The sequence below is a fragment of the Nicotiana tabacum genome, chromosome 24 (assembly GCF_000715075.1).
Source record: "Nicotiana tabacum cultivar K326 chromosome 24, ASM71507v2, whole genome shotgun sequence".
Lineage (NCBI taxonomy): Eukaryota > Viridiplantae > Streptophyta > Magnoliopsida > Solanales > Solanaceae > Nicotiana > Nicotiana tabacum.
Window position 1 is genome coordinate 7,996,548 of NC_134103.1, and position 72,089 is coordinate 8,068,636.

At 34.4% G+C, this 72,089-nt stretch overlaps 4 protein-coding genes across 13 annotated transcripts; all 4 read right to left on the bottom strand.

Moving 5' to 3' along the window:
* Nucleotides 1-3,876: 3,876 nt before the first annotated feature.
* LOC107795739 (lysine histidine transporter-like 6) lies at nucleotides 3,877-8,106 on the bottom strand. Its single transcript, XM_016618421.2, has 8 exons — nucleotides 7,953-8,106; nucleotides 7,517-7,656; nucleotides 6,815-7,198; nucleotides 5,774-6,167; nucleotides 5,546-5,651; nucleotides 4,953-5,044; nucleotides 4,787-4,855; nucleotides 3,877-4,266 (listed from the first exon to the last, which is right to left on the bottom strand). The coding sequence occupies exons 1-8, from the start codon at nucleotides 7,983-7,985 to the stop codon at nucleotides 4,168-4,170; spliced, it is 1,317 nt and encodes a 438-aa protein (XP_016473907.1). The 5' UTR covers nucleotides 7,986-8,106; the 3' UTR covers nucleotides 3,877-4,167.
* Nucleotides 8,107-12,123: 4,017 nt separating this feature from the next.
* Nucleotides 12,124-36,712, bottom strand: LOC107795738 (mediator of RNA polymerase II transcription subunit 25). Of its 10 annotated transcripts, XM_016618419.2 has the most exons (17): nucleotides 34,457-34,589; nucleotides 34,229-34,342; nucleotides 33,993-34,142; nucleotides 31,689-31,719; nucleotides 31,433-31,496; nucleotides 30,368-30,498; nucleotides 29,618-29,824; nucleotides 29,467-29,532; nucleotides 28,271-28,487; nucleotides 19,898-19,953; nucleotides 19,073-19,822; nucleotides 17,211-17,264; nucleotides 16,748-16,776; nucleotides 14,219-14,287; nucleotides 14,005-14,095; nucleotides 12,859-12,945; nucleotides 12,124-12,756 (listed from the first exon to the last, which is right to left on the bottom strand). In XM_016618419.2, exons 3-17 carry the CDS (start codon nucleotides 34,088-34,090, stop codon nucleotides 12,373-12,375), a joined length of 2,334 nt encoding a protein of 777 aa, XP_016473905.1. In that variant the 5' UTR covers nucleotides 34,091-34,142; nucleotides 34,229-34,342; nucleotides 34,457-34,589; the 3' UTR covers nucleotides 12,124-12,372. The 10 variants fall into 10 exon arrangements, with proteins under 10 accessions (XP_016473905.1, XP_075103195.1, XP_075103194.1 ...); XM_075247094.1 differs by lacking the exons at nucleotides 34,229-34,342; nucleotides 34,457-34,589 and adding an exon at nucleotides 36,475-36,687 and having other exon boundaries at nucleotides 28,277-28,487; nucleotides 33,993-34,136; XM_075247093.1 differs by having other exon boundaries at nucleotides 14,005-14,089; nucleotides 28,277-28,487; nucleotides 34,229-34,524.
* A 9,454-nt stretch (nucleotides 36,713-46,166) lies between these two features.
* LOC142178005 (uncharacterized) lies at nucleotides 46,167-46,721 on the bottom strand. Its single transcript, XM_075247319.1, has one exon. It carries the CDS (start codon nucleotides 46,719-46,721, stop codon nucleotides 46,167-46,169), a length of 555 nt encoding a protein of 184 aa, XP_075103420.1.
* A 6,218-nt stretch (nucleotides 46,722-52,939) lies between these two features.
* LOC107795737 (transcription factor HHO3) lies at nucleotides 52,940-55,560 on the bottom strand. Its single transcript, XM_016618413.2, has 5 exons — nucleotides 55,291-55,560; nucleotides 54,848-55,176; nucleotides 54,470-54,743; nucleotides 54,297-54,373; nucleotides 52,940-53,541 (listed from the first exon to the last, which is right to left on the bottom strand). Exons 1-5 carry the CDS (start codon nucleotides 55,430-55,432, stop codon nucleotides 53,161-53,163), a joined length of 1,203 nt encoding a protein of 400 aa, XP_016473899.1. The 5' UTR covers nucleotides 55,433-55,560; the 3' UTR covers nucleotides 52,940-53,160.
* Between the last annotated feature and the right edge of the window lie 16,529 nt (nucleotides 55,561-72,089).

A 72,089-nucleotide genomic window follows, 5' to 3' on the forward strand; every position in this document is an offset into this window, starting at 1 on the left:
AATTAACTAATTAATATTTTTTTTAACAACTAATAATAATTTCTCTATTTTACTAATTTTTTAGCACACTAATAATATAATTCGGATAAAAAATAATAATTTATTTAAATCGCAAAACAATGACGAAATAACATAGAACACAGTAAAAAATAACTAATAGGTATTTTTTATACATGAGTTTTAACAAAAAAATAAGTCAGAATACCCTATTTTAAATTTTTGGAAAGTTGAAGATTTGGTGATTTGGAGCCGAAACGAGTAACCCACTACGAGATAACGCCTTTGATACGATGTGGGACCGAGAATTTATAATTTTTGTGGGACCGATGAACTCCAACCAGAGTTTTTTTGGTTAAAAATATTAGGGGGACCACTGGAATTTTTTAAAGGAGGGGGGAGGTCTAATGGTTCGCGTCTGGTGTGGTGGGGAAGGAGAAGGGCGTTTATTTATATAGGTATAGCGCCCATATTTGTATGTTTAAATAAAACGCGGTTATTGACCTATATTTTAACGGACAAACGTGCCGTTAATATATGACGCAGTAAATAACCGGGCTATACATCTTATGATGCTCAATTGTTTTTTCACATATTATGGTTCATTCAAAAAAACCAACTTTGGTTCCGAACTTCTTCCATTTGCTGATTAAATTTGGGTGAGCTTTAAGTAATACGGTGTCTGTTTGTCCATCTTTAGTCAATTAGTAGCAATTAGGGTAAACTCATTATCCTTTAGGTTCATATAATAACATCATTATCTAGTCACTTTTAATTGTCTAATCGTCTTAAAGCTTTAATTTACTGTTCCCTATGTTGTGTAGCAGCCGAATAAAGCAATTTTAGATTATGTCACATCAATTAAACATAAAAAATTTTAGTGCTTTTTGCAAAGAGTTACACGTTAGGCCCTTTTTTTGGCACAGCTGGTGATTTTACTAGCTAGGTATTTTTACCTTCTCTCCTTTAGGTTTCTTTTCCTTTTAAACAAAATATACTTTAGTATAAAGGTGAAAACAACTAAAAAGTACTTCTTTGGAAAATTTGGTTCCACTTTATTTTATTAATAATGGATCACGTAAAGCTTTTATCTTGGGTAAGAGAAAGGGGAAAGAAAGGTGGTAAGTAGAAACTAGAAAGATTCACCTCCACGTGTCGCCAAGGACGAATGTAGCGTTGAATAGACGGGTTCAATTGATTAAACCCATAGCTTTTAACGAGTAATAAAAATTTATATATAAAAATTTCTTAAAATTATAAAAATAGTAGATATGAACTCATAACTTTAAAAATATAATGAGTTCAATGATTAATGAACTCATAACTCTGCCGGTGTCGCTTAATGATTAATGAACTGAATGAAAATCATAAAAAATCATCATTTAAATTCCAATAAAAATAAACGTACATGATTTTTCATATGCTTAATGATTAAGATAGAGTTATTTGATACATGTACGCAAGAGGCGGAGCTAGGGTGGCAAAAGGGGTTCAGTCGAACCTCCTTTGTCGAAAATTATATTGTATATATTATGCCGAATTAATATTTTTATGCATAAATAGTAGATGTTGAATCCTCTTGACTTATTCGTGTGTTTACTTTTTAATATTTCGAATTCCCTTAGTAAAAGTTCTTGCTCCGCCATTGCATATACTTGTCAGAAATAGCTAGTACCCAATAAAATAATTACAATACATGCCAAATGACCCGAACACCATTAATGTTATTAATAAAACCAATAAACCAAATAAATAGTACTTTGAAAATATTATTGATAATGTCCCTTCTGTAGAATTAGAGGCTGGTATTAGCCAAGCTTAAATATCATATATATAGTAAAACTTTGTTATCATTAGTTTAGTGCCATTTCTTTTCATGGAGTTTGCACTACAAAGTTACAAGCATGTTTCTAATGTTATTTTCTACTTTGCAATCATGAAATTTTAGTGGACTAAGAACCAGAACCATTTCCTATTTTTAATGAATCTGGACTTTATATTATATCGTACTTAAACCTTTATTCTTCATGTCCCTTTTAATCCTCTTTTGGCATTGGTAAAGGGATTCTTTTGTAGTCCATAAAGCAAGACAATCTTTAGTGTAAATAAGAGATGAAAAAGAAAGATTTTGTCAATGATTTTATTCTGCTAAGTGACAAAAAAATTGTCAGAATATTTTCTTAATATAAGTTTATCTTTTTCCAGATTAACTTCAAGTGTCCCAATACATGTTCTTTCTTCTTCTGCGTATAATACAAACTTCAATAAAATATTAATGAGTAGGGTTCATTTAACCACATAAACTTCTCCAATGAATTCCTAATTAGAAATAGGGGATTTTCTTTAATTTTTTCTTTTATCGTAATGTGATAGTTTACATACTTAAATGGTCCTATTCGAGAACAATATTCCGTATACATTAAACTAAATTATTTAATCATGGTTACAAGATATATTAAGGTAAAAATTATTAAATTATTTAATCATGATTAAGTGAAAGAGGAATGTAAAAAAACACATATCGTGTATTCGTTAATATGGTGTAAACATTAGTGGCGAATCTCCTTAGTTATGTAGTTTCCTTTATTTGTGTAGATATTTTTGTACTGTTATTTTATTCTTTTATTTGTGCAGATTTTGGTGTATCTTTAGTTTGTCAATTACAGCTCATTATCCTATAATTTAGGAGTAATTCTTGATCCATCCTTTATATTTAAAGAGCTTTGTACATCATGAATAAATGAACGAGCCTTCATACTCTTCGTATAAATTTTTTATGTACGGTTATTTCGAGGTTATTTTAGTTGAATATCATGGAAATTTACCTGTTCAACTCTTTTAAGAGCAATAAGATTATGAGTTTTCAGTTTTCAGACTTTAATTACCAAGATGCTCCTTAAAGTTCAATAAAGGAAAAGAAGCAAAAATGTGATGGTAGGCCAAATGAAGATTGAAGATGAGTATTAGGGTTAATTAATTTATTCATTTTGGAGATCAATATTGAATATAATAGAAAATGGTACTCTTGGTCCTCCATACTTGATAAAAGGATCTAGATTCCATACTATGTTTTGGGCTGGGGAGAAAGTTACTCTCCCAAGCTGGATCGAACCAGAGGCGGAGTCAGAATTTCCACCTTATGGGTTCTAGATTTTGGGATCAAAAGTGTTAATAGCTGGGTTCTAAATTTAATATTTATACATATTTTATGAATTCAAATTATCAAATATAGTGTTTAAGCAAAAACTATTGGGTTCGTCCGAACCGTAGGCTGACTTGTGCCTCCGCCCCTGAATCGAACCAAAGGCGGAGTCAGAATTTCAAACTTATGAGTTCTGGATTTTGGGACCACAACTTCAAGTGTTACTAACTGTGTTCTAGATTTAATATTTATACATATTTCATGAATTCAAATTAACAAATATATTGTTTAAGCAAAAGCTATTGGGTTCGGTCGAACCCGTAGGCTGGCTTGTGCCTCCGCCCTGGATCGAACCAATACTAGAAAGAGAACTGAAAGGGCCTTCAAAAAAAGTGCGAGGAAGTGATAGGCAACCTTAGTCTATATGTTGCTTGTGAACTGCCAAATACCTGTCTCGCAACAATACTGGCGCAAAAGCCGTCCTTCACTTGCTGCTTGTTCGCAAGTCGAACTCGCTCTCTTGCCATGCCTTATACTCACTCACTTGAGTCGGACTCAATCACTCTTTTAGTTTGAGAATCATTCATTATTCACTCTTTTTTAATATATATAATCATCGATGTTAAATTTACTTCGGTTGAAGCCGTAGTTAATAAGCTACATCCGCCACGAGCCACGAATCCATATTAGTTGGGTCGATATAGAAAAAATTGGATGCCTTAAACAACGATAGGTAATTGCAGAAGAACACTATTTTCCATAGATAAACAGAACTGTCATTACAGGATATGTTTGGGCTTTCTGATACACAGCTCAGTGCCAGAATCCAACTGAAATAATGGATAAAAAGAGAATTTGCTAAAATTCTGAATCAGAAATCTTAACAAACTCCTAATACTAAATATTGAATACTTAACTAGATTTGCTGGATTAGATGTACTCCAATTCACTAGTTATTTTAGTACATAATCATAATAGATTTATGTTAAACTCAAATGTAATTTTCTCTATTTAATGAAGCAATTTCTTCAAGAGTAGAACTCATAGGTGGAAGAATCAGCAACAATATTTCTCAATCCACCAATTGTGGAAGCTATCATAATGAAAACTCCAATGAATATGCATGCCTGAAATTATAAAATTACCACAACATATTAGTAAAACTCTAGATGAAACCAAAAAAATTCAGAAGAAAAAGAGTTTGAAAATAATTCAAAGGTTCATTTCTAATAGATTCGAGTTTAACTTTTAGACAATGACAATCTAAATGAATTTTTGCACTTATCACTGTAAAAGAATGTTTACACTATGAGTGTAATTAACCTACTGGTAACAAGTAACTTGTCTTATTTTCCTGGTTACTAATCCGACTTTCTATGTACGGTAACTGTAATTTTCTTTTAGGTGGTTTAATACTATCAAAATTCTTTTACAATGCCCATGATCGTAGTAAAACTCAAGATAATTACCGGTAACAGATCATAATATGTAATGTGTGAGACTAGTAACTTGTAAAATAAGACAAGTTACCTGCTATAACATGTTAAAAAATACTACTACGAATATAAATTTTTTTACACTATCAGTATACATAAGTTGAATCTTATTGATTCACTCCGACATATAATTGAGAAATTTTGAACTTACCCAATTTATCAACCATGACATGCTGAATCTCCTTGGTTTCTTGATCTTAAGCCACATTATGCAGGGGAGCTGCAGCAAGTATTAGAAACCAATACATGTTTGATTTTCATAGTTCATTTAAAAGGAAAAAAAAGGAAAAGCAAAGAATATGAAACTTATGACTTACAAAATAAGAAGTAGGAGCAAAACCAAATCCTCCAAAGAAACCAAGAAGATCACCAAAGAAAGGGAATGTTACACCAAGAAACAAAGTGAAAGCTGCAACATTAAATAAGACACTGGTTTTTCAGCTAATGACATAGTATAGTGAAACGAAGGGCCGATAATCAGTTCGGTACACAAAGCATCCTGCATTCACGCATGGTCCGAGGAAGGCTGCACCCCAAGGGTGTGATATAAACAGCCTAACCTAATATAAACATTAGTGGTTGCTTCCACAGCTCGAACCCGTGACCTATAGGTTACTGTTCCAAGGCTCCCCTTCAGGGCTAAGAAACCGTCTAAATAACGATATACATTCTATTTTGATTGTCTTATTTGGTTTTCATGCGCGATTCGAAATTTTGTGACGACAGGAGAGGAATAACAACAAAGAAGAATTAACCTAAATAACTGCTCATCCAGCCGCTTAAAATAAGAATAGCCAGCGGATGTATAATATATGTATAATTTATTATATAATCTATGTATACCAGCTAAGAAAAGTAAATAGTACATCCGACGACTATTTGTGTAAAGATCTCTAACAAAGATACTCACCAACATATGCAGTACGAACGAAGAAGCGCAGCATTATTCCAGGTGGGAAATTCCAGGTTTTCACCATTTTTTGCTCCATCAAATCAAACACTGGCATAGCATAAACCTGCAACAATCATCATTCTTGTTACTTCTAGCTAACGCTCATTGCACGACTAGTGCAAAAATACATAACGAGACGAGCTTCATTGGCTCGTGCATTTGAGGATTTTGTTGCAAATTAAGTACCTGATAGCTGCCTATGACATGAACAACCACCATTAAGTTAGCAGCTGCAATAAGCCAAGATGGCCTTTCAAGTCCCACGAGCACGTTGTCATCGACATCTTGGCCAAATGCCCAATACCCGATGAAAGCAACGGGGAAATAGCACAGGGCATTGACAAAATAGGCCCATACGGCGCCTTTCCACATTGGAACTTTCGAGGGCTTCTCAGGTGTCGATGGAATAGTGGCTTGTATCTCAAGGACAACAGCATGACCAGCATAAGCAAAGGAAACTTGACCTAACGCGTTAAAGACGCGAAACATAGAATCAGCTGGACTTGTTTTCTTGTACGCGTAGCTCACGTTCGGGACTCTGCCTTTGCCTACACAACCTACCCATGCTATAGTTGAATAGCTGCACACACAATAATCAATCCCAATTGAATTTGTGAGGATCAGTTTTGAGATGAAGGTTTGTTATATCTAATACATAAGAAACATAATAATAAGCAGAAGATATTCTCATACCATGATTTTTCAACTTCTTTTGTATCAAAAGGTAGATAAAAGTAGTATGCCAAAAAAGTTAGTGCAGGACTACTGTCTAACTAGTTGTTCAGTTTATAATACTCATTAGCATGTATCATTTTCTTGATATTTCTTCAAAAAGCTCTCTTTGTCCCAATCTAACTTGTATCACACATTATTGTTGAGTACAAGCAAATTTCTAAAGAAAAAAGCAACAACATGAGCCACATGTACCTTTTGTATGTGGTTTCAATACAAAAGTAGATGAAGCCTTTCTCAATGCATTCAACACAACTAAGTATTTTCTGACACGTAACATAAATATATGTGAAAAGTTATTAAAATTTCAGCAAATATTAAATTTTGAACTCATAATTTCAAAAAGTGTGTTGAATTCTAGATCCGCAAAAAGGGCAGCCCAGGTGCACAAAGCATCCCGCATTCATACAGGATCTGAGGAAGAATCTCACCCCAAAGGCCAATTTTGAAGTCTGAATCAAGAAAATTATTTGGAAGGTATTATGATAAGAGTACCTCAGTGACATGACTGCAGCTGCTAATGAAACACCAGAAACAGAATTGAAATTGGGAAGCTGTGATAGAAAGAAATGGATTGCACCAAATATGCAAATCCAATAGGATTGCCTTATTGTGGTGCAATTTGTGCAAGCTATTTCCATGAACTTCTTCAGACACTTTCCTCCAGTAACCATGTACACAATGTCACAACCAACTTGGACAATTAGTTGTTGTGGAAGTACTATCCATGCCCCAAGTTTTGGTCCAAAGGCATGTTTACCAAGATCCTTGTACCGATCGAAACGAACTCCGGGAACACATTCATGGAGTTGTATCATTTGCCACATTGTGTGTAAGGTTATACACCATGATAAGATCATAACTACCGTCCCTGGACCCCTGATAGACAAAGACAACTTTACTTCAACCACAGTAAATAAATCCGTTGAAGACATAATTAGATAATAAAAGTGTGCTCTCTCTAACAGTTTAAGTTTTTTAAAATGAGTCGATCGCACAATTTCTACATGGTATCAGAGCAGACAAAGGAGTCCATTAAAAGAATCTAACCAACACGTAAGAAAGCATGTTGAAGACACAATAAGTATAAACGTGTGCTTTCTCACGACTTAAGCTTTTAGACGAGATTATCACACAATTCAAATAAATAGAACAATTTATTAGGATCAATCCATCAAGAAGATTATATTTACATACCATCCTAAGTAGGCCATGGCATAAGGCAAGCTGAGAACACCAGCACCAACCATCGCAGTAACTGTGTGAAAAGTTGAGTACCACCATTTCGCTTCGCGAGGAGGACCATCTTCTGCCCATTTCTCATCTGAAGGAACTTCCTGCAAAATCATGAAACAAAAACACAATTCCATTCAAGAAACAAGCTTGTAATTTCAAGATTAAGGGCAGCCCGGTGCACGCCCGGTGCTCTAAGCTCCCGCTATGCGCATGCTCCCGGGAAGAGCCGGAACACAAGGGTCTATCGTACATAGTCTTACCCTGCATTTCTGCAAGAGGTTGTTTTCCGGCTCGAACCAGGTAACGTGGAAGCAACTTTAACAGTTATGTAAAGACTCCCCTTCTAGTAATTTCAAGATTATTTACTTAAAACAAGCATAGGGATAGCAAAGCTCACCTTTGGAGCTGGTGGAGGAGAAGATGAAACCATGTTTGCAAATCAAAGAAACAAAGACAAAGCATGTGCAAGTTCTTGAGCTACAAGAGCATGTATTTGTACTAGTACTTGCCACTAATATTTGAGTGGAATAAAGGTTAAAGAAGTCATTTTTGCTGCTTTTCCTATTAGTAATATGTAATTGACCAAAAAGTGTAAAATATGTGCTTGGTTTTAAAATGGATAAATTTAAATAAATTTTTATTTTCAATTTTAAGTTTGCCTTTCTTAATAATCCTTGGAAAATGGCTTTGGTAAAAACGCCATTTTGTTATTTAACTTGTTTTATGGATTGTGATCCAACACGGATGTGGTATTATTCAAAGATTTTGGTATTAAATTATACCGAAATTACCTATACTGAAAATAATCATGCAACCAGATTAATTCTTATAAAATGGAATTTTTACACAAATAGCCGGCTGGATTCATGCTTTATGTTTTCTAGCAGGTATACACAGATTATCCAATACTTATACATATATTATTCATGAATTATACATTCGTTGGCTATTTTAAATTTAAGCGTTTGAGTGGACGGTTATTTAGGTTAATTCTTATAAAATAAATAATACATCACCAAATTTATATCGGGATTGTTTCCAAAATTCCAGTTTCCAAACGACTGAAAGAGTACTCACAGTGTAAAGTTTTCTTTTATATTTTGATTTCCTAAAAGAAAATTATAGCTAAATTGTTCATAAAAACTTAAAGTAATAACCTGAAAAATAAGACATGTTATCTATTATAATACATTAAAGGCGTAGAACCAAAAATTCTTTATATTATCAGTATATATGTAAGTTAAATTTATAAAGAAAATGTCACGAGATGGTACAACATTCAAGTTTTATGTACCTAATATTAGTCACACTACCAACTACTACAAAAGGAGGAAAAGTTCTTTTCCAAACAGCATCTGCAATGTGAGCCAATAAATCACTCTTTTCCTTCTTTAGGGGTGGGGTATTGCCTTGATAAGTTGATCAAAGGGCTATATCTTTCTTTAATTAGGAGCTCAATTAATTGAAGGTCAAGTTTCTTAAACCCCCTTTAATTTTCTTTTTTATGCAAAAGAAACTATAAAGTTACATAGTCATTTTCATGTAAAGACTTAAAGTGGGGAATTTCAAAAATTTCAGGACTTGACTAATGATGAAAATTTTAATTGGTAGTTGGTTTGTGCCTATCTTGGCATCATTATAATAGTTAGCTTTATTGATAGGCAACTTTACCACATAATTATAAAAGAGAAGAAGATGTATGTTCATTAAAGGATGTGACATTTTTTTTTTATCTTTACACAAATAACCGGCCAGATTCACCAGAAATTATATATGGTTATACATTTATTATACATGAATTATATATATATATATTATATATCTGTCAGCTATTTTTATTTCAAGTATTTGGGCGGAGGCTATTTAGTTAATTCTTCCATTTTTTTAGGAAGTGTTCCACTTAGCCAGGGATCTACAATCACGATTGAGGAAAATGTAGGAGGTTAATATGACTATAAATTATTAGTGTATGTAAAGTATATGTTCAACCACGAGCGCCACACTAGCAAAAAGAAAGAAGGAAAAGGCAAAGAACTTGCCACTATTAGAGGCTAGGAAAGCAAACATAATAATAATAAATAGTAATAATTAGTATAATAATTATAATATAAAAATCTCCACCATATCAATATCCTTAGACAAAATTAGAAGAGAATAAAACAGATATACAAAAGGAAAAGGAATAAAGGGGATTCTTATGTAAAAAAAAATTGACAGATCATAAGAAAGAAAAAACCATTGCTCACAAATTTTAAAAGTCATTTCAGACATGCATAACAAGTATTAAGAACCACCAAAAAGATCAATCACACGTAAAGCATGTTACGTGTTCAAGCCGGGTGAAGTCACTAATACTTGCATTAGGGTAGACTGTCTATCAGTGATGAAGTCACATGGTCATAACCATTCGTCGAAAAATTGCACTGTATACATAGGTAAAATATTACGTTTTAGAGATATATAACACATACTGACCACCCGTTATCGGGAAATTTTTTCACCGCTTTTAAATTTGAACACCCTTGGAAAAGTCCTAACTTCGCCAATGCTGTCTACATCACACCCCGCGGGTGCGGGTGCAGCCCTTCCCGTACCCTGTATGAATACGGGATGCCTTATGCATCCGGCTGCCCTCGGTGACAGTGGTGAAACCGAAATTCATACGATGAGATTCCAAAGAAAACTAAAGTGTCACATCTAATATATAACCAAAAAATTCATTTTTCCATATTTGTGTAGTACGATTTTCCGTGGGGGTTCAAATTGAACCCCCTTGTCTCCCTATAGCTCCGTCTCCGACTGGTGGGACGTAGCGGGTACTTGTAAAAAACGAAAGTACGTGCAAGTCGGCCCAAATGTTATTTAACAGAAAAAGAAAAGGAAGAAGGATAATAGTAACAACCTTTGGCAATGGCAGATGGTTTTCTGGAGAAGGTGAGCCCATTGCAGTAGAAGATAAAGAGTAAATATCTTCAACTGAATTTTCTTCAGCTTTTCTCAGGACCCTCTCTCTTTTTTCTTTGTCATAACTCACAGATTTATTATGATGCTCTTGTTCCAATGAGGTGTCAAACTCCAGTGTATTGAAAGTTGGTAGTATTAACTCACATCCTTTAATATTTAATGCTAGTGTCATCCAACAGAAACTAACTGAAATGTGTCATCACCAAACAGGATATTTGAGGGGTCAACTTTTAACTAATAACAACTCACTGTTTTAAACACTAAACTCCAGACAACATTAAGAGTGAAACAAGATAGTAATGACTATTGAATGGAATTTGGGTCTAGAGAAATGTAATTATTGTCCATAAAAGCTGCACTATGACATCCCGATGCATTCAAGCAGGGTTCGGGGAAGAGTCGCACCCTAAAGGGTGTAATGTAGGCAGCGTACCATGATACAAGTATCAATGGCTAAATCCACGGCTCGAACCGGTGACCTATAGGTCATACGGAGACAACTTTACCGTTGCTCTAAGGCTCCCTTCCTTCATTTCAATTAATCATTTCCTCTTTTTTTTTGGTATAAGAATCCAACATATGAAAGGATTAACTTTGTGAGTTGGCTTTATAAGAAAGGTGGGGCATTTACATTCATCATGTTCGATGTTGTTACTATTTCACATTAGCACTTTCTGTATTTCACATTCAAATCCTAGTGACTCGTCGACTTCTGAATTTAGTTGTTCTAACTAAAGGGTTTGTTATTGGTGTCATGAGAAATACACCCTTACATGTCACTTGGTTGCTAGTTAGGAAGTGAGTTATTCACGTACTAAAACATGTATAGCTAATACCATATTTGGTAGCTTTTTAGTTGTTTTGTATAAAATTCAGCACACCAAGTGATTGTTTGGTTATCCTTTTACAATCCCACGTAAATAAAACAAGTATAAGCTATGAGTCAATTTAAGCAATATTTTATGAGGGGCAGAAGATGAAATAATTAAAGACTTCATAACTAATCCATGTATTATTACGACCTACATAATTTCAACCATGAACTAAGGTGGCAAGTGGGCTAGGACCGGCCCAAGACCGCGGGCTAAGTGGGCTAAACAGACTAGGACCGTATGTCATGCTAGAGGTGGGCTCGTGCTGATCTCGTGGGCCGGTTCTTAGCTAGGAACCGTTAGTACCGGGCCCGTTGGCATGCCAAGAGACCAGGCCCGAACCGGTTCCTTGACATGCCAATCAAGCCCAACGGAAAAAAAATTAAAAAAAGGAGATGATTGGCTTTTGAAAAATGTAGCCGTTGGGTGTTTAAAAAATAACCGTTGGGTATTTAAAAAATAGTCATTTAACCACCAACGGAACTTCCTCCGAACCTTGAAGGATTTATGAAGTTTGTAAGAGATATCGTGTAACTTGTATGAAAGAAATCTCATTGATAAAGTGAGCGGAAGAATTGTTGGAAAGAGACAATGCCACAAGAATATCCACCGGAAAGAGGTGCAGTACCACAGGAACTGTCACGAGAAACGGTCACCACAAGTTATCTAGAGGGAAATCTATGATCTCAAAATAATTTGAGGTTGAAGGTGAAATACAACAAATGAAACTTTGACAAGCCCTCAAGGTGAAGGTTTGGATTTGGGGTGGAAGAATAATGATCACATTGGGCAACCAATTACTTTCCACACTGAAGCTAATTAGTTTTAAATGCTCTCGATTTTGGAAGTATCCTTCTACATGAAAAATGAGTTCAAAATTCGATAGCTAAGAAGTAGGAATTTCAGCTGCTTTACGCTGATTGCAATTTCTACAACAGCTCATTGTCTAATTCATTGCCATGTTCAATTCATAAAGCCTCCTCAGGGCATGTTTGGCAGTCCTCGTGAAGAAGCTTGTCCCTGAGACATAAGTTGTGCCCGTCTAGTACCTCCGGTTGATGCTTGATTCAAACATGTCCCAATTATTGGTTGCTGCTGCTCTGTTTGCTGCATTTGCGGTATCTGCTGTTGCTGCTGTATTTGTGGAGTCTGTTGTCGATGTAATTTGGGAATCTTTGGCTGTTGCTGCAGAGGAATGTTAGGTTTTCGCTTTAGTGGCATCAGACGCTGTTGTTGCTGCAGCTGTTGAAGGGGTTGCTGCTGCTGTAATAGGGGAAGCGATTGTTGCAGCAGCAGTTGCTCTAGCCGCGGATGTTGTGCTTCCAGCTGCTGACTGGGTATCTGTGGCTTAAATACCACCATATTCTGAAAAATTCGAATGTTTACATTTGAGAGATCATAAAAAACACAGCTGCATCTAAATGATCGTCTAATAGGTGTTGCTAAGAATGTCAAAGATTATCTTACCTCAGGAAACAACATTCCAATTAAGCGGCAAGTTTTATCAGAAACAGAGAGAATCATTGTCTGTGATGATAGTTGAATTACTGCACACTAAACAGTTTACAGAGAAATTGTTAGCTGCGCAGACCTTTTTAGATCGAGAAAGCTGCACAGGAATTCCTTATCAAGTACAGCATATATTATACATAAACACCAGTCCCTCGAAACATCCACCATGATCGCCTACCCTCTCATCAAAGGAAATATGGTAAAGAGCAGAGTTGCACAATATTTTCAGTAGATAGTTCAGAAACAGCATCCAAATGCACATGTTGGGAAATTAAGTTCAAATTCCCACCGAAAAATACCAGAGAAATGCCATTAGACCATGAAAATTTCAATAGCCAGTGAATTCAAATGCATACATTGTAAAGTACAATTGCCTCAGGGTAAAGTACATTGAATTCACTCACTATTGAAATTTTCAAATTTGGGGTCCACATTGGATAAACCAAGAATTGAGATGGGTCTGCTCTGACACCATATAAAGAAAATGAATCTTGGGTCTAACTCAACCCAAAATTTAACTCATGAGGTGAGAATTGTCCAAAATATATAAGGAGAAAACAAGTAATTCCCTCAACCAATATGTGACACTCTAACAATAAAGATAGAAACACAATGATAAAACCTGAAACACTATACATGTGTGGTACAAGAGTGTACCAACTTCACGTGATGTGGTAGTGCATAAAGATATTCTAGTCCGCTACATAAGAACATCAATTGGCCTAAAAACCTCGAATCAATTCTAAAAAGCCTCTTAAGTGGTTTATAGGTTTACTTTATGCACACAACTCTATTACAAGGATGCAAATCCACATCTTTTTGATAATCTAATAATGCTTTCTGGAAGTTATACCATACAGCATCTTAGAGTAAGACTACCTGCTTCAGATCATTCACCATGAACAGGAATATCACATCTTTGCCATGTATGAGTGCTATTAATATGACCGTTACACAGAGATGACATAATTCATAGTAGGAGCCTTAAACTTAACACTAACTTCGTACTGACAAATATTCTAGCAAAGTGAATTATAACTGAACTCTGATTGTTCTCTACTTGCAGAAAAGAAAGCAATCTTTAGACTCAAGAACACTTACAAACTTCTTTTCCTGCAGCTGGCCGAGAAATACATGCTGGTCCATTGCCCAAAAAACTACAATTTCTGCCTTTCCGATGAGCCGTCTAACACTTGCATAAATGTCACAAAATTTTAGTAGCTGTTTGTACTTTATATGACTGGACAAGAATCAATATCTGACAAATGAAGAAGATCCAACAAGATCAAAAATATTTTTGGCTCAGAAGAGTTACTCATTATTCAAATGCTCCTGCGTAATAAGGCGATCAATTTGCATTGTTTGGGGCCAATTTGCAGCAAGCCTGATCAAACAAAAATATCAGTTCGAAGTGTTAATGCAGTATAATACTTTGAAAGATTTAAGGTGCAATTAAGGCATAGCCATAGACAAAGAGGAAGAAAAAGGTGAATTTCCTTATAAGCCAAGAAAATTAAGCTTATCTAGTTGACATGACGGAATCAGTTATATGGACCTTGGGCCTAACTCAACCCCAAAAGCTAGCTCAAGAGGTGAGGATTGCCCAAGCCATATTAAAGAGACCGCTTATCCCTTAAATCACCGATGTGGGACTTCTTCACACACACACCCCTCACGCTCAGGGCTGGATATCTGGAACGTGGGTAACATAATACGGGGACCCAACATCGGGTTGGAATGGGTCCTGCTCTGATATCATGTTAAATGGACCTAACTCAACTCCAAAATCTAACTCAAGAGGTGAGGATTTCTCAAGCCATATTAAAGAGACTACTCATCCCTTAAACCACCGATTTGAGACGTCTTCACAGAATCCATACAGACTTGACAAAAAATACGGCACAATAGAAGAAAAAGATCTATATAGGCGATACCAGTTAGTTGGAAATATGTATTAGTCATATTAGTACGTTTACTTTAGGTCCTATGCTTTCTAGGAGTCCTTTAGTCATGAAAAAGATTTATATACCAGTAGAAAATGTAGAGAACTACAATTACTTTTTATTTCTATTTTTATTTTTGTATAATATTAGCCTGAGATGAGTTTAAATGGAGCGACATGGTCATATAGCAAATAGAGTGTGGGATTAATGTGTATATAGTTGACATCATCTGCTACAGCTACATAAAAGAGAAGCAATAATGAGATCATCTTAAGAGTAGTCTTTCCTGCAACTAAGCTGCAGAAATAGAACTTTACAGAAAATAGTTTATCATCTTGAAACCCGTGTTATTTGAAAGATTTTCAACAGTTTATTTCAGATAAAGCCTCTAACTGAAAAATAAAGTATCAGGGACCTTTCACGCATTAGTAAGCTGCAAAGCAAATATAATGCAGGTTGGAGAATATAAAGATTTCAGTAAAAGGAACAAGTCAGACGCTTAAAGATTTCAGTAAAAAGAATAGTTCACAAGCTTTGCGACTGATGATGCTAGAAAAAGATGAGAAAACTAGTATATCTGCCACATTCATATTCCTTTAGACAGTTAAAGATCGGTACTCGCTTTCATCTTTTCATCTAACCCCAAGAGGATCTCCAGGAAGGTGTGTATCAAGCAACTCCCTTTTCTAGGTTGCTTGCCTTTTCTCTGTTGCTCTACCTTCACTTTGACCAATAATTCTATAATGCATTAGGCCACTACTTCTAAAAGTTTCTGACAATATCATATCTTCTCATACTTGATACACACCTTTTGGAATAGTTGAAGTTGTGTATTGGAGTCAGACTCTTGCAGGACAGATGCAGTGAACATGCCTTGAACGCATAGCTGACACGTTTTTATTTCCCATAATCTTTGAGTTTTAGACACCGTCCTACATTTTGGACATGAGTGCCTTATATGTCGACACCATGTTTTGTCTACTGCCATATACTGGTTCAAGTTTTCTTCTTCTTCGTCTTCCTCTTTCTCTCCCTCTTCCCCTTCACTACTTTATCCCCCGGTTCAAATTGGCCTACAGCAGTGCTTTTCTGAGTTCAGGTTTTCTTGTTTGTTGCTTCACGCTGCGTCCCTCAGCTTTTGGAAATTTTTCCTCCACATTAGAACTACTTAGCGCACCTTATCCCCATAATTTTAAGAACTTTGTATCTTTTTCTCGTACCACTCTTCCAATTTGATGCCTTTTCCTATCCATGCTACACAATACCATGTTTTTTATTATCTCATTTATTTGGATTCACATTTTTCCCAGAGGATACTATTGTGGTCTTCAGCTTTTAAAATACGCTAGGATGTATGCATGGTGTAATAAAGATCTGAGTTAGAAATAAAAATTAAAATGTGTCCATAATAAATATGCAGAGGGACATATAAACTTTCTCCATTTCATTCCTAAAAGAGGAAACTAGATGAGCTCCAGTATAAGAATTTTGTGAAGGATCACCAGACTAAGGTCACCCATCTCTCTCCAAGTTAGCAAGTTCTTGAAACTTAACAATGAGGTCTTTAGTCTTTTCACTGATCTTCAATTTGCTGCTGTTGCAAGAACTTGAAAGGTTAAGTGCATCACAAAAATGAAATTATTTTTGAGTCCTAAACATCAGTTCATTAGGCTTAAGATATAAATGTTGTAACGTGTAAGTATCTTGGAGTAAGTATCTTGAGCGCTGAAAATAGTGGTAGTGTGCTAAAACCATCTAACCTTGAGAAACAATGATGTACTCTCCTACGCATGCAGAGAGAGAATTTAGTAGCTTCACTCAACAGAGGGGTAACTACCACTGTGATCAACTTGAATTGCAAAAGAGCAGTTAAATCAAAGCATTAATGAAAATGTACTTACAATTTAGAAGCTGAAGCAATCCTGAATCCCTGCCACAAGAGAAAATAAACCGCAAGATCTTACTCAATCAGCAAAGAATCAAATATCATTTTAGAGCATTTAAAAGGAATTACAATTTTTTTTTGATAACTGACAAATTCCCAAGGGCCATTGGCACACCGTTCGAAACTTGGTACGTAATAGGCCGTCCTCTATACCTTCTACCCTTAAATACAAAGGTTTTGTCCACGACAAGGGTTCGACCACGTGACGTGCGTCTAATCCACACATAACACATTGCGCTCTTACCGTTTGGGGGGGGGGGTGGTGGTTAGGAATTACAAAATACTTCAACAGACTAATTTATCTATCGAATGAAAATTGGAGCACCATCCCTTGGCCACTATCACCTGATAATGAAACTATTAAAAGGACCTAATTTATGATAACAAGTTCCCACACAAGACAAGTTAAAAACACACACCTGTAGTCTGGTAATAAGTACAGGTTCGCCTTGTCTCTGCCCCGATAAGTCTCCCTGCAACATTTTTATCATAATGTTAGCAGTGCTTCATCAATATAATCTCAAAATGCAGCTGCATGTAGTTAATTTCTAAGGAAAATGATTGGAAAAATGGAACCCTGTGGATGACTAAAATGGTTTACCAAAATAATTAAGTTCATTTTAAAAACTTAAACAGAAAAATAGAACTGTATGTACCGACAATAAGGACCCCATTTATCAACATAGTCAATAACTTGAATGCATGCAATTCATAAGGAAATCACCACACTAAACACATTCGGATGTTCATATTAGTGTTTTGACAACCCCAAAGTTCTACTCCATTGGTTCTTTACCAGGCCTTGTTACATTTTCTTGGGAAAAAATTGCAGAAATGGGTTTATTTACCTATTGCATCACAAATAGCTTTTTCTCCCTAACAAAGGGTCACAAAATAGTTAACTCACAAAACTTTGGTTTTGGTTCAAGTAAATAAAATTGCAGAAACATCATATTTCAGTACTCTTCCAAATTGTCAAGGAAGATTAGAATAAAAGTAGAAGAGCAAAGAAAGCACCATATTTTAATAGAAAAAGTGAGACACTTAGCTGACGTCTCACTATTGCCCTTCTCATCTAAATGCATTATCTCTGGTTTAACATAGAAAAAATATGGATTGAAGTGGTAAAAGCCTATTAATCATGTTCTGCTCACAATACTTCAACCTGCTCCACCTTACCATCTTAAGATGTCATGTTAACTACTTTGTTTTGAGTGTCATCTGATAAAGTATATGAAAAATTCAATACTCATATTTTATGAGAAAAATTCAGTAGTCATCCAGTAGATTTAAGCTTAGGCATCATTCAACATTCTAATCTTGCAACTATATGTTATAACAAGTACTCATCTAGTCAGTTCATCTTTAAATATTGTTCATTATTTTACCCCATGGATTTGGAAGCATAATATTACATTTTGCATGTCAAACCCCTTCCCTCCCTCTCGGTGTGCCATCCTCTGATTTCTCAGTTTCAGTTTTCTGCTAGCTTATACTATTCATATTCCTAATATAAACTTTCTGACACGAGTCACCAAAGAAAGCAACAAAATGACTAAGAACTGGAACACATTACTGAATTTAGTTGAACTCGGACACATTTCAAATTAGTTTAATTTCTTTACTAGATTTTAGACTCACACTAAAACATCAATTCACACTTTACAAGCACAATTTCTCCAGATATTGATGGATGAACACGAATGTGATATGTGCACAACAGGTATCTAGAATATGGAGCAAGAAATTTGCAGTCGATTGCAACCTTCAAAGTGATTTCAGAAAGCTCCTTAAAAGGATTCCTTCAGTGGCCATCATACATATGTGCAGTAAACAACAAAACTCTACCACCATGCAAGTCTTTCGGCTTATAGAACTTAGTCGGTACACTACAATGATGACATGGTTACACCAAATAACAGACATAGCCTAATTCATATGTTTGTCTAATCACCGCGAGAAGAAAAAATGACCACAAGATTGTACTTTAGGAGCAACCAATGTAGAATTGTCAGAAAAAATTGTAGGGCTAATCAATCTATGGATCAGACACTTCTTAACTCTTAAATCAAGGTATCAACTGACAGCACAAAAACTTCAAGACATCTTTTTTTGATAATGTAGTACAAAAACTTCAAGCACAAAAACTCTTTAAAATTGTTCAAATTTAAATCCTATTTATCTGTCGTGTAGACAGTGAAAAACTTTAATAGAGATTTTCTTATGGAACATAGAGTCTGCCTTCCATCTTCAGCTCTTTCTACTTATTAGTTGGCCTTACCTCCCAGACTTTGACGTAGTTTGATTGAGCTGATGACAATGTAGCAGATGTTTGCTGCTGAGACAGAGGCATGTTAGCTTCTGTACTGTTATTCCTGCTAAGAGGCTGCATTCCAGGGTGTCCTTGTTGAGTCATCCTTGGAGTAGACATCAGTGTGCCTTGTCCAAAAGGCATACCAGCACCCGTTCCACTCAGCACATTCTGGTGCATGCCTGCACTAACACCTCCTTGGATATTACTCAAAAGTTGGGACACGCAAAGGTTTGAATTTCCAGACATACTGGGAGCGATCGAAACGGATGATGCAGAAACAGAGTTTTGAGCTATCTGACCAGTTCCTGCTAATGGCACTAACCCAGACATTGAAGTGACAGCTAGTTGCCCAGATGATAAAACAGTTGGAGCAGCAGGTATAGAAGAAGATATTCCACCAGACATCATGTTTGATAGAATAGGTGTCTCACCCATAGACTGCAGTCCTATAGAAGTTCCCCCAACAAGTGCCTGGGCTTGAGCAACATCATTCAGTATTCTGGCATTTGCAGCTGCACCACTAAATGAATGTAAGGGTTGTGTCATCCCACTGAGAATAGGTTTTGTTTCATTAACAATCTCATTATTTGGGACCACCTCCTCAGAAACAGAAATAGGTGAAGCACTTTGCAAGCTTGCAACTAGTTGAGAAGTAGGACGAGCAGTAGGAATATGTGGAAGAGCAGGTCCAGTAACGGAGGTTACAGTGGTGGGCTCCTGAAAACATATGTATTTAGCAAAGCAAATACTCCATTCAAAGGACAAGCAAGGAAACAAGTTATTGAATCTTACCATGTTTATGGTTGCAGCGGGAATATTTCCAGCTGAAATTGGTTGTTGACTCATAACTGAAAGGTACATAGAAAAAGTCAGAGCTTTCAACAAAAAGTGAATCGCCAACATATTATAGGATGCTCTACCATGAGATTTATGAGCCAACGACTATCAACATTGAAGTAGTCTACATATGTTAAGAAAGAGATTCATTATATTTAACTATCCATTAACTTGAAGTGAAATATAAGACGGTATTCAAGCAAGACACAACTCAACCCAACTTCAGAAAAAGACAATAATAGATGACTAAGAAGCAAAAAGGCCTGCCTGCTTTTATGCCTCAAACAATTTTGACAAGGGGGATGGACACATAGTAGGCACGAATTAGCAACAGAGGAAATCCAGTTGATCAGTTAAGCAACCAGTCATCTATCCAACAGGTCTAGCTCAGCAATTGAAACAAATTAATCAGCAGCAGCGTAAGGAAGAAAAAAATGGAGAGAGCAGAGCGAAAGCATTCACATTTATCCTGAATTTTGATGGTTCATTGTCACCGTAATCACCATCATTATTGTAATGACCCGACTTGTCGTTTTAAGAATTTACGCCCCGTTCAGTGACTTAAGGTCTCGACCAGTTTCGCAATATGTATTATGACCCGCGGGCGTGGTCGAGTTTGATCCACTGAAGATTCAGAATTTAAATTAAAAGAGCAATTCTTAATCAGAAGCTTAAATGGAAAGAGTTGACCGGAGAGTTGACTTTTAAGCAAACGACCCCGTAATAGAATTCCGATGATGGCAATAGCTTTGTATGATGATTTCGGACTTAGGCGTAGGACAACTCGACACATTTTGGCGAAAGTTGAAAAAATATAAGATTTTGGAAAAGTCCGACCGAAGGGTGAATTTTTGATAACGAGGTCGGATTTCGATTCCGGAAATGGGAATAGCTCCATTAAGTCAATTATGACTTGTATGCAAAATTTGAAGTCATTTCGGATTGATTTGATACGTTTCGGCGCAAAATATGGAAGTTGAGAGATTTTAAAACTCAAAATTTGATTAGTAATTTCGACGTTGTTTGACGTAGTTCGAAGCCTCGACTAAGTTCGTATTGTATTTTTGGACGTGTTGGTATAATTGGTTAAGGTCCTGAGGGTCTCGGGAGGATTTCGGAAGGGTTAACGGATGGATTTTTGGACTAGAAGGAACTGCTTGAAATCTGATGTTGTTGTTCTCGCTTCTGCGGATGCTTTAATCGCAGAAGCGAGTGAAGGGGAGTTGGGCAAGGCTGATGGAGAAGGCCGCAGATGCGGCAACAATTGTGCAGAAGCGCAAGCGCAGGTGCGGCCATTGTGCTCGCAGAAGAGTAGACAGCGCAGGTGCGCATCTTGGCTCGCAAAAGCGAGGTCGCAGATACGGAAATATGTCTGCAAAAGCGGAAACTGGGCAGAATGTTAAGGACCAAAAATGGTCATTTTCGTTTTGGATTTTTGGAGCTCGGATTTGGGCGATTCTGGAGGGATTCTTCACAAGCTTGGTTGGGGTAAGTGTTTTATATCCTAAAGTGTTTATATTTCATGAATCCATGATTATATTCATCATTTAATTCGGATTTAAATGGAAGAAATCAAGATTTTTGTAAAATCTTCCAAAAACAAAAATTTAAGATTTGGAGGTCGAGTTGTTATCGGAATTTGATAAAATTGGTATGGGTGGACTCGTAATTGAATGGGTTGTTGGATTTTGTGAGTTTCGTCGGATTCCGAGACGTGAGTCCCACGGGCGAATTTTGAGTTAAATTTCGTATTTTGTTGGAAAATTAGTATTTTCACATGGAATTAATTCCTATAATTAGTTTTCACTGAATTGAATTATTTTGGTTAGATTTGAGCGGTCCGGAGGTCAATTCAAGCAACAAGACGATTTTGGAATATCGGCATAACTTCAAAAAGGTAAGTGTCATGCTTAACCTCGAGTGAGGGAATTACCCCTTAGGCATTGAGTCTTATATGCAATTTGTGTAATTGAAAATCAAGTACGCGAGGTGACGAGTATGTATTTGGGTTATATGTGCAAATTACATTGGTTAAAATCCTTAGACACGCCTTATGTATTAAATGAGAAATTATTGGTACTTATTAAATCCTTTAATTGTCTTGCCTAAATTCTAGTTTTGTTGGTTTTGTTTATATATGATGATTTGGTGGGATTGCCACTTTGATTCTTATGTGAAATATTATTTGTTGAGTTGTTCACTCCCGGATATATTTGTTAAAATTTTGTGCACACTATGGTCGAGTCATGGGCTCCTTATTATAGAAATTTATGTATTATTGAATTTTATGGCAAACTATAATATTTGAGCACTTGATGTGCAATCTGTGATAAATTGTAATAATTGAGCACTTGATGTGCAAATCTGTGATATGTTGTAATATTTGAGCACTTGAGGTGCAATTTATGAGATGTGATATTGGCACGTTATATTGTTGGGAAGTTTTGTTCGGGTGTTTGCACGAGGTTTCTGTCATGCTATTATTATTATTGATTTATGCACATGCGGCGTGACAAGGCAGGCTATATATATATATGGGTTGCGCATGTGGCAAGACAAGGTGGGAATATTATTGTGCGCGTGTGGCGAGACAAGACGGGCATTCACTTTACTATTGCACACGTGGCGAGATAAGGTGGGCTATGTCGGGGATTTATTTGTGATGGTTTGCATATTTATTTTTGGGACTACGAGGCGGTACCTCGGGAGTGCCCCTTTTGTTGATATTTTTCTATGGTTGCAGTGTTGCACTCTATGTTGCTCGGACTCTCCAAAAGTGCTGACGCACCCATGTCGGATCCTCCAAAAATGCACTAAATTTGGAGGATCCGACACGCACCCAATAATATTTTTGAAGAGTCCGAGTAACATAGGTTGCACTTGCCTTTGGTTATTTTATTTTTCCGTGATATGTAAATTCTTGTGTTCTTCCGTGATGTATTACTTGATTTTATTATGTGTTTGTATTCCTTGTTGTAATGTGTTGGTTTTGGCTCTTGTACGGGACTCTGAAGATTTGATTCTAGTTTTTACTAATTTTTAAGGTTAAGTTGTTTTGAATAAAAGAAACTGGTGTATGCTTTAATTCTTATAAGTTTTACATCCAAATCGGCAACTATCGGGTGTTTCATTTTAATTAAAATGTTATTTTCTCCATCCAAATGATTTCTAAAATAAATTCATTCCTTTGTTGATTTCCTACTTGATTTTAAAAAAAAAAATTTAAACTTACTTTATTGAGAATAAATTGATCATGTGGATCTTATATACATTGATATTATTGGCACGTGAGTAGTCCATGCAGTTGTGATAGAAATATGGGAACGAGGTGCCGTGAAAATATGAAGGTGGGTTGAGACCCGTATTTTATTTTATGATTATAAAACGAGGTGTCACAGGGTGACTTTTAAATTAAAGAATTATATTTTTTAAAAGGTATTTATTTGAAGAGATTATATGTGAAACACTTGTTTAATTGGTTGTACTTGTGTTCTTTCTTAATTGTCGGAGTAAAAATTGTAGTGTTCTTGCTGCCTTACTGGTTATATCACTGCTATTTGTTCTCGATTATTTCAGTATGGCACAGGTTATTTGACTAGTGAGTGTCTTGACTGTACCTCGTCACTACTCCACTGAGGTTAGTCATGATACTTACCGAGCACCGCTGTGGTGTGCTTATTCTACACTTCTGCACATTTTTGTGCAGATCCATGTATTTCGAAGTCAGTTGATCATTAGCTAGTTGTGCGGACCGTTGCTGTGGAGACTCAAGGTAAACCTGTTGCTGCGTTCGCAGGTTTCGGAGTCACCTTCTGATTTGTATTCATATTGTTTACTTTATTTCAAACAGTTGTATTTAGAAAATTTTAGCAAACTCTGTAGAGCTTATGACTTGTACTACTGGTTTTAGAAATTTTAAGAGATTTCTATTTAACTTGTTAGATGTTATTTAAATAACGAAAAAGGGTCAGAAATGCCCTTAACGTATTAGAAATGGCTCAAAAATGCCTTCCTTTCACCTATGGGTTCAAATTTACCCTTAATGTTATTTTTAGGCTTAAAAATGCCCTCTCTTAACGGAAAGATGACATGGCATTGATAGGCATTTTAATTAAACATGTATCATTTATTTAGTCTGGAAAAAAGTTATTTTTTTTTACTAAAAACTGAAAAAAAACGAAAAAACAAAATTCCAGTTTTTACAAAAAAACTGCTTTAAGAAAAGCTGAAAAATATTTTCTAAAACAATATTTTTGTAAAAACTGAAAAACAAAAACTGAAAAGCAATTTTCTAAAGCAATATTTTAGCAAAAGCTGAAAAAAATATTTCCTCTTCTTCTTCCTTCCTTGTTTGTCCATATGCTTTATGAGTTCATTTTATTTATAAATTTTAGTTCTTCTAATGAGTCAGTATATCAAAATTGAAATATTTTCGTTTTTTTAGTTTTTAGTAAAAAAAAAAATCATTAGTCTCGGAAAATGTAGCATTTATTTAGTTAAACATGTAGCATTTATTTAGGAATAGATTGGCTTTCTGAGTTCCGAAAAAATGGCATTTTAATTAAACATGTAGCATTTATTTAGTCTGGAAAAAAGTGAATTTGTTTTTTGCTAAAAACTGAAAAAAACGAAAATATTTCAATTTTGATGTACTAACTCATTAGAAGACCTAAAATATATATATAAAAAATGAACTCAGAAAGCATATGGACAAACAAGAAAGGAAAAAGAAGAGGAAATATTTTTTTTCAGCTATTACAAAAACATTGCTTTAGAAAATTGCTTTTTAGTTTTTTTTCATTTTTTACAAAAATATTGTTTTAGAAAATATTTTTCAGCATTTTTAAAGCAGTTTTTTTGTAAAAACTGGAGAAAAAAATATTTTTATTTTTTTCAGTTTTTAGTAAAAAAAGAATTCACTTTTTTCCAGACTAAATAAATGCTACATGTTTAATTAAAACGGAAAAGGGTCAGAAATGCCCTTAACGTATTAGGAATGGCTCAAAAATGCCCTTCTTCCACCTATGTGTTCAAATTTGCCCTTAATGTTAAAATGCCCATCAATGCCATGTCATCTTTCCGTTAAGAGAGGGGCATTTTTAAGCCTAAAAATAACATTAAGGGCAAATTTGAACTCACAGGTGGAAGGAGGGCATTTTTGAGCCATTTCTAATACGTTAAGGGCATTTCTGACCCTTTTCCATTTAAATAATGTTGTTGCTTCAATTAATGTTAAGCTTACCTAGTCCCTAAGACTAGGTGCCATCACGATACCAAACGGAGGGAAAAATTGGGTCGTGACAATTATCATTGGTGTTATTGCTGCTACTATAAACACTACTTTTAATACTATTATTACCATAATAATTATTAGGCCAAATACATATGTAGCCCCTTAAAGTTGTCATCAAATTTCACTTAAGACACTTCAACTGAAATTGTTACCTATTAGACACTAAAAGTATGTCAAAAATGTTCCTATTGAACACCTCACGTATATGCGGCACAAGTGATTCTCACTTTGAGCTAGGCGCGTGAATCACTGAATCTTTTTCTCTCTTTTCTTATTTCTTCTTTAACAAGACCCAACCATCATCTTCTTCTTTTCATGACTACTCTACTGCTATGAATAGAAATAACATAGAAATAGGCAACAAAAAAGAAATAATAAAGAAATAGAGAAAGATGAATTGTGACTTACTATTCTCTTGCTCGAAGAAAGAAAAGATTAGAAAGTTTGCTTGATTTTATTTATTTATTTATTTTTAAGCTAATAAAAAGTTCGCTTCTTTGATTTTCCATTATAGCCATTTCGGTGCGGAGAAAATGGAGATGAGCTACTTGATTCCTTTAGCTCTTTTTATTATGGTCTGGGATGAAGTCTCGTGCCGTATTTTCGGATGAAAAAGACAAAGCTATCAAAATATTTTTTGGGCATTGATCTGAAACCCAAAATGTGTCATTTCGTTGTCCCCACCATATAGGTTCGCCGGAGACCACCAGTTGGGTTCATGGTAGGAGGAGTCGTATTTGGGTTTGACTTCACATCTTCTTGGTGGGAAATATTTCTTGCTATTTTGTTTATTGTATTTGTTGAGGTACCATCGTAGTTGTGATTCGTCTGATTATCATTTTTTTACTGGAAATTGACCGAAAAATATGAGGTTTCTGTTTTGTGGCGAAGAAGATGACGATGGGAGGGAGGTTCTAGTTCAATATTATAACAGCAGATTTGAGAATGAGAATTTTCATTTTTCTAAAAGACTTTAGTATTTCTCTAAGAAAATGAGAATGCTAACACCAAAACATAAACAGACTTGCCGGCTTCAATGGGAGAGAAGAGTTGTTCATCGGAGGAGAAAGCAGTATCCTAAAGAAGAAGATGACACTTGCCGACTTCAATGGGAGAGAAGAGTTGTTCATCCGAGGAGAAAGCAGTATCCTAAGGAAGAAGATGGCAGTAAGAAGAGTTACGGAAAATCTTCTTTTTTGGCCTTTTTTTAATTTCTGACATATCTCTTATTTTTTGGTTGATTTGTAATCTTTTAATTGGTTTGATTTGCCATGTCAAAAGAGTCCCCAGAAAGTGAAATGCATGTACTAATGTTGGTTTGGAGATATCAAATTTGTGTTCAATAGGAACACTTTTGACATACTTTAAGTGTTTAATAGGAAAGACTTTCGGTTGAAGTGTCTACATGAAATTTCGGAGAAAAAGCGAAGTGTCTACATGAAATTTCGGAGAAAAAGCCCAAAACCATACATTATCTTTGGCTTTAGACTCAAAGTCATACATATTCTTTCACATGGAGCACTAATAGTCCATTTACTTTAATAAAGTGGTGCACTTTTAGTCATAACAGTGAGAAAAAGCCCAAAATCATACATTATATTTAGCTTTAGACTCAAAGTCATACATATTCTTCCACATGGAGCACTAATAGTCCATTTACTTTAACAAAGTGTTGCACTTTTAGTCATAACACTAAACACATTTTAATTTTTAACAGAAATCTAAGATCTGACAAAATATCTGTTCCATTTATTTTCTTGTTTACCGAAAGAAATAAAGATGAAAGATTTATCTAGATAGCAAATAGTAAATATACATAGAATTTATTTACTATTTATCTATTTACTATTTATTTACTATACGTAAAATATACATTTTACTAAGAAATGTTAAATACCGTTAATTTTTATTTGCAATGATTTTTATCTAGATAACCTCAAATGTTATCTAGATTTTTTATTATATAGATAATATTTACGTTGACATAAAATAAATATATATTTATTAGATTTTTTTTAATTTTAAGGGGAGTCTACGTATAGTAAATATACATAAAATAAAAATAAATTTTATGTATTTAATAAAAAAATCTAGATAACATTTGAGGTTATCTAGATAACAATCATTGCAAATAAACATTAACAGTGCTTAACATTTCTTAGTAAATGTTTATTTTATGTATAGTAAATAAATACTAAATAGATAAATAGTAAGTAAATTTTATGTATATTTATTCTTTACTATCTAGATAAATCTGTCATCTTTCTTTCTTTCGGTAAATAAGAAAATAAATGGAACAGATATTTTGTCAGATCTTAGATTTCTGTTAAAAATTAAAATGTGTTTAGTGCTGTGACTAAAAGTGCAACACTTTATTAAAGTAAATGGACTATTAGTGCTCCATGTGGAAGAATATGTATGACTTTGAGTCTGAAGCCAAAGATAATGTATGGTTTTGGGCTTTTTCTCAGTGTTATGACTAAAAGTGCACCACTTTATTAAAGTAAATGGACTATTAGTGCTCCATGTGAAAGAATATATATGACTTTGAGTCTAAAGCCAAAGATAATGTATGGTTTTGGGCTTTTTCTCTGAAATTTCGCAACAACTTTAAGGGGCTACGTATGTATTTTTTGGTTTTTCTTTTTTCTGTATTCAATCAAGAGCAATGAAAAGTTTCAAGATGTTAAACCCAAATTATATCAGGTAAGTAAACTTCTTCCAGATATGTGAGATATATTGTGGTATTGCTGACTTCACTACGGTGTCAAATGGTTGATCTATCTCACAGATCACTCGAACCCAACTTGCAGAGAAGTGCAGCACTTTGCGTCAACTGCTCCCTTTCATTTTATGCATTCAATTATTGACTTATCCTCTTGAGGGTACTTCTCACTTTATGTTCACGAAATATTCTTCTTTCAACAGAGAAGGACATCCAAAATGAATCAAGCATATCTATAGATTTAAGGTAGCAATATATGGGGCAAGCATTCATACAACACATGTATATAAGAGAGAGTTCCAGATTTTGCCTGAACCTGCTGGATTAAAAGTTGCTGCTGGCGCAGAAACTGGAGCTACAGAAGACATATCCATTTCGACCAGGCTCTGGTTAAGCGCCGAACTTTCCATTCCAGTGCGATTGAAAGCAGCACAAGCCTCGATGAAATTTTCCGAAATTAAGACAAGAAAGTTTGGATTCTTAGATGTATCAATGGGCGGGTCAGCTGCTTGTGGATCACGTTTTCCCTAGATCAATAAAAATCCGCACTTAGTATAGTCAACTGAATGAGAAGGGGAATATGTTTCGTATTTCAAATCACCAGCAGTAAAACTATGCCAGGTTAGCACTGCATGCCAAGTCAGCAGCATTTATAATTCATTCTTCTGAATAATGAAAGGATCCAAAGTCAGAAACCATGACTTAGTATGTCAAGTAGTATGGGGAATCTCAAGATAACTAAAGAGAAAGCAATAAATTATCCACAATGCCTTGAAAGCCTCTGCAGCATCTAAGATACATATACTCTTTATCATCAAGTTGCCACACTTACCCATGATGAAGCTAGGAGTTTCTCCACTCCTATGGGATATTTCAGATTCTCAATTTTGGGATTCTAAAGGGAAGCTACATTCTCTCAATGGTGGAAACTTTAAATGGGCAACAATGTTTACAGGAATCTACTTTCTGGAGCACTTGGTAAATCTTACCTGTGATAAACAAGCACAATGAGTTTGAAATAACTGGGACTAGACATTTCACATAGGTCGTCTTTTTTTATTCAAGACAAAGCAATAACAAGTGATAATGTCGTGTAGACTATCAAATTCAGATTCGCTATTCGCTATCCTGAATCCATAGTTTTGAACTATTGGAATGCTCCTGATGGTTTAGCCACCCAGAAAGGAAAGAACTTAAAAAGGGAGTTCCTCTAACAGCATTCCGTACAACTTAAACTATGTGCACTTATCGAACGAAAAAAATATATATGGTATCATCACTTTACTGCCTGTATCCTCAACATAGAACTATTGTAAATGGTTCTCAAATTTAGAAGCTTTTGAACTCAACAGAGGGTGACATAATTAATCCTACAGGAGTTTGAACGGATATGCAACAGTAATAACTGTGGATCACAAACTAAGACGAGCTAAACTTCAACATATTGTCAAGGTTGTGACCCTAAAAACAAATGAAAAAACTCAATGAAAAATTGTCCATAATTACCGCATTATATATTGCTCTTAATTTCGGAAGCTGCTTTGGGCATATAACTGAGAGGGAAACAGAGCACTGCAAGAAAATAAAAGCAATAAGCGGAGGATTATGAGGGAAGCACCATGGTTTTGAAGAGGAAAGACCATCAGTACGACAGTACCTGAGGAAATTCCTTTGCAACTGTCTCAGCATCAGATAGTCGATTAGCGGTATGTGCTTCAATGTTTCCACTCTGCTCCACATTCTGCATATGTGGATGATAAACTGGTGTAGGCAATGGATAAGGGTTACTTGCAGCAATAAGTATGCAATGTCTTTGCCAATCCACATTTTGTTGAGTTTGGCTTCCATTGAGTGAAGAAAACATCTGCATGAAACATCAGTCAAGTGAAATATTTATATGCATGCAGCACGAGGAAGAAACGCATTTGTGTTCTGCAGAGAAAGGCTATGTATGCGGAATAGAAGCAGTTCAGTTTACATTGTGATCTGACATAGACCAAAGTTCTGTCCACTACATAATCAATTCCTCCTACACTACGGCATGGTTGATAAAAAACTCGGGGCTGTTAGTATTGGCAACCACTTGTCTGGTTTTTAAATTTAGACCAAACAAACCAGATTCTAGACCAACTCAAAAACAGAAAACAGCACAATGGCATTTCTGTTTCAAAATGAGAAGCATTGTGACTTGTTGGCTTTGTCCCAAACCCAACCCCTCTTTACTCTTCAACCCACAGAGAACTCTCTAAAAAGGAAAAGGAAGCACACATGGCCAAGCGTGTAATAGAAAGTAAAACAGTAATATATGTATAAATAATACCAAGCAAAACTAAACTACACTCATAATACCACTTTGAGACAGAAATGCCAAACTCGTATTCAAAACAACCTAAACAGTAAAACACACCGTCAATGCCTCTGCAAGGCTTTCTGCAACTGCAGCATCATTGAAACCACCACCTGAGAAAGGTATAGCTGATAGCCATTGGAAAAACATATCTATGTCTCTTGTCCATCCACTTCGTCGAACCAGGCAAGCTGAGTTAAAGATGGTGAAAATGGAAGATGCAAAAGAAACGAAATGTCAACCAGAAAGAAAAAGAAAAAAGATGTTTATTCTCACGCGAGAGGTGAAAGAAAGCCTCAAAACATTGAATTAGGACACATTATCCCCATCAAATTTTAATGTTGCTCAGGGCAATCTTTTACTTTTGTTTTGGTTTGGAGGGGACACGGGGTCTCACTGAATAGCAAGTTCTACATGAGATAGTGTCACAGGATCAGAAGAGATTTACACAAGAATGGAGCATGCTGCACCCATAGCAAACTGAAGGTTTCTACTTCAGAAACAAGAGTCTACTACTAAATTTGAGGGAATAGTGAATACAAATGGAAAAATCAATCTGGAAAAATTGAAAATTATTTAAGTGAAAATTTAGGATTTACTGCACCAACTACAAGAGAGTATTTGTCTACTTCATAATGTCTTGCACAGAAAGATTTGGCTCATGAGCAATAGAGAACTGGAACAACTTTCAAGTCATGGATGGCTTATGAGAATCACACAGAATTTAACAGTTCTTCGGTTGCATATAAAGATTTTGACATGTGGAAATCATATACTGAAATATTTCACCAAATTATGGAGTACACAAGGATCACAGAAGAAAATGGTTCAAATAACGGTGAAATGATGATGTACAAAACAGCCCACAAAAGGGCCCTACAGATTTGTTTGGCGTTTGGACATAAAACAATGTAAGATTTGAAAAACAAAAAAAGAGTAGTTTTTGAAGTTGAAAAAAGGTATTTGAAAATTGAATTTATTTGGAGATGAGTTTTGGAAGAAAGGGAAAAAAAATAGACAAACGGGTCTCATGGTTGTATATGAATGGCACAACGACTGTTCATACTTAAGCTGCAATGGGTCAGCCAACATAAAAAGGCAATGGAGAATAAAATGGACACAAACCACCATGGGATCCATGCACCGCGAAAACCACCATTGCGAGCTGCCAATTGCCAGCAGATGGCTTCTGGAATTTCAACAAAGGAAAGTAAAATCAGATAACTAAAAGAATCACATGAGAAGTTAATAATTGCCTTCAACTCGTGAATATCATCTTCCCCTATTCAAGTATAGGGTATCTCAGACATTACAATCACCATCATGCAATACTAGAGAAGAGTAAGGGGTTTACAAGATGAACCATATAAAATTTACGAACCTTTTCTATTGGCTCCAATTTAGTGAAGGACCTGAAAAAATTACCCAAGCCTATTAATCCAGTAAACATAATGTTTGAAAATACAAACACAGGTCATAAATTAGTTTACACTTTAAATCAAGATATAGTTGCAATCATCATATGAATATTATTGGAACAATCCCATTCTCTTAATGGGATAAGCATATGAAAATTGAAAAGCTTATCAGTTAATCGCTCTATGCTAAAATCACTAAAGTGAAACAAAAAGAACCCTGGAGCCGGATTGACGGTAATTGTCAGCGTTCTACTCAACAACATGTTCTTATGGGTGGGTTGCTCCGTACATGACGAGAAATAAACTGATGTAAGTTTAAGTGACCAATATCACCCTTTACAAGAACATTTGCAAAACAAAAAAAGACGTACAAAAAGGACATAGAAACATCTCAAATAAGGGAAAGAATGTAATTGGGAGCTAATGGATACTACAACTAAAATACAGCTGCCATAGAAGGTAAGGAAACAGGCCTGATTATATCTTTCAGGTAAAGAATTTTAGGCCAATAAAACCCCAAGGCTGCTGTCCCTTCTACAACTACAATAAGTTGTTTGTTCACCATATTTTTCTCCTTGGCAGCCTGGTTCTCAGAGAGGGGAAATGAATATACGGCTCATGAGATGTATATGTCAACCTTGTAAACAAGGGGTTAAATAGAAAGCAACCTTCATGATAAGTTACCCACATCATTCTGGCCAGAACATTTCCCATCTGGAAACATGTCAAAAGTTCCTATATAAAACTAGGAAAGGTGTTAAAGCATCCAATCTTCTTCATCCAAATCTGTCCAAATTTACAAATTTGGAAGTGCATTTAAGACTCCCAGATAGCTAATATCTAACTTTCAGATTTAAGATCAGCAATTATACTTCTCAAAGCTTGCAGTTCCCTTAGGTGTTGAATGCAGTAAGGCAAGTCAAATAATGGGAAATGACAGTCTAAGAAACTGGAGGTCTCCTTAAATTTATCGCTTCCTGACAAATGCAAATAGAATATGATACAGCATTTTACCTATAATCAATAGTTGAGATAACCATTAAAAAATCATAAACTTGTTTTTGCATTTTAACATAGTTATCTTCTTCTGGCACCGAGGGTCTATCGAAAACAACCCCTCTGCCCTTCCAGGGGTAGGGGTAAGGCTGCGTACATCTTACCCTCCCCAAACCCCACTTGTGAGAAACTACTGGGTTTGTTGTTGTTGTATTTTCTTCTGACACCCTTCAACCCAACAAAGGAAAAATAAATAGAAAACACGGGTAGCCTCGTACCATTTCTGCTACAAAAAGCCTGTCAGAAACTAATATGGCTGGATAGCCTCTTACATGAGCACATCGCATTTCATCAATTATCGATATCCTCATACAATGATAGAATAATTAACCCTGTCTACTTATCTGTTCACTGAAATTACATGTTTCTCCATGAAGATCACACTCTGCCATCTCCACCACTACATGGGTGCGAATTGTCTCACTACAATCTACATGATACCACGCCTTCTTAAGACTCGATTGAAAATGCAAGCAAAAAAGGTTAGGCAACAGGTCAGGACCCTTGCCTCAACTACCCAAGGCTTCAATTATTTACTATAAGTGGAGGGCGGATCTGCCATCTAATAACCCCCCTTGAAAAAGCAATGTCTTCTCTGCCCTTAGGAATACTACTGAGCTCTGAAAACTTCTATCCCCTTTCAGGGTTAAATTTTTATAAGGGCCTCTTTCTTTCGTTCTTTTATCAAAGTTCAACTAGGTATTGAGGCTTTAACACCATCAATCTCAACTAGTGGAATTCCTCAAAAACTCAGATGCTATTTTAGACATAATCATCACAAATAGAGGTGTATCTCCGCGGAGAGGTATCCTCTATTTTGCATCATAGCATGATATTTTTCTCTCATATGCCAATAATTTTTGTGAATAATCCATCTCAATTTTTTTTTTAAATGAAATTCAAATCTTACAGGTGCATTCTAGCATGTAACTATCAAATTGTTAAATATCGACGAATTAAATCAAATGTACAGTCACAAAAGTTGGCATGCATAACCCTTTCCGCGATATGAATATTACCAATTTGACTAAAATCAATTGTAACACAACTCAATTCCAATAAAATACCATACCAAAACATAAATAAGTTGTTTTGCATTGATAGCAATAAAATTAATGACGACATGAACTTCATTAATCAGTCAAGATGAAATGATCCACGCAAACATAGATCAGATGGAAATCGGAGGGAGTTGTGGAATAAATGAGTACCGTATCATTTTGTCGAGGTAATCAGAAATGATTGTTTGCCAGAAAGGTCCCACGGCGGCAGTGCCTTCAACAGCCACGATTAGCTGTTTTTCCATCATGTGTGCTTTGCCAAAGATTCTGCAAATTGATTGTTGTTCTCCGCGTGTGGTTCTATTTACCAGGTCGCATACAGCTTAAGGAATAGGAGATGGAATTGAGAATGGAGGAAAGTTCAATTATGGAAGGAAGCTATATACCTTGCTCTCACTTCCGCTTTTAATTCTTCGCTCTCTTTAATTCCCCTTTTTCGCTTTTGCCTAATTTCCAATCGCGGCTCCAACTGACTTGCTTTTCTTTGTTTTATTAATAGCCTTTTTTCAGCTCCCAACGCATTTTTACACATTGTCTTTTAGTACATTTCATAAGGGGGCCAATGAGGGAGGCAAAAGAGAAAGGATAGATTCAAAGTAGAATTAAGTCTGTACCTAGTCACAGGTGAAATTAACAACTATTGAATCAAATGTCGGTGTCCATGTGAGGACGGCCTAATGGCCAAAAGTCACGATCCTGGGAGAACAATCTAATGGAAATAAGGTCACAATCCAGTTCAAATCGAACTTAGAAGCAGAAACCAAGAGGAAGCCCATGGAACACTAGGCTAAAGGTTAAGATTTTAGTCAAGAGACAAAAATCAACAGATCAGAGAAGTGATTGAGGTTGAGCAGTCTAAATGAGCAGCTTGAGGCGATCAATAGAACGGGCGACTGCAGGAACGCGCCAGACCCAGATAATGAGGGCAAGTGACAGTCTACCACCAGCCTTCCCAGTTTGTTACATGGATATACAAAGCACAACAACTAGGCATCGGACCGGAAAGCCCTTTACATTGGCGCCATCTGGTAATCATTCCATCATTGTCGCTTCCCACAAATGATCTTATTGATGTCAACTGGCAACCCATCACCACAAGTAATATGAGTGCATGAGCACCCAGCCTCCAGAGGAGGGTTACGACAAATTATAAAGCTGCCAAGGACCACCCAAACTGGCAAATCCAAAGACACCCCTAACCAAACTGGACGGTCATATAAAGGACATCATCCCTCACGATATAGACACATCACAATGAGCAAAGAAGAGGCCATTCTATACAGAAAGAAAGAGGACAATCTCGTTGCTGAGAACAAAACGTCAAAACCGGGCTGCAAACCATTTTCTGGTCTAACCAATCCCTTTCCAGAATGGCTTTCTCTCCTTTCCCTTTCTCCCCTCTCCTCTTCCTTTTTCTCTCCTCTGTGTCTTCTAACAAACTTTCCGTGAAATATTTCTTCATCCTGTTGCACTATCAGAAGCCAAACAAACCATCTTTAAGCATAGGCGATTTCAAGATTTGCACTTTACGGGTTCAAGATGCTAGTGAACCCACTGACCATTTAAGTTATTGGGTTATTTATTCACATTTAGTATATTTTTTAACACATATATAGGGTCTGAGTCAAAGCAACTGGGTTAGGCCACACCCATAGCTTCTAATGTGCATCTGCCCCTGTCTTCAAGGATATTCCATTATTGCCACATCAAAATAGGTGCGGAAATGAAGTAGGAGAGGAGGATTGAACCCAAACCGGACGACAAGGGCTGGGTACGAGCCTCACTTCCCTTTCCCTTCCTTTTACCTATAAACTAAGAGCCCCCGTAGAGAAGTCTTGGAAGCAATACACCATAGAGAAAATTATTGACGATTAAGAACCAATATTTGTCAAAAAGCTACCTAGTTCACAAGTCCTAATTTTTCAACAAATCCTTGAAATCTCTCAAGCATGCCCCCCCCCCCCCCAAAACTCCAATCCTCTTCAAGAAGCTCCAATCAAGGCTCTTTGTCGATCCAAAGAAAAGATTCAACATCTTACTTTGTTCTTCTTTTTTTTATGCATTTGTGTGTTCAGTATGAGCTCATATGAAGCATAGTATGATAGAAACTTGTGGAATTTCAACTAATCAAATCAATTCACACAAAGTGGGATACACCATCCTATACATTGAAAACACAACTAAGTAAATTAAACAGTATCCTTTCTAGCAACTTAAACTTTTGGATGACATGGTCGCACAATTCAGCACTATATCATATGAATATTACTAAATCAACTAAAATTGACTCTCACGACAACTTAATTCCAATAAAAACACCAAATGATAAATAGTAATATGTTGCATTGCATGTATATGAATAAAATTAACAACGAATCAACTTCATTATTCACACACACACACAAAAACTCAACTAAAATTGACTCTTAAAACAACTCAATTCCAACAAGAAACACCAAACGGTAAATAGCAATATGTTGTATTGCAGGGATACTAGTAAAGTTAATAACGAATCAACTTCATTATTCACACGCACGCACACACAATCAACAGAAACTGACTGTCAACACAACTCAATTCCAATAAAAACACCAAACAATAAATAATAGTACATTGCAATTTGCAAGGATATGAGTAAAATTAATAACGAATCAACTTCACTAATCACACTCGCACATACAAATCGCCATGTGTACTTAGTCGAAGATTCTCGAAACTAAGTAGCAGTTTCTTCGCTTGTTGGTTCTATTTAACTCCATCGCCTGATTTCTCCAACTTATTACGCTGTTTGCTTTTCATATTGCGCTCCTTTTTTTTCCCCCTTTTTGCTTTGCGTAATTTCCATTGCTCAACGGGTAATAGCTTTTTCATTTTATATATTTATACTTTTTTTCTTTTATAGTACGAGGGAGGAAAAAGAAGAGGAAGAGATCCGAACGATAATTGAAACCGTTACATAACAGTCCCCAAATGAAATTAACAACCATTTAATCAAACATAATGTGCATGCAAAAAAAAAAAAAAAAAAACCTTATGTGACCACTTACAATTAAAATAAATATAAATATTAAACTTTTACAGATTTTCTATATTTTATTTACCTATGTTTTCTATATTTTCTATATTTTATTTACTACATTTTATTTTCATATGCAATTCATATACAAAATATAACTTTTAGCCGGTGCTAGAAACTATTTATATTCGGTAGCCGAAAAAAATACATAAAATTTGTGTGTGTATATATATATATATATATATATATTCGGCTATTATTTTAAGTGTCATTTTCTCATTAAAATAATATTTCCTATGATAAAATTTCAGTAAATTAAACCATGTAAGCCCATTCACTAAGCTTTTGGAAAACCCAGACCTCATGGACCATAAGGGTACATTTAAGGAAATTTTACCTCTTATATCAACCATTTACACCTTAATTATTATAAATAAATACCTTTTTAAAAAATTATTTTCTATAACTACCTTTTAGGTTTTATAGCAAATTATTTATTTATGATCACTTCCTGCCGTTAAGCCTTTAAATATGCTATGAAATATTTTTCTCTCTCTTACTTTCTATTTTTTCTTTCACAATAACACCGTATAGTATACAAATTTGCTAAACCCACGATCTCTCTCCACTATCTCTCTCCCAACCTAGTATCTTCCCGAAGAATACAACCACCATTATCAACTAATTCATCTCTATTTTCTCTCTCAAATTTCAAAATTGATCACTCCAAAAAATTATGGTAAGTTTTAAACTTGTTAGATTTTCGCATGTACCTGTATTCTTATATATCTTTTACTGTTTTTTTAGAAATAATCACCATTGTTATGCTTTTACAGAAAACTCGAAATTTCTTCTCCAATGGTTGATTCAACTCCTTACAAGAGGGTTACCATAGGTATACCGACCAAAGCACTCAATTTCGAAGGGCCATCTTTCGATTTGCAAATCACTCAAGCGGAACATGTATTTGCAGGTTCAGCATCAAATACAGTTGCGGAAAAGAGAATAAAAATGCGCAATGACACATCGAAACACGCCTAATTTGAGAAATCTCCGAAAGAATCAACATGTATTTGAAGATAGAACAATATACAAAAATACGCAATGACGCATGCATTTGCATGTATTCAAAGTGTTTATTCAGCACTTTATAATTTCAAAGCTTTACTTTGTTTCAATATTTTGTGCAACAATATAATTTCAGCAGTTTGTATTCATATGTATTCAGCAGATGTATATATGTATTCAAATATATCTGCAGTATGTATTCATATATATTCAAAATATACATACAGTATATATTCAGCAGTTTACTAAAAATAATCCTTTAGTAAACTATGGAATGTATTCATCTCATGTATATATGTATTCATATGTATTCCACTATATATTAAGCATTATGTATTCATATGTATTCAGCAGATTGTAGTGTATATATACTGTAGTTTGTATTCATATGTTTATTTAATAAACAGAACTTCCACGAACGATAGCAACAAAGAAAGGCAGGGTTGAATCTCTAGAGATTGCTCTGTTTTGGGGTAATTTTCGGCCGAGAATATTCTATAACTGGAAATACAAATTATGCGTGTTATAATTGAGTTAGTTGAGTTATATTAGGAGTCTATCACGTTAATTGATTCACTTACCGTTTTTAAACAACTGAAAGGACCCTTTTCCCGCAGATTTACGTTACTGTATTCACGAATACAGCCCGCGAATACAGTCGAAGATATTTTCTGCTTAGCTGGACTCCCCTATTTTTCGCCGAGTTTTGCTACTGTATTTATGAATACAGTAGCTAAAATACATCGAATACAGTCTATAACAACTGAAAATATAGCTATAGGAAGTAATTTAATTCATGAGTGTGTGGGTAATTGTTGGTCCCAATTGATGTGTGTTTCATTCAACTTAGTGTCACGACCCAAAATCCCACCACAGGCATCGTGATGGGACCTAGTCTCTAAGACTAGGTAAGCCGATTTTTTTTTTGGCAATCCACTAGGCAAGTGCCTAGGGCTAGTTTTTTATAAATATGAATCCAAAAAAGCAACAAAGAGTATCAGGAGGTCTTACATGATGAAATAGATAAAGTTTGACAAATACATAGATCGTATTATCAATTTTGGGCTTGTGATACCCAAAATGGATATTACATTGTGATCTAGTATAGAAATAGAATATAAAGCATAAAATATGTAAAGATACTAGAGTATTACAAATGTATCCATTTTCATTATTTGTGCGCACTTGTTTGGCACTATGACCCGTCGTGATGTAATTCTCATCACTTGTGTATTCTATATCCACTGCTAACAGATCCCTCATGTGATAGAATCTGCATTCCTTTGGTGTTGCAATATGTTATCTCTAATTGTGGCCATCATCTTTTTCTAGCACTGTCCAGCAGTAGATGCTAGTGATGACTGTCCATTTTTGCGTCCAAAATTCAGGCATGATGTTTGTTTGAAAGTGTGACATTTCTCCCAACTTATCGTCCTTGTACATCCTACTTGATGAATATGATAAGCTGCTCTATCTGGTACTTTTCAAAGCATTCATATGACCTGTTGAAGAACCTTGTGCCATGCATGAAAGACTGGGGAGCTGATGTAGCATGCCTGGTTTGATGACGATCTCGTGTGAATTGCAGGTGCCCTCTTTTAATTATTTTTTTTGTCAATTCATTCATGGTATATAGAGCTTGTGAAATGTGTTGTTGTTTTGTCCCCTTTTCTTCTGTTGCAAAGTTGTTTCCTTAGCGGCATTTGTACAAACAAACTGTTGAAGTTGTTTGTTTTCATTTTCCTCCTGATCTTCGATTTCCTATTTGTGCGCATTAAGAAACAAAAGAGTGTCCTGCTGCTGCATTCATTCCTGTTAACAAAATCAAAGGCCTTCACTGCAAAAACGAACGCCATGTCAGTGAAAAATATTCACATGCTCTCCTCCCTAATGATTGGAGCACAGAAATGGAACTGATGTTTGCGATTCATCTGCTTGTTTGATCGCATCCTTAATTTCGTGCAACTTTCACCCTTAGATATGGATATTGAAGTTTATCATTATTCACAATTTTTCTTCATTTTAAATCTAATTCCTGAAAACAGTAAGCTTCAATATCTCCTATATCAAGAGCATAATTTGTTAAGTGATCCGCCAAGAAATTGCCTTCTCTCATTATATGTGATAGCTTTACATGACGTCTTGACATTATTTTTTCAATCTCCTCAACATGTTCTGCGATTGTCCATGGTATAGCCCAATTTACTTCAATTGCATTCTTCAATAGTAATGAATTTGTTTGAAGCATAATGTCTGTATAACCTTGTCCTTCACAGTATCTGAGTGCCTCACCAATTGCCAAAGCTTCTACCTCATTATTCGTCGTGTCATGTATGAGTTTCCCACACACAAACCTTATATCACCTTCTTCATCTCTCATGGCAAATTCAATTGAACTTCTTCCTGGATTTTCCCTTGAAGCTCCATCTGAATTAACTTTAATCTACCCTATCATAGGCTTTTCCCATAGAACTTTAGTAATTTTCAATGCTGGTGTGCATTGCTCCATCATGTTCAATAAATCTGGCCATTTGTGTGGAGCGTTATAGAATGATGGCTTCCTTATTTTAACCAGAGATTGAATTGTGGTAGATATCTGGTATATGACCATGTTTATCATTACTGTCTCTCCATGTTTATATCCATTTCTTCTCTTCCACAGCTCTCACACGATGATAGCAGGCAGTGATTGTAATATTGGCTGAACTCGCGTTACGACCTGGGTTGTCCAGCACTTCACGATGGCATGATGCATAATGATCCCCTCCATATTGATGCCTGCATTGTTCAGGAAGTATGACCAGACCCTCTTTGCTGCATTTGAATTGAAGAACAGATGAGTCAATGTTTCTTCATTTGGTTGTGCGCAGCACTAACATTTTGATGGCATGTGATAGCCCAGCTTCTTCATGTAATCATCCAGTGAAAGTTTTCCTTTCCAAACCTTCCACATAAAGAAGGATATTTTAAATGGTAGACCTTTGATCCACATCTTTTTATAGGCATTCCCTGGATCATTTATCCTACATAAATACTCCCACGCTGACTTTACAGTGAAGTTTTCTCTTGTTTCCAAACTCCAAAAAGGCCTATCAAGGACAGCTTGATCTCCTAGTGGCTTTATCTTTTCCAGAATGTGTGTTGTATATTCCTCAGGAAGAATCTCCGTTAACTTGTTAACATTCGATGTTCCTTCATCCACAACATCAGAAACATTATTAATCGTCTCATCAATTCCAAAATCTGGTGGTACACTAAAGTATAAGGCTCCAAGACCCGTCCAGTTCTCATACCAAAAAAGTGCAGATCCCATTTTAGGATGCCATACAATTTGATGCTCAATAATGTCTCTGCATTCAATAAACCTTCTCCATATGTGCGACCTTTGTTTCCAAGGTACAACAATTGAATTGAGTTTCTTACAATATTTTTGGCTCATAAAAGAGCTCCATAAGCTAGGCTTCGTTCTGAAATTCCATCATAACTTACAAAATAATGCTTTGGCTACATCGTGTAGCGATCTAAAATCAGTGCCACCTTCATCATATGGTCTGCACATAGTATCCCAGGAGGCCCAGTGCCTTCCTCTGCCACCAATGGAGCTACTCAAAAAAATTGAGTGAACATCTTGTGCAACTTGTTAATAACATATGACAGAGGGTTCACATCTGATAGTAAGTGGATCGACATGCTTTGCAAAATATGTTTTATTAAAATTGCCCTACCACCAATAGATAACAATTAACCTTTCCATGATTGTACTTTGTTCATGACATTGGTGATCAATCCTTCATAGAACTCCATCTTTCTTCTAGTGTAGAAAATGGGACATTCAAGGTAAATGAAAGGAAATTCCTTCCTGCCAAAGCCTGTAACTCTTTGTACCTTGTTAACTACTGATTCTTGCGCAGATTCATGCAAGTAAAATGCTTACCTCGTCTTGTTAATGACTTGTCCAGATGCATTTTCATATGCTGCTAAGACTTCCATCACCAAACGAAGTGAGGTTGCGTCTGAGGAGGAAAAAATGATTGTGTCGTTTGCATATGCTAGGTGATTAATTTTAGGACTACATTTGGGTAATCCAAAACCACAAAAGTAGAGGTTCAAAATTTGTATATTAGTTTGTGTGGTGGTGGTTTTTCTTTCTTTTTTCTTGGCTGTATTTTATTTTTAACCTCTTACAACAATATAATGTAGAGATCAGTGGTTTCTTTTTCTTTTTTATTTCAAAATGTGTACCCCATCATTTGAACAATATAATGTAGAGGACTAGTGGTGTTAAAATCAGAGTTACGACAGTCATTGATGCAGTGGAAACTCATTTGTGAAGAAAGAGAAAAGGACAGCTAAGAGAGAAAGAGAGAAGTAGTTGAACAGAGAGATATTTTGAAATTTTTTTATTTTTTATTATTTGTGTAAAATGTACAGTCATATACAAATATATAATCTCAGTCTAAAAACTATCTTCTAACTGACTTTCCTCCTATTGTGATAATCACCTAACTAATCACTAACAGATATTTCTTCTAGAATAGTACTATCACAATTACATGATATACAACTATGTATTTCAATATCCCCTCACGTTGTGAATGAAAAATGTTTTTCATTCCCAACTTGGACAAAAGAACCATGTGTTGTTGATGCCCCAATGCTTTTGTCAGAAGATCTGCAGGTTGACATTGAGTAGCAATATAAGCCGTTCTAATAATACCTTGCTGAATCTTTTCTCTAATAAAATGGCAATCTATCTCTATGTGTTTTGTTCTTTCATGATACATGGGGTTGGCTGCAATTTGTAGTACAGCCTTGTTATCATAGTATAACTCCATAGGCAACCTTAGATTCACTTGCAGTTCTTCCAGCAGTCCCTTCAACCAAACTAGCTCGGCTACTGTATTTGCCATGCTCATGTGCTCTGCTTCTGCAGAGCTTCTTGAGATGGTGTTCAGCTTCTTAGCCTTCCAAGAAATGAGTGAACTTCCCAGCCTAATACATACCTTGTCACTAATTTTCTTGACATAGGACATGAGGCCCAATCGGAATCACAAAATGCATATATTTGCTCTTCACTTTTACTAGACATAAGCAACCCCAAACCTGGCTGCTTCTTAATATATCTCACAACATGTAATGCTGCTTCATAGTGTGATTTATTTGGTGCGTGCATGAACTGACTAAGACATCGGACTGCATATGAGATGTTTGGCCTTGTAATTGTGAGGTATAATAGCTTCCCTATTAGTCTCTGATAACTCTCTATGTCTACTAATGCCTCATCATGGTTGCATGTATTAGTGCAACTATCAAACTCTACGCTTGTGAGCTTCAGATTTTGCTCCATATGTGTGTCTTTTGGTTTTGAGCCTGCTAAGCCTGTTTCTGAAATCATCTCAAGTGCATACTTTCCTTTGTGACATAAGTATCCCTTCCTTTGATCTAGAAAACTCAATACCTGGGAAGTATCTTAGCTCTCCTAGGCCCTTTAGTTTGAAATTATATTGAAGTGATGCTTTAGCTTGGTTAATTTCTGTTAAATGATTCCTTGTTATCAAGATGTCATCCACATACACAAGTACTAGAACAAATTTATTTTTGACCAGTCTAGTGAACAGAAAATAATCATGTTTTCTTTGTTGAAAACCAGCAGTTGTGAGAGCTTGTGTGAGCTTAAGATTTCATTGTCTAGAAGCTTGTTTCAACCCATAAAGAGATTTGAGTAGTCTGCATACTTTGGACTCCCCCTGGCTACCAAATCCCTGGGGTAATGTCATGTAGACCTCTTCATCAAGATCTCCATTGAGGAATGCATTGTGCACATCCATTTAAAAAATGGGCCAATGCTTCAGTGCAACAGTAACTACAACAGTTCTAACAGTGGTAAGCTTTGCTACAGGTGAAAAAGTATCATGAAAGTCTAGACCTTCTTGTTGTGTGTACCCCTTAGCAACTAGTCTTGCTTTAAACCTTTCCACTGACCCGTCAATATTGTATTTAATCTTATACACCCACTTGCAATCAATTGGAACCTTCCCAGCAGGTAAATCTACTACTTCCCAAGTATGGTTGTCCTCTAGAGCCTTAATCTTAAGTTTCATTGCTTGAACCCATCTATCATCCTTCGTTGCTTGAGGGAAAGTAGAAGGTTCAGAATCAGTAGAAAAAGAGTCAAGAAAGGATTGATAGTGTGGAGCCAGATGAGCATAGGAAACACAGTGATGAATAGGGCAGTTGATACAATTGGAGGTGGAAGGTAAGGGTGGATGGACATAGTCTGTTAACCAAATGAAGGTTTGGTGGTTATGCATGACCTTCTTAGAGGAACTGGACTAGAATGACGGAGAGGTGGAGAAGTGGAAATAGAATTAGGTGGATCAGCATGTACTGTTAGACATTGTGATGCAGAAAAATCAGTAGATTGATCAGAAGAAGATGATATAAGAGGTTGATATAAGAGGTCAGGTTGTTGAGGTGAATGATCAGGTGAAGTTGTATTAGGGAAGTCTATGGATGGTGAATAGTTCAATTCTGGAGCGGTAAGAAATTGACTTTTAGGAAATTTGAAAAGAAAGACATGTTATTGGAAGATAACATCTCTACTGAGAAAAAACGCTAGACTCAATATCATATAGTCTGTAGCCCTTTTGTGTAGATGAGTATCCCATGAAGATTGCAGGGATGGATTTATGAGTCAATTTGTCACTGAAATTGGGGTTTGTGGCATAACAAAGGCATCCAAGAGTCCTCATATGGTCAAGCTTGGGTGGCTGACCATGAAATAATTCATAAGGCGACTGACCTTTTAAGGTTGGACTAGGCAATCTATTTATGATGTATGTGGCTGTTAGGATACAATTCCCCCAGAATCGTAATGGTATATGGGCTTGAAACCTTAATGCTCTTCCTATCTCAAGAATGTGCCTGTGTTTTCTTTCCACCACCCCATTTTTATTATGGGGTGTGAACACAACTACTTTGGTGAACTATACATTTGGATCTAGACATGTTAGAACATAGAGATTTAAAAAATTCATGTCCATTATCAGATCTGAAGACTTTAACAGAAGCATAAAATTGATTGTGTATTAACTGCAGAAAATCAAGCAAGACAACATACACATCACTTTTCAATCTCAATAGAAATGTCCAGGTCATTCTGGAGTAATCATCGACAAGAGTAAGGAAGTATTTAAAACCATTGCAAATGGACACTCTATATGGACCCCAAACATCCATATGAACAAGACTAAATGGAGAATTTGATCTGGTTACACTACTAGGAAATGGTAGTCTAACTTGTTTGGCTAATGGACATATAGAACAAGTATTAGTTCTTGATTTGAACACATGATCTTTTATTGAGGGTATTTTCTGTAGAATGGCAACTGGAGCATGACCAAGCCTTTGATGCCACAAACCATCAGAATGACTTTGAACTGAAGAGCACATACATTTTGAAGAGAGAGTAGTTGCATGTGTGAATGGATTGAGGATGTATAGGCCACCCCTGAGTCTACCAATCCCCTTCACCATGCCACTGAAGAGGTCCTGAAACAGACAGAAATCAGGATAAAAGTTAACTGAGTATTGCAATTCTCTGGTGTATTTAGAAATAGAGATGAGCTTATACTTAAAGTTAGGTACATATAGCACATTCTGTATAGTTTGTATAGGAAGTATAGGGCAGGATCCAGTGTGAGTGATCTTAGTGTTATTTTCATTTGGTAACTGGACACAGTTGGGTTGGTTGTTTGGCACAATCTTAGGATTTAATAATAGGTTCAAGGATGAAGACATGTGATTTAAAGCTCCAGAGTCAATAATCCAATAATTTTGAGTAGTATTAGATATACCCGCCATGTTTCCTATTTCAGTTGGCTCATATTCCTTGTTCAGCAATTTTAGAATTTGTTGGTACTGCTCTAAAGTAAACATTGGCACAGTTGGTGATGCTATATTGTTCAGGTTTTCAAACTGCATTTCCCTTTTATCAGTCATGTTGACATTGTGAGTTGTAGGCATTTGATTCTAGCTCTTAAATCCACCCCTTCTTCTGTTGTCATACCTAGAATTGGATGGATATCCAATTAGCTTATAGCAATTTTCTTTCTTATGGCCCTTCATGTGGCAATAGTCACAGTAAATGTTAGTGTTACGCTCAGGCCTTATGTTGGTTGCATTAGCTGTAGCTAAGGCACCGCTGGCACCTTCCAAAGTTCACTTCCCAGAATATCACTCTATGACATCGAAGTTCCACTCATTCTCTGACTCTCTTCATGTATGATAATCAAATATGCTTGATCAAGTGTGAGAGTGGGGTTCATCATTAAAAATTGGCTCATTTGAGGTGCATAAGTGACATTTAGTCCCATCAAAAATTTCATCAACTTCTGTTGGCATAAGAAATCAACAAACAACCTAGATCTCACACAATCACAATCAGGATACAGTATAATTGACTCAAATTCAACCCACAGATCGTTCAATTTCGAGTAATATATCGACACACTGGAGATTTCCTGCATTAGACTACTTATTTTCATGTTCATATGATAATTTTTTGTTGCATTTACCTTATCAAAAAGTTCCTTGAAAGCTTCCCATACCTTTTGTGCATTAGATGAATACACGATTCCTTTCCTCAGCTCCTGCGCTATATAGCTCATTATCCACGATTGGACAATGGCATTGCACCTTTCCCACTGATGCAATCGAAAGCTATCGGCCACATAAGTCTCTCTAGCACACGATTCATCTATAAACCCGATTTTATTCTTCACAAGCAGCGACATCTTCATCGATCTACTCCACTCCGAGTAGTTTTCCGTTCCAATCAGCAATTGTGGTACTAGTGCCACACCTAGCGAATCTGACGGATGCACATATGGTGGATCATTACAATCAAGTTGATGAGAACTTGCATGCGAGGTTCATGTTGTGTTCTGAGGTGTATCAATCACCATTTTCAGGTTTTAGTGAGAATTTGGTACAAAGTTTAGCAGTAGAAGAGATTTGAATGAGAAATTGGGGAAATTGAATTGGAGAAGAGGAAAAATCAGATCTGAGCCTCCTACGAGACTGTCGACACCGATCGTTGTGAGCCTAGCTCTGATACCATGTTAAAATCAGAGTTACGACAGCCATTGATGCAGTGGAAGCTCGTCTGTAAAGAAAGAGAAAAGGATAGCTAAGAGAGAAAGAGAAAAGTAGTTGAACAAAGAGATATTTTGGAATTTTTTGTTTTTTATTATCTGTGTAAAATGTACAGTCATATACAAATATATAATCTCAGTCTAAAAACTATCTTCTAACGGACTTTCCTCCTATTGTGATAATCACCTAACTAATCCACTAACAGACATTTCTTCTAGAGGAGTACTATCACAATTACATGATGTACAACTATGTATTTCAACAAGTGATTTTAATATAATATGTTTTTTGAGCAATTAAATTATTATTTTTGACTGCGAAAAAAACTTACATTTGTCACAAAATTCCATCGTCTGTCGTGAAAAACATTGCATATTATGCTAATGCCAAAATCATTAATGGAAAAGGGCTAAAGATACATGCTATTATAAATTTAGCTTGTTTGGTCAAGTTTCTTTTTGGTCAAAAAATTTGATGACAAGAATGTATTTATATTCAACTAAGTCTATAGTTATATACCGTGTCATCCTTTGATGCATGATATGTTCTTCTGTATTACAAAAGCCAGATTGTGTTGTTAATTGTTTTCATCAAAACTTAATCTTAATCTACATATAATTGGAGAAGTTCATCTTAAACACATCAATCACAATTGGAAAAATCTATTACATATATATATTTTTATGCGAACGCCGTATAGATCTAGTAATATGGATAAGCTTCCAATCAAAAGACGTCTTTTTTTCATTGAATTTATTCATAACCAAATAAGCCAAAGGAATTTTGAGTTTAGCTTAGTAGCGTTTATTTATTTATTTTTTGAATAAATCATAAAAGTGCTTTTCAACCAAATGCTTTTAAACTAAAATAATCAAAAGGAGCCATTTTCCAAGAATGTGGTGTATAAATTCAGATCGTAACGATCCAAATCAAAGAAATTGATGGGGTTGCACTTTTTATTCTCACAACTTCGAATTAGCTATTTGTTGTACTATTTCCTTAAAGGGAGGAAGAACTCGAAATTTGATTTATGCATTTATTTAAAGTTTTAATAGCAATTTTAAGGCTCCAGCTGGTTTAGCTAAGCAAATCAAAGGCATCTAAAATCCTATCACAAGTAGCAAACTGTCCCTATGTAGATCCCTTTGAAAATTGAGGGGAAGCAAATCGCAAAAATAGCTGTATAGAGTCGCCTTGATGAGATATATTTGGTTAAAATATGATATGTAATAAGAATTTTTATATTAGACATTAGTTGTATTTGGTTATACGTCACGAGTTCGAGTCGTATAACCAACCACTAATGTTTACGGTAGGGTAGACTATCTACATCATACCCCTTGAGATGCCACTCTTTTCCGAATCTTGCGGAAATGCGAGATACTTTGTTCACTAGCTCTTTTTTTACGCTAAAATATTCTTTAAACTTTCACTTTTTTCACGCTATGTCAACGCATATGAAATTACGTTTAAAAGACGTGTGATAATAAACAATCGTATTGAAAAGTAAAAGAGACCACAAATAATAAAAGAAGGAAAGGATAATATATTTTACGAGATCAATTAAACAACTTACTAATCCACGTGTTCAATCACAACGTCTATCGTTCCCAAGTACGAGAAATGTCCTAAAATTGACAATTGAATTCTCACAACATACTAACAAAGGACAATTATGTTGTATATGTAGTTCTAAGAGAATGGCAAAGGACATTTGGCTTTTGCATTTATCGAAAGGCCATATTTATAATTTAGCAGCCCCCACCTTCTCATTTTCGTTAGTCTATCTTTTGTGCAATCTAGTCTAGGTAATAAATGACACTATAGTCGTGGCTTGTCGTCCAAAGTTTTAAGTATTATGTACATACATAGAATAAAGAATTGCGTCCATTTATAGTTAGGGTTATTAAAATACTTTAATATGCTGTGGTTCTATAACTCCTAGGTCGTCTTAGAAAATTTGGAAACATCACATGCCGATATGGTTCGACCTTGTTTGCCCATGTTGGCCCTCTTGATCTAACCTTTTTATTATATTAGAAAACAAGAAATGTAGGGTTTAATAAAGTTCAAGTAGCAAACAAGGGATCAATTCAATTTGAAGTTAGGATTTTATGTTTTTATAAATAGAAGTGGGTGAAAAGTCGGATCCATAATATTAACTTGATAATAACTTTAACCTTTAAAATCTTATCATTGAACTCCAATTTATCTAAAATTTGATTTTATTTTCTTTACAAAAATGTTCCACTCAAAATACCATATCAAATATATATATATATATATATATATATATATATATATATATATATATATATATATATATATATATATATATATATATATATATCTTATGCTTTTCTAGGGAATTTTACACGATTAGCAAGTTAGATTCACTGTTTATTTTTTCTAGCAGGTATACATATAATAGACACTGATTATACAAATATTATATATGTATTATACATCCACCAACTATTGTTAGTTTAAACGGTTGAGTGGACGTCTATTTGAGTTAATTATTCTTGTTAATTATATTTGGGGGAAAAAGCAATAGCAACAGCTACACCTCACTCCCAAATAAGTTGGGGTCGGCTTTACGAATTTCCGGTGCAATACTTTAAAATTAATTATCAAAATAAGTGATGGATTTACTGAGGTCGAGTTAATATTTAGGTTATATACACTATCAATATATATATAACTTAAATTAATGTTAAAAATATTTTAGTCAAAATCGCAAATGGTGGTGATTGACAGAAAAAGCCAATAAACTCATGTTTGGACTGTATGAATAGCCAATAATACTACAATAGCAGAGAGAAAAAGGCCAATAGAATCTTGGACAAGGTAAGATTCTCAAGTATCAGAATATCTTTTTCTTGGACATTGAAGATAAGCTAAACAAATAAGGGAATATACTTGACCAATGAAATAGAAATGATACCTAACATGCATGAGGGACAAGACCTTATTAATTAACATAATTATAATTGACCTAGTTAAATAACTAATAAAAATCCAACTTAGCAGTAAATAGAATAATAATATCCATTATATATGCATATTCTTCCAATGCCTAGGAATATTCGAATTGCCAGGAACCGTCGTTATCGTACACCACTATACACTCATTATATATCTATTTGTTTTTCTTTTTATCTTTCTTCACAAATGGATCTAACCAATTGGTGGGAGTTTTTTGTTTTCCAATTGGTTTTATTTTCGTTATTATCTTGGCTAGTTGGCTTCTTTAATGGATAATATTTGGTTGATGTTGCAAAACATTATTTAAAGTTGAAGTTAAAAAAGAGTATTTGAAAGCAGAGACGAATGAGAGTTGTTATATACGTATCCTGATATGTGTTTAAAAATCAATAAATAAGTATAAATAATAAATTTTGAACCAAATAAATTATATGAGTCGTGATAGAATTTCAAACTTTTATGCAAGAGCCGACAGCAATGAGGACAATCGTAGTATATAACCATTGTATTCATCAAATAATTAAAGAATAAAATGGCAAATATTCTTTTCAAGAAAATCACCACAAGATTTGGTTCAAGTCCTCTCTTCCAGATGATATTATTTTAGCTATCGCAATTCTTTATTCTATGTATGTACACAATACTTAAAACTAATGACAATTAGGTCTCTTTGTCTTCAAGTGAGGTAGGAACTATAATCGACGAAAGGTGGTTAGTCGAATATTTTCATAGAAAAATTATATTGGGTATATAAGTTAAATATTACTTTTTATTCATATATATTAAATCTTAAATATCCTTAGCGAAAATTTTGAATTCGTCGCTGAAGATATAATCATATGAAAATTCTTTATTTTCTATGAAACCCCCTCTCCTAACACCACCACCAACAACAAAAACAATTCAGTGTAATCCTACGAGTGAGGTCTGGGGAGGGTAAGATGTACGCAGCCTTACCCCTACCCTGAAAGAACAGAGAAATTGTTTCTGATAGACCCTCAGCTAACCCTCTCCTAAAACCAAAAATAAATAAATCTAAAGTTCATTTCTTTTGCGTATATGTAGCTTTTCGACAATATGATAAGTAGGGTTGTACATGGATCGGGTTGGTTCGAATTTTTTAATTACCAAAACAAACCAATAAAAGTCGGATTTTTTAATCTCGATTTTTCTCGGGTTTTTTGGGTTTTTCGGTTTTTTTTTTCATAAAGTCTTCATAGCACAAAACGTAAAATTTGTGCACCAAATATTTCTTTAATCCTAGTAAGACAGAAATATATAAGATATTTTTCAATAAAATAACATAAATAGGAGATGAGTCATGACATTGTACTAAAATATTCAACAATAAAGATAATAAAATTACATAAAATAAATATTGTTAATAAGCCATAATGAAAACAAATAATTTAAAATCATGACTAATAAGTACTATTATTTACATGACTAACCACTAAAAGAAAAATAAGTTATATATTTTATCTAAACCATGAAAAAACTAAAAAATAGATATCCAACACTATTTTCATCCATAGTACAATTGAATTGAATGTCTTTTATTAGCATTAGTATTGATTTGATTTTGGTTTAGGATTTATTTGAGTTACTAACATTTATGGACTATAAAACTTATTGGAGCATCCAAAAATTATAAGCTCAAGCTTGAAATAATACGTTAAAAGATAAAATTATAAAAAGCTTAAGAAATATTTATAAACTACACTACCATAAATATTTTTATGTATTAAATATATTTAAAACTTCTATACATATAATGTCGGGTTGATTTGGTTTCGATTTGACTTTTTTTAGTTAAAACCAAACCAAACTAAATATAGTCGGATATTTTTTTCCAACACCAAACCAAATCAAACCAAATCATAATCGAATTTTTTTCTCGAATTATCGGGTTAGTGCGATTTTTCATTTTTATTTGTACATCCTAATGATAAGAAACGCTAGGAAAAGCATGTGATAAGAGATGAGTCAGACAAAGAGGAAGAGTAACTTCTACGCCAAATAAAATTTCCCAAAAATTTCCATGAGATCTTCTACCTTTGTGACACATTATAATATGAATTAATAGTAGAAGATTTGCTCAAAAGTCAAGGCTTTTAAATTAATTTTATCTTGTATTTCTTTGGTTGGAAAGGGTCGAGGGTTTCGTTCCTTTTTTGTCAATTAAGCTGGTACAGTTGCACTACAACTAGAGTAATTAATAAGAAATATATATTATGAGGCAAAAAAGTGGATTCCAAAATCTAGAATAATTTAATCTCTAGGCAATGACTTTGATACTTACCTAACTACATTATCTTCATTTACTATTATCATGCTACAGGAATCCAAACTTCTTTGCTACTGTTATTATTTACAAAGTGAACTTGAAATGTAGTTTTATCAAGAAAAGTGGAATAATTAATCCCGACTAATTCCGGGATTAGTTATCCCGAGATTGTAGTGTTATTTTTATCCTTATAAAAGAGTGGAATAGCAATCCCGAAATAACTAATCACGAGATCATTAATTATGTGATAACTTGTTCAAAACAAACGACCCCTTAATAAAAAGCAGAAGTTATAATAGTAAAATAAAATAGATTACCTACGTAAACCAACAGATAAATGTCACATATTTTGTATATATTTTTTTAAACATTATCAGTATATAAAGGCTAAACTCTTTCTTATAAACCTTTCATTACGAGAAATTGTGTAATACTTGAAAATTCTCATGCTTCAATAAAATGGCTAAAGAAGAATCAGATTTTACGAAATCAAGCTAAATACGAATGAAAATGATATTGCTATAAAGAAAAGAACAACTCAGCTTAAGTTAAATGCCTTATTATTGATCTAATATTCCAGATTTCAATAATCCAAAACAATGGGAACCCACCATATTATTCAAAATCTGTCACTGTCAAATTGCGTCTAAGATCCTCAAAAGATATCACAGAAAATATAAAAGAATAAATACGACAAGTTTTCTAAAGACCGAAAAATAACTCTATATGACTCTATTTTATAATAGTAGAAAGGAACAAAAATATATTACAAGAACCGAAGTTTACAAAAATTTCTACACTTTTCAGTAAACTGGTGAAGCAGTGGTGGTATGTGTAGAAGAAGAAGTCGCCGGAGAATTAGAATGTACGCCGCCGCCATCACTATGGCTGCCGCTGCCGTGCTCGGAGGAGCGCGACGGCTTGTTATTGTGCTGCCTTTGTTTTAGGGTTCCACCTGATACATCATGGATGGGACCCTTTGGCAAGGTGGCTATGGGTGCATAAATTCCATTAGAATTGGCAACTCCCGATGCTTCGCCGGAAGCTGATGGTGCTGCGGCGGCCATCGCGGCGTATTCGGGCGGAGGAACCCATATTCCTCCGACTACCACGAATTGTGGTGGTTGTTGGTTGTTGTTGTGAATTGATGAAGGGCTAGGTCTTCTTGTGTGCAATCGATATTTCTGTAACATAGGCAAAATATGATATTTAGGCCAGGTTTGACATCTTGGAACAATTATGTAAAGATAAAATGATGAAATTGTAACGAAAAATTAGTTATTATTATTCTAATATTTATTATAAAATTTACATTAATTAACTTATAACTAATTTGATTGTGCGAATATTTTTAGTCCTACCGATTGTATTCAATATTGTTTGATAGGCATAAAAATATGTTGTAATTTATTCAGCTTAATTTCGACTTACTACTACATAACTTGGAAAAATGTATCATTATTGGAACTCTGCTTAGATCATATATATTGCTCGATGTGGTATCCACAAAAAAATAAATAGTACAAACAATTGTAGAAAGCTTGCGTATATTTTACTAAATTCAAATAGCTTTTTGTTTTTAAGCTCAGCTAACGATTTACAGCAACAGTTACCAAATTTAACCAAAAGCAAAAGTCAAGGTGTAGATTTTATTTTATAAAAATATATAAATTATTATTTAGTTTTGAAATGAAAAAAGAATTCATTGAAAGTAAAAGTGTAGTTATCCAAAAATCTGAGTATATCCAAATAATCCAAAGCAGCCCGTACTAGAATTTATTAATTGGACCTTAATTCAAATTTGCACTACCAAACAAAAAATAATATGGCACTTTCCCAATTTTTGCTACATCAAAGTTTATCATGTTTCACGTTTGCCAAAGCAAAAGGGATTAATACTTTTTGAAAAAGAAAGGAGCCAAAAAATTATAAAACAAACCTGTAAATGACTTTTAACTTCATCATTAGTAAGTCCATCCACCTTCATTAGTTCCCTAATTTGTTTTGGCGTAGCAACTGCAAATAATTTTCAAGAAAAATCACCATCATTAGTACAAACAAATATTAATTAATTAAACGTAAAACGAATTACTATTTTTTTTTAATTATTACCATGAGAACCGCCAAGTTGTTGTAGGGCTTGTAAAAACCTTCTATGTAATTCAGGAGACCAACACCTCCTTTGTTTTCTTTTTTCATCTTTCTCTTCTTTTTTACTTCCACTGCCGGTCTCCGCCGTGGAACTAGCTGCCGCCGCTGAAACAACGGCTGAGGTCGGTGGTTCGATGGCGGCGGGAGCACTTTTCTCTTTCTTGAATGGATGAAAAGCTCCACCACTTCCATTTTTCTTCACCTCCACCACTGCCACCTTCTTAGGTTTTAATTCCTATAATAATCCCACAAAAAATAAAAATAAGAACTTAGATAACAAAAATTAAAGACTAAAATAGTAAGTACAAAATTTAGAAAGGAAAAAAAAAATTATATTACCTCTTTTGGGGTAGGATCTGGGGTTGGATTATTATTCCAGAGCTGAACAGATCTAAGCCAATCAGATTTTTTACAACTTTTGTCACTGTTCTTGTTATCCTTAGAACAACTTGTATCACTAATATTATACGTCTTTGATTTATGAGATTCACGTTCATCTTCATCTTCTTCTTCATTTTCATGAGAAAATGTTCTTTTTAATGGAATAAATTCTTCTAAAATAGGAACATCACTAGATGTATGTTCCTCAGAACATTCAACATCAGATTGTGCATTAAGGTTGTACTCAGTTGTCGTACCAGATAATTGTTGCTTGTATGTGTCAATAGCTGTTCAAACAAAAAAAAAAAAAAAAAAAAATTCACAAACAATGAATAAAATGGACAAATTAAAGAAATGGGGTTTTGTTATTTTGCTTGAAATAAATAGTGTTAGTTACGTACCTTGAGTTACAAGCTCAAGACAAAGAGGAAGTTCTCTTGAGAAAACTTGAATCTTGTTACGTTCTTCTTCTAAAGCATCAATATATTGTTGGCATCTTTGCATTTTCTCTGTGTAATTATTTTCATGGTTATTGATCATCATATTTGGGAAGGAAAAGAAAAGAAAAGTTTCTTTGAGTTTTCCAGCTTTTGTGATATGATTGACCTAAGGGAGAAAGTATGAAACTCTTTTTTTAGGCTAAGGCTAATGTGGGAAGAGAAATGAGGGGACCAAGAGGCATTTAAATGAGGAAGATTATTTGTTTTGTCTAAGCATAGAGAGATCCGGAATGATAATTTAGAATAAAGGTATCTAAGTAGAATCACAAAAGGGAATAAACTTGGTTCACTAGAAAAAATATATAAAACCCTTATAATGGTTTGAGGCATATATTCCCCCAAGAATTTAGTTTAATGGTAAAAGCATAACGCAGGTAGATGCATATTACAAATTCAAACTATCACAGAATAAAAAATTGATAATTTAGTGTAAGAAATTACAGATTAATTACCACCGCACTTTGAACCATGCCACTAGCTTTTGAAATTTTTTCGAATATCATAAAAAAAATTAGTGTATATATATACAACATATACATAGGCAGAGCTAGTGTTTAGGTACAGGTTCGGTCGAATTAAGTTATATTAGTTCGGATCTTATATTTGTCTATGTATAAGTTATTAATTTAACACTCAGGATCGTTTGGTAGGATGTATTAAAAAAAATAATATATGTATTAACTTTGGTGTTATTAATCCGTTATTTGTTATTGTTGTTTTCACCAATATATAACTAAAACTTGTATTAGTTATATATCATATTCATTATTATTTTTGTACATAGAAAATCATAGCATTAACAATCATAATTTTTATTACATGAATAAACATGTATAAAGACAAAATTGTCCTTTCAAAACCTTTAATACATCAAACTAAACGGTCAATGAAAAATAATTCCAACATAACTAATCTTATCGTAACTAATCTTAACATTAATAATATATTATATTCAATATTATTCTTATATACGCTACCAAAAGACTCCTCAATAATTTAAAAGAATTAAAATCTCAATTTTATATGCTTTAAATCCGGATTTAGCCTCAATATATGATATCTTTTCAAAAAAGAAGAAAACAAAATGATTAATTCGTTTTTAGAAAGGTAGTGGGGTGGGGTGCGTGAGGGGTCGAGGTCGGGGCGTCGCGTACTAAACGAATCTTTGATGAGTTAGGTTTGTTTTTAGGCAGAGAGAAAAAGAGAGGTAAGTATTCTGTGAATATTCGAAAGAGTGATTCTTATTATAGTGTGGGCTGGCATTGACGTAACACATTACTATCAGATAAAGATAAGATCAAAGACTTCACTGTCTTTTCTTTTAATATTTTGCTCTTTTGTCCTCCTAGTTTAAAGGCATTCATTTAAGATACCTCTTTTCTCACTTGGTGCATCAATGAATATGAATGTTGCATCCACTTTTTTCTGCTTGAATTATAGACCTACTTTAATAATCATGTAAATATACATATATACATATTTGCCCTTGAGCGCTTCGGTGAATAACAGCATGGGCAAATCACTCTGCTGCGGCGAGCAAACTGATGTTAAGTTTTCATACTCATTATTACAATGTATTAGTGAGTGCAATAGTATTTTGTACTTTAGTTAATATCAATATTAGATTACTATAAGATTATAAGTAAAATCTATTGAATCTCATAATGTAATTCTTTCAAAATGTATGTTTATTCGTATATAACTTATCACATTTTTTTAGGTTCTTAAACTTTGGTTTATTTTATTTTGCATTTCTTTTATAAACCGATGGAGAAACTATATTGATTGTATATATTTTTGGTAAGAAAAGGTGCATAATTAATCATGAACTCACAGAAATAAATAGATTAACACATAAATGGCTCTTATGGAATCATGAAGCAACTAGGAACCTAAATTGTCATAAGATTCAGCAAGAAAATGAATAACATGACCAAAAAAGTGAGCGAAGCGAGATAAAATTTGCTAAAAATTATCTTTCCAATTAACATAAGAGATCAAAGTTTGATCAAACAAACTCATCGTTTGAACAATAATAAGATGAAACAAGCATTTTTTAATCCATCCCAAATTAGGAGGATTTATAGTGTTTTCACACTTTCCCTCTAGTGTGACTCGAACCCAGGACCTAATGGTCGTGGATGGAGGTGCTTTTACCAACTGAGCAAATCTCACTTGTCAAGAAACAAGAATTGAAGTCACACTTCTTCTTAATCATGTCGACAACCACCTTATTAACACATTCCACAAGCTTGATTCACTAACAAAAGGGAAAAAGTAGAAATGAGCCAAGATAGAGGGGCTTCAGCAAGAAAGCATGGAAAAACTATGAGGACAAAATGTGCACATATGTGGAACATTAAGGGTGCAAATGTAATTTAACTTTTGGTTGAAAGATATTTTCTCTATCTAAACTAGAACTAGAACTTTCTTTTGCTTGGAATATACTCCTTTTTTGGCTTAGAAGAATCACGACAACATAAAAAACTTTAACGAATCTTTCTCATAGCGCGTGCTACCACGCTATATCCATCTCCGCGTATGGTTGATTCTCCCATTCAATGCTCACAAATGAACTTGGCTTTTCACTCTCTCAAAGGGCCAACAGAATCGTTTCTTGTGTGTCCCAGACGCATGCATAATGCGTGACGATAACGCACTAATGGTGATCTGACACAGTTATCGCTTATTGGGTCCCATCACTTTGGGGACCGCATTCATAAGGTAGTTGTATCCGAATATTCTTTTTACCAAATTTAGAGTACTTGATAAGTCTCTACTCCGTTGAGAAAAAGAAAAGAATAATAAAGAAGATAAGTCTATGCTCCTTTTTGGTATCCAATGGAAAATTAGTGTTCATATCTTGATTTTAATTCTTCAATACATTAATATTTTCTAATGTGTTCCCAAAACTGTCTCACTAAAGTGACCCGATATCAAAAAGTAAACCTTCTCAAACTTTCCAAAAATTTAATTTTTGGTATTTCAAGCCTAATTCTTATACGGATCTTCAAAAAAAATTTCGGACACGTTCCTAAACCCAAAATCACCATACGGAGCTATTGAAATCATAAAAATTTAAATCCGAGGTTGTTTACACCTAAGTCCACATCCGGTCAACTTTTCTAACTTAAATTTTCAATTATGAGACTAAGTATCTCGTTTCACTCCAAATTCCTTCCGGACCCGAACCAACTAACCCGGTAAGTCATAAAACAACTGCAAAGTATAAAATTGAGCAGTAAATGGAGAAATAGGGTTATAATACTCAAAACGACTAGCCGGGTCATTATAACTAATTCCATAATTTTAATGTAAAGTTATTCAGGATTAGCTAGTATCCCAAACTAAACATGAGATAAAGTTAATCTCAAAATTTATTTGGAATTATTATCCTTATCTCATATACTAAACGACCCGTAAAAAGGGAATCTTGGAGTAACGACAAATGTTTTTGGAAAAATAAAAATTTGCATAAGTTATAAGTATAGTTCAGTAGATGAGAACAAAAAATCGTAAGGGTTCAAGTCCCTCTATCCCCAAAAAGACTATTTCACTCCCAAACTATAAACGCATTGAAGTCAAGAGGCCGACCCCCAATTCGTTTTTTTTTTCTCTCCATCCGGACCAATCCACCGACTCGGCTTCTTAGATTTAAGGTGATTTGTGTATCTACCCCAACGATACTATTTGTTCCGTACCCTTATGGAAGAAGATCCGGACACGATATGCAGCAGCTTACGATGTAGTTGATTCGGAAACATACGCCAGGGCGATTGGGTAGGAAGTTAGATTAGGCCAACGGTACTTTCAAAGTTGAAAGAAAGAAGGAATCACTATTTCTTGGCTGCTAATATATTAGATATCGTGCAAATCCTTTCTATATGACTTGTGATATATATGTACATATAGAAATGAACATCTTTGAGCAAGGAATCCTTTGTAACTTATACGTTACAGGTTCGAGGTGTGTAATCAGCTCATGATACTTACAATAGGATAAATTTCCTACACCACACTTTCTTGGGGTACGATCTTTTACCAAATCTTATGTGAATGCGAAATACATACATCGAACGGTCTTTTTTTCCGGAAGATGGCTCACTATGTTCAAGCACAACTTAGACCGGGGACTAGCCAATCTATGCATCAAAGTTGTTTGTTGTGGAAACAAATTACTACAATATCGTAATAAGCATTAACATGCCAACAAGTTTGTTACTCGGTAACTAGTATTATGTATGTTCGGTAAGAACTTATTGACCCACTTAATAAGTTTGGTACCAAGCCCTACACGTAGTTCATGAGCTTTAAAAATTTATTAAAAGGAGAATACTTGGTTTTTTTATGAAACTAATCAAAGTCAAATAAGATTAAAATTTCGGGCTAACCTTTTTCTGTAACTTTGTCTAATATCTACACATTTCTAAGGAGTAGTAGTTAAGAAATTCTTTTTAAGATATCTTGACACAGTTGGTTGAAAGATACATTTTTCAAATAGAAATCTACCAACAAAATTGGGATATTCTCCTACTTTAGCGTTTTAATTTACAATAGTAAAAAAATATACGGTTGAATGGCATTTCGAGTTTCCGCAACCACCTCATACCAAATATCTATAAATATTTAACCGTGAATGAAATTATTATAGTAAATTAACTTGTAGTCACTATAAAATTTATAAATTTCAAAATTCTGAATCCGCGTCAGTATATGAGACAGTAAACGAGTGAAAATATTCTAGAAGGGATGTCATATATATGAAATGGCATATTCTTTCATCAATGCCTTCTTGTTAGGTTGACAGAAAGGGGTTTTCATAGAACTGCCTTTGTTTAAAATATTTACTCAGAATATCCTATATAATTAGTTCTCTGTTCTATACTTATATTGTTATTTTTCTCTTATTTTTGTCACGAACTCACAAGACATATGGGGTCTCAAATTCTCTATCACTGTTCTGATCAAGTTACTCCAAAATCTTAATTATGGCGACACTTGATTACTTTGACAACTAATGATAGAATAATAGTTCATTGAACAAATTACTTTGTGAGTATTTAGCTCCACTCTAAATTTAATTATATGTAACGTTAGTATCTGCACTGTAAAATTTTCCCAAAAAAATAAAATACTAAAGAACTTAATTTAATTTATTCCCAAAGAAAATTAAATAACAAAAGAAGCAAATGCACCATTAAAGGTTGTGGTTGAGTGGTAAGTACCCCTCTATCGTTAATGAGTGAGTGTAAGCACACCTCTATCGTTAATGAGAGATTTCAAGTTTGAGTCATAGGTATGAGTCGTCTTTGATAGATACCAATTTACCTCCTAATATGAGATTTTTTGATGAGAATTTGAATTATGCAGGCTTAAAGTGAGTACTAAACAAACGGATGTGACACAAAAAAATACTATAAAAGAAGCAAATGCAAAAGAACTTTTGCTACTGGTTTCACGAAAGGGTGTTCTATATTACATAGTGGCAGACTGACTCTATCTCCTGCTCACACCTTCAATGGAGAATCTTAATTTCTTTTCTTTTAGAGGCTAAAATTAATAGATTTTTTAAAATATATTAGGGACAACCATTTTAGGAAATGGCCGATGTAAGGCCATAGATCATCAAAAGCCAAAAAGAAGTACAATTGTGGAAAGACGTTTCATAAGAAGGCACTTTGCTTCCTCATGCACAAGCTATAATAATATGCCTTATTATTAGTGACCTCCAAAAAGAGAGATCTTTTGTTCTTAAAATAATATAAAGGTCCTTTTGAATGTGCGGTTGGGTCTTTAATTTTGTAAACAGTTGACATCCTTCTTCTTGGTTATCTTATACTAGTAGGAGTATTAATTGAGTTTTTTTTAGATCAATAGCAACAGCAAGATACTAAAAAAAATAAAGCAAAAGATAATTAAAAAAAATAACAGGTAATAATAGCAATCTAAGAATAAGAAAAATGCCTTACTAACACTAATATTACCGGTATTGGTGGGAAAGAAAAAGAAAAACCCTCGACTAACTCTAACCTTCTATTATAATTCTCGGCTTCCACACCTTTTATCAAGAGTCATATTCTTTGTAAGAAGTAACACCATTTCTTGCATAATCACCTCTCCCCAATATTATCATATTACTTGGAAAATAACTATAAAAAAATGTTTGTTAAAAAATAAGGAATAATAATCCAAAAAATAACAGATTAAAACATGTTAGATTAAGATACACCGATAGTGCAATTCTTTTTAAAGTATCAGAGTGTATAATTAAGTTAAATCCTTGAAAGAAAGGTAGTATGTCCTCTTTCCTATAGGTCACAAACTAAACCGTTAGAAAATGTTTGTCTTTTTAATTTAATGAAGTAGAAAATGTATTGTTTACTCGAAAAATCGGATAACGTTAAATTTAAATATGGTTCTAAAGGTATGCAAATTCCTTTGATACAAAATGACAATACTAAGTATTTTTGCTATAAAATGTGAATGATGGACGGGAAAGCTGAATTGAATTAGAAAAAACAAGCACAGTGAAATCTTAATGTATCTTGGAGGACCTGTGTCTATTGCAGTCTATCTCCCTTTTTATAGTAGAGGGTCACTACTTTATCTATAACAACATAATAAAATAATACATATAGTGGAGAACCCATGATTGTTTATCTCTTCCTTGATTCTCGCCAAGATTCTCTTCCTTGGTGCGGTTGTAACGACTCTTGTCTGCGAGCTTGGCACTGACTCGAGCTTGGTGTTAGATTGAATCCCGAGTTTTGGTTCGAGCTCGGTTCTGCCTTGGGGCATCAATATTCGGGGCCTGTGTCGATCAGTGTTGTCCCGTAGTCTGATTCGGACACTGGCTCGATAATGATATCGGATTTTGCCGTTGATTGGTCTTATAGTGTTAGGATCGGAAACCCGAGTAGTGCGGAATATAGCCAAACAACGGTATAATGGCAATAACAAAGACAATTGAAATTGATAACAACGACAATTAAAGTAGATAAAGAAGACACAAATTTAACGTGGTTCGGTCAAAGTAACCTACGTCCACAAGCGGAGAGGAACAATTCACTATAAGAATAAGAGTACAAAAGAGAGTACAAAATTAGAGTAAACACTCTAATTAATCCCAAATACCCTAAGAGAATAACCTCACAAGATCACTCCAAAGAAAGGGTTCACACAAGTGCTTCCCAACACTTAACTCTCATACAAAACACTCTTAATAAAGGAAGAAATAAGAATTGAAGACAAATCTTGTTGGTGTGTATAAAATGAACTAATGACCTTCCCTTTTATAGGCAAAAAAGTCTTGACCTCTTAGGTATAAAAGAAGAGATACAACTTGTGCAAATGATGTCCAACATACAATGCAATATTTTTGGGTCCCAAAGAATATTGCCAACAAAGTCTACACTTTGCAAAGATGCTTATGCTTATGTGAGATAGACTCCATTTGACAAAATAATGGCCATATTACAAATCTCCACCTTGGCCTAATTTTGGATAATATAGTAAATTTGCTCCACCTTCTCCGCAAAAGCCCCAATGGGCATATGTCAAAATTTAATGCCATCAAAATCAGACAAGTTGTTTGATACCGAAACTGTAGTAGGGCCTATAACAGTGGAGCCCAATAAAGTATACAACGAACCAGATCTGTGTGCTTTCATGATCACACGAGCACCTTGAAATATTTTTAGAACTCCACCTTCACCAGTGAATTTGTACCCAAGGGATTCTAAAGTGCCCAAAGATATGAGATTTTTCTTCAACTCAGGAACATATCTAACATCGGCGAGAGTTCTCACCACATCATCATGCATTCTGACCCGAATTGTACCTTTGCCAATAACGTTACAAGTAACATTGTTACCCAATTGGACAACTCCACCTGCAACTGAATCATATGTAGAAAATAAGTCCCTGCTAGGACACATATGATATGAACAACCGAAATCTAAAATTCACTCATTGTCTAATGTGAAACTAGTTTCAGTTGCTAAAAATATAGTTCCCTCAATCTCATCAGTTGCTACACTAGCTTCGGCGGTGTCAGCATTTTTGTGCTAATTTTTTTCTTTCTTTATGCTTTTCTTTATTTTTCAATTTATAGCATTCAAAAATATTGTGACCTTTCTTATGACAATAGCGACACTGTAAATTATTATATCTGGATATGGAATCGGATTTTTCCCTAACAAACAAGCCAACTTTCGCTTGAGTTCCACTAGCTTCCCCAGTAATATCACTATCTATCTGTTTCTTTGATTTTAAGATAGATTTAATATCCTTATAAGAGATATTATCCTTTGCATAAAGCATAGTATCTCTTATATGCTTAAAAGATGGGGGTAGAGAACAAAGCAGTAACACGGCTTGATCCTCATCTTTAATTTCAACATCTATATTACTCAAATCCATACGAATGGAATCAAATGTGTCAAGATGAGAGAGAATAGAGGTACCTTCACCCATACGAATTGTATAAAGCTTCTACTTCAGGTAAAGTTTATTTTTCACCGTCCTCTTCATATATAAGGTTTTTAATTTTTTCCACATGCCTTTAGCTGTGGTTTATACAGAAACTTCACGTAAAACCTCATTTGAGAGATTTAAAATAATACCTGCTTTTGCCTTTTTATCTATGATGGCAAACTCCTCGTCCGTCATTTTATCCGGCTTCTTCTCCTTTTCTTGCAACGCCAAGTCTAAGCCATCCTGAATTGGGATAGCTTTCATCTTTAATTGCCACATTCCGAAGTTTGCTCTTCGGTCAAATTTCTCAACATAGGTCTTTGTTAGAGTCATTTTGGCTATTGAAACTAACCCGGTTAGATCCGATTCTGATACCAATTTGTTAGGATCGGGAACCCGGGTAGTGCGGAATATAGCCAAACAACGGTATAATGACAATAACAAAGACAATTGAAGTTGATAACAACGATAATTAAAGTAGATAAAGAAGACACAAATTTAATGTGGTTCGGTCAAAGTGACCTACGTCCACAAGCGGAGAGCAGCAATTTACTATAAGAATAAGAGTACAAAAGAGAGTACAAAATTAGAGTAAACACTCTAATTAATCCGAAATACCCTAAGAGAATAACCTCACAAGATCACTCCAAAGAAAGGGTTCACACAAGTGCTTCCCAACACTTAACTCTCATACAAAACACTCTTAATAAAGGAAGAAAGGAAGAAACAAGAATTGAAGACAAGTCTTGTTGGTGTGTATAAAATGAACTAATGACCTTCTCTTTTATAGGCAAAAAAGTCTTGACCTCTTAGGTGTAAAAGAAGAGATACAACTTGTGCAAATGATGTCCAACACACAATGCAATATTTTTGGGTCCCAAAGAATATTGCCAACAAAGTCTACACTTTGCAAAGATACTTATGCTTATATGAGATGGACTCCATTTGATAAAATAATGGTTGATTGGTCTTATAGTTCGAAGCTCGACGTCTCTACTTCGGAATTCGTTCGAGCTTGTCATGTGAATACCGTTCGATTGAAACGTCATTGTATCGACCGATCCTTATGACTGAGAATCGATTTTGACCGTACACATGTATATTTTTTATATTGAAATTGTGTAAAGTTCATCCTTTGTAGAGTAAATAATTAACTGTAGAAAGGAGAGAAGGTCGAGATTCCAGCATAACTTTGAATTGCCAAATTGAGATAATGTTAGGCAAGTATCATAGTCAATGCATGGCATTAAATATTCCAGAGTTTGGAATTCACTGTTTTTTCCTTCACAATAAGTTTCTTACTGTAATTAATTACTCTAGCTGTGATGCAACAGTACCAAGTACCAGCTTAATTGACAATGCAACCATCTTTCCTTTTCTGTGTCTAGATTTAAACCCTCTCCAACCAGAGTATACATATATAAACATAATTTAAGACTCTTGACTTTTAAGCAATCTGCTAATATGAATTATGTAATTTTTGGTTTCCCACTAAATGTTCGGTATCTGTATTGAGATCCGACTAAATTCGGATTCGCGCGGGGCAGTCCTACATTGGAGGGCTAAGCGCTCCCTAATAAAGGCGACTTCATATACTCGGGGTTCGAACCCGAGACCTCTGATTAAAAATGAAGAAGTACCTATCACTCCACCACAACTCTTGTTGGTCTGAATCATCATATTATATGTGCATACAAAGAGATATCTCATGGAAGTTTTTGGGAAATTTTATTTCATAGGCGTTACTCTTCCTCCTTGTATGACTCATCTCTTATCAATGTCGAAAAGCTACATCTTTTCAAAAGGAAAACGAACTTTTAATTTATTTTTTTAGTGGGGGTGGGGTTCATTGAAAATAAAAATTATTTTCAGATAATTAGAGGCATTTTTCTTGGATGTGAATCAATAAATAATTTATGCCATTGCTAAAATAATATCATCCAGAGGGCTTGAACCATATCCTGTGGTGATTTTCTGAAAAGAATATTTGCCATTTTATTCTTGATTCTTGGAATATTCAGTTATTCCTTTAATTAACACCAGGATTTCGAATAAAGTTTTTATTGTTCAGCTACTTTGGAGAATGTTGGAGAAATGTCTCAAGCATATTTTGCATGAAAATGTTAACGATTAATACAAAGGTTATAAGTTAAGAGGGCCAATGCCGGCTCTTGCATAATAATAGTTTTCGCTCATTTCAATCTTGACTTTCAAATATATTTTTAAACTTCTAATTTTAATTTTTTTTTCTACTTCGACCAAATATTGACCAAGCGCCTCCTATGAAGCCAACGAAGCCAAAATAATGATTATGATAAAATCAACCATTTTGACCCAAAATTTACATCTTGATTTATACAATCGAATTTATAATGAAATAGAATTAAACTTAGCAAATATTAATGTCCAAAAAATAGTCCAAGTATATTTATTGAAGATTTCTCACGTGTACTGTTGGTTAGCAATACATGATAGCAATAATGGTATTTAAGTAAATAAATGGACACAAGTCACCCGAAAAAATGTGAGATTCTCTAATAATTCTTCTGACAATGATGGATAATGATAAGTCTTTTGATATTCGGAACTTTTTGGGATCGAGGAAAAAAAGGTAGATCCATATGTAAAAAGGTGAGTTGTGTATGTATATGATGAAGGGAGAATCTTCAGAGAATGTCAATGTTTTTTTTTTTTACAATGAATGTACAATCCCCTTTTATAACTACATATATTTTTATTTATAAGGGTACATGGGCCACAAAATCCTAAATAGTACAGCTGAGTTCTCTTGGGAACCGTAATCCTAGAACTAGTCGTTACTATGTTAATAAAAGGAGTGCTCGTCCTCGTCCTCTGTTGAGTCACTTCGACGTCGTCGACGACGCGTTGTCTTCTCGTAACATCGACTTTTTGAAGCCATGTCATTATACCTTATTGACGATACGTGGCAGCCTTCGAAGGCTTTCTTGATGTCGACTTGGTCCACATGTAATGATGGTAGTCTTTGTCCATACACAACCGGTGAAGAAAAAGAATTATATCCCCCCACCAATTGGTTAGAGCTATTTGTAGAAGAGAGATAAAAAAAAGATTTCTTTTTTCAACAATAAATAAAATGAGTGTAGAAAGGAACGTTGGAGCAATGATAACATTATCTCCGTGTGACTATAGGTTACGAGTTCAAGTCGTAAACGAAGCCACTTAGAGTAGGTTGTCTACGTCATACCTCTTACAGTGCGATTCTTCCCCGGATTCTTCGTTAAACGCGAAATATCTTGTACATCATATTATTTTTTTTAAAATAAAATGAGTATAGTGGTACGGTAACAATGGTTGCCATCGGAATATTCCTAGGAATAAGAAGAATATGCGTCAAAGGATGGTATTATTCTGTTCAGTGCAAAGTTGGTCTTGTATTAATTTAGTTAACTAGGTCAGGAATAATTTATGTATATTAATAGGGTATTGCCCCTCATGCATGTTAGGTATCATTTTCCATTTCATTGGTTAAGTATATTCTCCTATTTGTTTAACTTATCTTAAACGTACGGATACGGCAGTTCAGGAAAAAAGATATTCTGATACTTGAGAATCTTTACATTGTCCAAGATTCTATTGGCCTTTTATCTTTACTAGCTAGGAGTATTATTTTGGCTATTCATATTTCATACAGTCCAAACATGAGTTTTATTGGCTTTTTCTTGGTGATGTGTCAATCACCACAATTTGAGGATTTAATTTGACTAATTTTTCTAATTTTACTAAATCGACCTCTCATTTATAACCGTCATTTTCTATAATAATAATTCACTATAATGACCGAATATTCTTTGAAACTATTTTTCATGTTATGTTATAAACTTATAATATATGTTTTCTGTAACAAAACTTTCACTATAATAACTAAAAACTTTTAAGACAAACGAGGCTATTATAAATAGATTTGACTGTACTACTAGGCAGTTTTGATAATTAATTTGAAAGTATCCTTTTGTTTGTCCTTATTTTTGGCGAAGAATTAAGGTTTGATCATTTTGGTATTATTTGTTTTTGTGCTCAACTAAATACTCAATCTCAACATGTCCTTGATCAAATTGAAAAATGTATTTTTTTTTCTTTCACAATTCTGATTTTAATTGTTCTCTTCATTTAGCAAAGCCGTTCATTAATATTACTGCATCCCTAATATACATGAATAGTTGTTGATAATTAATAGCTTAAATAAAAAAAGGTAAATATGGGCCACTAATGTTCAGCTTAAAATTCTCATATCATCGATCTTTACTTGTATGAACGGGCAAAGCTTTAAAAAGAACTCTGGAAAAGATAAACTTAAAAACAAAAACAAAGGTTGTACTAAAATCTAACACGTAGATTAAATCTTTCGCTAAGATGTTCGATAAATTTCAATTCATACATTGATAAATACAAATATATTTGCACATATTCAGTTTCACCTGTGGCCGATGTTAAATCAAACTAAATTCAATACTAGAACTTTAAAAATCGAATTCATCAAATTTTAATCTTTGGATCAGCAAAATCCAATCTTTTTTGTCATTCTAATATATCAAAAAAAAGGTTGGATGGGCATACAAGGTCGAGCCACAACGGCATGTAATGTTTCCAAATCTTATAAGACGACCAGACCTAGGAAGAATCATACCATATGTCCTGCGGTGGCTTGCAATATTATAATATAACCCTAACTATAAATGGAAGCAATTCTTTATTCTATATATTTATGTACACAATACTTATACTTTAGACAAGCTATGACTATTATGTCTAATTATAATTATGGCTTTTCGATGAGTGGAAAGGCCAAATGTCCTTTGCCATTCCCTTAGAACTACATATACAGCAATATTGTCTCTTTTTAGTATGTTTTGAGCATCCTATAATCAATTTTAGGACCTTTCTCGTACTTGGGAATGATAGGGTTGTGACTGAACACGTCGATTAGTGCTTCCTATTTGGCTTCTAATGTTTTGTTTAATCGTTCTTATAAACTATATTATCCTTCTTTTCTTATTGTATATATTGTACCTTTTTTATTTTTCGACTATTTATTATCACACGTCTTCTAATCTTAACTTCATACGCGTCCATCTGGAACGTGAAAAAAATAAAAGAGTGACGAATATTTAGCATATTCTTAGGAATATTTTCAACTAATGTCTAATATACTAGCTCTTATTGCATATATTAACCAAACGTGAAACGTATCTCGTCAAGACCACTAGCTAAATACAGCTAATTAATTTTACATTTTATTTCCCTTCAACTTTCGATTTCTTAGCTAGACCAGCTGGAGCCTTGTTAAAAGTAAGGTAACGCATAGAATAGTTTTTATTCTTACACTCTTTAAAGAAATATAACAAATAGGTAATTCTAGGTTTTGCAAAAATCAACAACAAACCTTTTTAATAGTTGTCTCTTATATATATACATGTGAGAAAGAGTGCTAGTACATGAATGTCTAAGGTAAAAATTTACCCATTAATTTCCACATTCAAATTAATAGCAACAACTTTCATTTTTCTAATTTTCACAAACAGCAAATTGCAACTTGGAAGACAAGGTCAATTTTACAATACAAGAATTTGGAAAGCAAGTGTTCCCGAATTTCTTGACCCAATAAGACAATATGAATATCTAACTTTCTCCATATATTATGAACTTGCAGCTTACAGATATAGGTTAATTCATTTAAAATGCCAAAATTCTAAACTAATAGAAATGAAGAAGTTCTTGCGCATGAGCCTTTTCTTTTTAAAAACAATTCTTGAGTATTTACACTCAATTGAATTAAAGAGGTTTCCATGTATTGAGATAGAAATTCAATTTACATTAGAGTACAATTGACTGGTAAAGTACCCGTTTGTCCATAAATTGTTTTTCCTTATTTCCAAAATTCTTTTCTTTCAAAAATATGTTTGTCCATAAAATTTTGCAAGTTTTTTGATAATTTTCCGAAAATGAGTTTTTAAAAAAACAAAAAGTGGTCAAAATTTTCAAAAACAAAAATTCTCCCCACTCACAAAACTGTAACATTTTTTCAAGTTCAATACATGTCCAAACATAATTTCAAGTTCCAAATACCATTTTTCAATTTAACTCTAAATACTATATTTTTTTCTTAGAACTCCTTTTACATATCTAAGACTAAGAACCAACTAAAATAAATAAAAACATAAAGAAAATAAAATAAACGGCTGTGCTTTAAACAATTGACGGGCAGAGCTAGAATTAATTATTGGGACTAGGAATTCTGAGGCCCAGGAGAACGTTACTGAAGCCCAACACAGGTATTTTTTGGGTGAAATTAAAAAATAGTCAGATTTACAAGTGATAATTGAAAAATAGTTATAATTTCAAAAGTAATCGAAATTTAGCCATTTTTTTATGTAAAGATAAATCTGAACGAAAACACTGTTCAAAATTCAAAAAATATTCCAGCATAATATACTGGAGTTCCAATATAATATAATGGTCCAGCATAATATACTGGAAGTTTATACACAAGTGCTTCAAACTTTAGTATATTATGCTGGAACTTTTTGTGTGTTGGAGTTCCAACATAATATGCTGGAAGTTTATACACAAGTGCACCAATCTCCATTATATTATGATAGAACTTTCCGTGTTGCAGCAAAATAATGGCTATTTTTTAATGATTTTGCAAATGCTGACTATTTTTCAATTACCAGTCCTGGTCATCCCTATTTTCACGTATTTTTCATGCAACCAAATAGGGAATTGGGTATAATGGAAGAAAAAGTGCAAATAGATTCTCTCTTTTCTTTGTTTTTATATATATTTTTTGTTTTGTTTCTGGGGTTGAAATGGTGAAAGGTGCTTGTGGTTGAGTGGAGAAGCTGGTTCAATTGCTTACAATTAGTTTCAAATCCAATATGAACCTTTTCCTCTTTTCTATAGTTAAATTTCTCTTTCCTTATATAATAAATGGAAATAACTGTTAAAAAGAACATAATCTCTCTTTGATTTTACGATCTTATTTGACTAAATAATGAGTTTAAGAAAGAAATAAAAACTTTTAAAACTTATGGTTTTAGATATGCTATAAAATTTGTATGCTATAAAAGTCCATCATTAAGCGTAAATAAAAATTATTGAAACTTTTGGTTTTAGACAATGCCATAAAATTTGTATGCTATAAAAGTCCATCATTAAGCGTAAATAAAAATTATTGAAACTTTTGGTTTTAGACAATGCCATAAAATTTGTATGCTATAAAAGTCCATCATTAAGCGTAAATAAAAATTATTGAAACTTTTGATTTTAGACAATGCCATAAAATTTGTATGCTATAAAAGTATGTCATTAAGCGTAAAGAGATAAGTTAGTTAAATTATTTTCAAGTTTATAAATTGATCATTCTTTTTGGATTTATAGACTAAAAAGGAAATATGGTCGAGTAGGAAGAAACAAAAAACCAAAGAGGCTGATAAACTAAACCAAAAATGGAACTCATTTTGGTTTCTATTAGAGTAGAATGCATTTTAGAAAACCAAAAACTGAAAATCAAATTCAGATAATACAAAATAAAACTGAATAACCGAATGCGCATTCAAGAGAAGTACAATGGTGTTTGTTGCTTCCGCTAAAAAAAAATCCTTAGGAAGTCCTCTAAGCCATTTGGACATTTCCAAGTGTTGGGATGGAAAATGCAAAGTTTGGTGACAATAAATCAGACGACAAAGAGAATTATACTAAAAAGGGCATCAAACTTAAATATGGTTTGGTCAATCAACCTATATGTGATTTTTCACGAATATAAAAAGAGAAAATAATAATAAACTCTCCAAAAGGCTATATTGTAGAAGTTGTGTGTAACTGTGTGAGAACAAGTCTCAAATTATAGAAGTACAAAATTTCTTCTCAAAGAAAAAGAAAAAAAATAGTCAAATATGGAAGATAATAATTTACTGCAACTTGTGAATTACTGTTTGTGTTGCCTTTGTTGTATACGGGTGAAATCGAGCTCATGATGCATCCTAGTCTCCAATAAAATAAGCCAGGCTTGAGACATGACAACAAGGGACCAAAATTGAGCTAAAGTCTCACCGGGCCAAAACCCGGAGGCATGACGCAAGTCTTCGAGAATATCGAGGTCATGATCCCGGAATTGGTCCTAGCCTCGAAAGACTTCGAAAAACATTATTAGACAATCCAGCATAGCCAACAGAAGGCCAAAATAT

Excerpts from the sequence above, each read along its gene's own strand:
- LOC107795739 (XM_016618421.2), bottom strand. The coding sequence starts at position 7,985 with ATGGTTTCATCTTCTCCTCCACCAGCTCCAAAG. Across the intron at positions 7,657-7,952 it reads CTCCTCCACCAGCTCCAAAG|GAAGTTCCTTCAGATGAGAA; the intron begins GTGAGCTTTGCT and ends ATGATTTTGCAG. Across the intron at positions 7,199-7,516 it reads GCCATGGCCTACTTAGGATG|GGGTCCAGGGACGGTAGTTA; the intron begins GTATGTAAATAT and ends TTTGTCTATCAG.
- LOC107795738 (XM_016618414.2), bottom strand. The coding sequence starts at position 34,374 with ATGTGTAAAAATGCGTTGGGAGCTGAAAAAAGGCTATTAATAAAACAA. Across the intron at positions 29,825-30,367 it reads GCCTTGCAGAGGCATTGACG|ATGTTTTCTTCACTCAATGG; the intron begins GTGTGTTTTACT and ends TGTTTCATGCAG. Across the intron at positions 17,265-19,072 it reads ACTACGTCAAAGTCTGGGAG|GGAGACTTATCGGGGCAGAG; the intron begins GTAAGGCCAACT and ends AAAATGTTGCAG.
- LOC142178005 (XM_075247319.1), bottom strand. The coding sequence starts at position 46,721 with ATGTCGCTGCTTGTGAAGAATAAAATCGGGTTTATAGATGAATCGTGT.
- LOC107795737 (XM_016618413.2), bottom strand. The coding sequence starts at position 55,432 with ATGATGATCAATAACCATGAAAATAATTACACAGAGAAAATGCAAAGA. Across the intron at positions 54,374-54,469 it reads ACAACTTGGCGGTTCTCATG|TTGCTACGCCAAAACAAATT; the intron begins GTAATAATTAAA and ends AATTATTTGCAG. Across the intron at positions 53,542-54,296 it reads AAGTTAAAAGTCATTTACAG|AAATATCGATTGCACACAAG; the intron begins GTTTGTTTTATA and ends CCTATGTTACAG.